Source organism: Silene latifolia, chromosome 6 (genome assembly GCF_048544455.1).
Source record: "Silene latifolia isolate original U9 population chromosome 6, ASM4854445v1, whole genome shotgun sequence".
Taxonomy (NCBI): Eukaryota; Viridiplantae; Streptophyta; class Magnoliopsida; order Caryophyllales; family Caryophyllaceae; genus Silene; species Silene latifolia.
The window spans coordinates 111,902,186-111,963,133 of record NC_133531.1 but is presented as its reverse complement, the minus strand read 5'-3'; the positions used below and the strand labels follow the sequence as shown (position 1 = coordinate 111,963,133).

The 60,948-nt window shown below is 39.0% G+C and overlaps 3 protein-coding genes and 1 non-coding gene across 7 annotated transcripts; 2 read left to right on the top strand and 2 right to left on the bottom strand.

Moving 5' to 3' along the window:
- The first annotated feature begins 16,171 nt into the window (after window positions 1-16,171).
- Window positions 16,172-16,278, top strand: LOC141589232 (small nucleolar RNA R71). The gene has a single exon (XR_012520181.1). It is a non-coding gene; the product is annotated as a small nucleolar RNA R71 (small nucleolar RNA).
- Window positions 16,279-23,930: 7,652 nt separating this feature from the next.
- LOC141587107 (putative methyltransferase PMT21) lies at window positions 23,931-29,516 on the top strand. 4 transcript variants are annotated; one of them, XM_074408536.1, is made up of 9 exons: window positions 24,018-24,289; window positions 24,478-24,536; window positions 25,743-26,052; window positions 26,326-26,474; window positions 26,578-26,773; window positions 26,895-27,105; window positions 27,495-28,173; window positions 28,417-28,494; window positions 28,881-29,516. In XM_074408536.1, exons 3-9 carry the CDS (start codon window positions 25,774-25,776, stop codon window positions 29,137-29,139), a joined length of 1,851 nt encoding a protein of 616 aa, XP_074264637.1. In that variant the 5' UTR covers window positions 24,018-24,289; window positions 24,478-24,536; window positions 25,743-25,773; the 3' UTR covers window positions 29,140-29,516. The 4 variants fall into 4 exon arrangements, with proteins under 4 accessions (XP_074264633.1, XP_074264637.1, XP_074264636.1 ...); XM_074408535.1 differs by having other exon boundaries at window positions 24,052-24,289; window positions 24,478-24,545; XM_074408532.1 differs by lacking the exon at window positions 24,478-24,536 and having other exon boundaries at window positions 23,931-24,289.
- A 2,516-nt stretch (window positions 29,517-32,032) lies between these two features.
- LOC141587106 (V-type proton ATPase subunit B 2) lies at window positions 32,033-42,817 on the bottom strand. Its single transcript, XM_074408531.1, has 14 exons — window positions 42,530-42,817; window positions 42,240-42,307; window positions 40,563-40,618; window positions 40,335-40,433; window positions 40,049-40,108; window positions 38,913-39,024; window positions 38,344-38,552; window positions 35,314-35,442; window positions 35,071-35,208; window positions 33,941-34,091; window positions 33,762-33,844; window positions 33,267-33,314; window positions 33,010-33,147; window positions 32,033-32,493 (listed from the first exon to the last, which is right to left on the bottom strand). The coding sequence occupies exons 2-14, from the start codon at window positions 42,292-42,294 to the stop codon at window positions 32,308-32,310; spliced, it is 1,464 nt and encodes a 487-aa protein (XP_074264632.1). The 5' UTR covers window positions 42,295-42,307; window positions 42,530-42,817; the 3' UTR covers window positions 32,033-32,307.
- A 15,363-nt stretch (window positions 42,818-58,180) lies between these two features.
- On the bottom strand, window positions 58,181-58,786 carry LOC141588487 (uncharacterized). The gene has a single exon (XM_074409927.1). It carries the CDS (start codon window positions 58,784-58,786, stop codon window positions 58,181-58,183), a length of 606 nt encoding a protein of 201 aa, XP_074266028.1.
- Window positions 58,787-60,948: the final 2,162 nt, after the last annotated feature.

The window sequence follows — 60,948 nt, the reverse complement described above, 5'->3', positions numbered from 1 at the left end:
TGACAATATTTGGTTAATTACATTTTTAAAGGGTATTTTAAAGCCCTCTTATTCATTTGTTTACATTTGCAAAAAACCATATTAGTCATACATGGATAATTGATGCGTGCATTTTACATAGACTTATTGTACCATATTTGCACGCATCTCTGTGCATATTTAGTAGTGTTTAGCTACAAATGTCCCCCGAATGGTTTCTCTTGTCTTATTTGCAGTAATGAACCAAAGAGAAGCGGAATCAAGCTTAATACATGTCCCTATGCATGCATTTATGAGATGAGTTGAGTCGGAGCTTGAAAACTACTATTTTGAGATGCGCATAGAAGTAAGTTAGCTAGGCGAGCAAAGGAAGAACTTCAAATTACTAGTGCCTACTTTGAAGAGCCATATATCGAGTTTTACAATGGATTTTCAAGTGATTATAATTGGAGATGAAAGCTTATTCTGTTAACTTTCCAACGCCATGGAAAACGCTCTATTTGCCCAAGTAACGAAGAAATGGCGGCCGTTTGAAGTTCATTGCGCGAAGCAGGAATTGTGCGCTGGAAAGTACTCGATTGAGTACTATATTGTTAGATCGAGTCCTTTTTCTACTCGATCGAATGGTGCCTTTTTTATAGTGTTCGATCGAGTACCTAAAGTCCTCGATCGATAGGTTTTAGCTTGGATTTGTTCGATCGAGTGATATGAAAGTGCTCGATCTAGTAACTTGCTATGGACACGGGCTTTTTAGCTTAATTTCATGTTTTAGGTTTAATAATTGTCTTTCCTATAAATAGGAAAGACGTCATTAGGTTTAGGCTCTCTCCTCTCCTTCTTCTCTCCTGATATCTCTCTTTCACATTTCAAAAACACTTTTCTATTCTTGTTGGACGTTACTCTGCTATTGTTTTGCCGGATTCAAAACCTCTGTAATTTCTCTTTACTTTCTCTATTTATTTCAATTCTCATTTGCTTATCTCTCTCTACCATGTTTACTCTTGCTTTGTCCTTCGTTAATACTTTATTTACTATTATGAGTATCTAGATCCCTTGTGCTAGGGTATAGGGGAGCCATGGTGATTAGGAAGTATTGAGATTAGATGATTAGGTTTGGCTGAATTTGGATTATGTTGTTAATCACTGCTATTAACTATAATTAGTTGCTTGAGTCGATGTATTTAGCTATTAACTTTGGTACACCTTGACCTGGATCGCAAGATTGGAAGGGGTAAGACCTGCAGTGAATATTAGAGCATTCTAATGAGGGCGGAAGCTAAGTTAGTAATGTTTTAGGGTGAATAGCATACCGGAAGGACCTTTTCACTACCCTGCAGACTGAATTTGTGCCGACCTTTGACGCTAGTTTTGCATTCTAAGGAAACCATGGTGAACTGACAATCCTAGCACTCTCTTCTCTCCTTTGACCACATCTTTGTCTCTCTCACTACTTTTAATTCTGTTTTTAGTTTAGTTTAAACAACACAAACCCTCCTACTTTGTGACTGTAGACAGACTGAATAACGAGTAGATAGTGACCGCCTGCCTGTGGAGATCGACCCTACTTCCACTAACTTCTGTTAGTTGTTTTAGGTATTTATTTTTGGTACTTAACGACGGTATCAAATTTTGGCGCTGTTGCCGGGGAGGCAACTATTTTATTTACTTGATTAATTTTGTCTGTCTTTAGCCTCAAGGGATTTATTCCTTGAGGCAGTTCTCATCTTTTTCTCTAGTGTTGTTTTGATAGGCCTTACAGGTCCTACCTAGACAGTTCTAGGTAAAAGATCATCAAAGGAAGGGCTTGAGTGCCTTTGACCTTCCACCTATGTTCCATCCTATGGCGCAACAGGTGGATTACTGTGAGAGATGTTATGCTGCTGGGCACAATGCCGTTATTTGCCTGACAGGGAACGGCAAAGTCTATGCGTTTAGGTAGCGTAGACAAGCTAGTCATTCCTTTGCATATGTGCCGCCACATCCGTTTCAACAACGAGGCTATCAAAAGCCTCCATTCGTTTGGCCACCGCAACAACAAGCTCCTCCTCCTGACAAACAGAACGAAGGGATTGCTGAATTGAAGTCTTTGGTGAAGGCTCTTGCGCTTCGAGCGCAAGAAATTGATAAATTTAGAGAGGCTCGTATCAAGGAACTTGAGTCTCAAATAGCTCAGTAGGAAGACTTCTGCACTGTACAACAACAATCACTCGATCGAACTAGTCATAGTGTTCGATCTAGTGTAATATCTGAGGAAGTGTTCGATCGATCAGCATCTACCACTCGATCGAACGGCTATTATGAGGAAGACCTCGATCGAGTAGATTTCTTTGTTCGATCGAGTACAATTCAAGAGGACAGCTCTCGATCGAGTTCCATCTTTAATCGATCGAACATAATGGCCACGGAGAGTATTGCTATATCATGTGGGTTCGTTTCGGATGAGGATTTTGAAGAAGACAATGGTTATGGTGAATCCCCCATTTGGAAAGCCGAGCTGCATGCTTTAGAGGCTGCGATTTATGGGATAGAACCCACGAAGGAGGGGAACGAGAAGGTAGCTGAGTCAGTGATTGTTCCTAGCACGGAAGAGGTAATATACTCTTTTGTCAATGATTCCGACGTTAGGAGCAACCGACCTGGGGTAGTTAACGATAATTTCATTATTGTTGGTATTAATAGTACACTATCTCATATGATTTCTGCTTTTTTTTTTATGCTCTACCCCCTCCCGGTTGGACAAATAATTTAATAATTTTTCACCATATTTGTCATCGAAAATTTGTTAGGCTGAGACGGTACTTCATATTGCTCTTATATGCTCCTCTTCTATTTTGGTGCTACTTATGCTCTTGTGTAGCACATGCGCAGATTTATGATCTTCTGCTAAGAGCTTTGAGTTGCTTTGATCACGACTAACTGGAGCAGCTGGCTGAAGAAAAGAAGGTCGAGCTGGGACCTGTCTGAAACTAGCGCTGTCCGGGAGGCAACCCGGAGTTTAAGCTTTTTAGTTGTTTTTCGAACATTTCAGTTTTTGTTGTGTGTTTAATAATTGGTCTTCTTTATCGAGTGCTTTACTTGCTTCGATTGAACACTTTGGAAGCCAATTGTACTCGATCGAGTACTAACTCCTCTCGATCGAGTACCATTGGGTAGATTTGGTTGATTTACTTCTAACGACGCTGTTCTGGGGCTATTTAGCGACCTCCCATGTTGCTGGCTGGTTTGGGGAGGTCCTTACTTCGCGTATTCTTGTGAGTTTTCCGCATCTCCACTCTCTCCTTTTTAGTTTGCATTTCCTTTCCCTATTTTTGAGTACAATGAGGGCATTGTACGGTTTGGTTTAGGGAGGTTATGCATCCATATATGTGTCTGCATGTTGTTTTTATTGCATTTTTGTTATCACGTTTAATTTCTGTATGCATTGCTTGTTTATTTTTATAAAAATCAAAATCTCAAAAAAATTAGAAAATTCAAAAAAATCAAAAAAATTCACGTTTATTTTAGTGATGGTATCAAGCTATACCTCGCAAGTGCACGATTTTATCGTTGTACACTATTAAGGGTCGATCCCACAAGGAGCAAGGAAGACTACTAATCGTTTTAACTCTATGGTTTAGCTAAGTCGACAATAACGGGAGAAGGTTATACTAGAACTACCAACAACAAGGTAAAACAACTAAATAAAGAAAATAGGAGAAAAAGCAAGATAAACTAAATGGATGTAAATCAAATGATTTAAAAGCCTAAGACTCGGTTCTTCCCAAACAATTCGTAATTCCACACAATCAAATCTCTTGGCTAATCACAAGGGTAGTTAGGTGAGGAGGTGACGACTCTAATTCGCCTAAGACCCCCCTCTCGGGTTCGAAATAGGACACTAGTACTACCCACCAACCCCCCTCTCGGGTTCGAAGGTCGGAATCCTTAACCCAATACCCAACTACCCCAAAAACATGCATTTTCCCAAGGTAGCCCGGTTATTTGCTAAGGTCATTAAGCCCCATCAATTCCCGGGTCATCCCACTCCCTCTCTCGATGGTCGATTTCAAACGCTAGATTAGGGGTGTCCTACCCCGGTTCTCCCTTTCGGTCTCAACCAAGGTCAACAAAAGGGTCAAATCTCGGGTATCCAAATCACAACCTAACCAACTCTCGTTGGTGGTCAAGGGTCGTAAGTCAACACTACCCAAAAGTCACCCCATAAACCAAGTCATTCCTCTAACCTACCCTCACCAATTTCCCCAAATAATTAGCCTTTATGAAATTCAATTAGTGAAATTACTCATGTTGGGTCAAACCGAGCCCTAGTGGAGGACTACTCACTAATCATGGTCCTAATTGCAAAATAAACAATAAAGATGGAAACCTTGGTCACAAACATGGTGGGAAGATGAAATTTACTACTAAACATGCAACAATCAAACAATAAGTGTAAGGAAAGATGATTTAATCTAATAACAAGGTTGATTAAACCTAAAGACACAATCTTTAACCAAATCAACTCAAAGATTAAGTCTTTGAGGACAACTACCCAAGGATGAACAAATGAAAGAGAAACAAAGGAAAGATGAACAATGAAAAGATGAACAATGATGGAAATAACAACAACAAACAAACAACAACAACAATTTTAACATAAACAATCAAACAAACATAAAAGAAGAACAAGATGTAAACAAATGAAAATAGGGAGAGAATTAATACCAACAAAATAGTGAAAGAGGAATTTGGATAGAAATAATAAAGAAGGAAATCCTTCAATCTTCTTACAAACCCAAATTCAATCACTAATTGATTGAAGAATTTCTCTAATTAAGGAAAGATTAACAAAGAGATTAACAAAGTTTTAAGCTTGAAAGGGTAAATATTCTGGATCTAGGGTTGTGTGTACAAAAGGGTTTAAGAGGGGGTATTTATAGGCTTGTACAAGATTAGGAAGAAAAGAGGAGGAAAAGCCCAAATCCCGTCTGCTGCGTTTTGCCGGTGCACCGGCAGCCGGTGCTCCTACCGGCAAAACCGTGCAAAGATTTAAAATGTCTGGCATCTGTGTTTTGCGGTGGGTGGGATTCTGCATCGCCTGCCGCAAAACACCTTCTTCGGGACTTCTTCTTCTTCTTTATGGTGCGTAATCGGTTGACCGTCAGGGTGCTCCTACCGGCGGCGAGGTCAAGCTTGTTTTTCACCAATTTCTTCAATTAATTCCACTTCTTTGTGCTTTACCGGTGGGCGGTTGCCGGCCTAGGCAAAGCACATTCCTCAACTTTTCTTCAAAACCCTAAGTGATTCTCTGGGGTGTGTTTTGCCGGTGGCTAGACCGGCTGCCGGTCTGCCGGCAAAACACACTCTTCAGCATTTCTTCACCTCTTCTTCATGTAAAGGCAATGGAGTGCCTTTCTTGCCCCAAATTCTCCATACTTGGGTCGTTTCCTACAAAAGGATGCACAAGGTAACGAGTACGGGCATTGGGCACAAAATGCAAGGAAAAACACCCGAAACCGACTCGTTATGAGTCGGTATGCATAAAAGAAAGAGGGAATTAGAAGTAAATTAATCGTATATCAAACCTCCCCACACTAAAGCCTTACTCGTCCCCGAGTAAGTCCCAAAACCAAATGTACTAAGCATTATTATTATAGATATGGAGAGTGGATGCACAATATAAGCATCACCCAACTAAACTACTACTTAAGCCGATCGAGTATTAGCGCACTCAACGCCCCTTCAACTCGCAATTTGACACCCATGAGGGGAGAGTGCCCTATTGCAAGGCAAGTTGGGTCTTGCTACAAAACTTTCGACACATTCATCATGAAAGCACGTAATCAACAAATAGAATGCATCTAACAAAATGATCCACTTTCCTCATCTAAGTGGTCGGATTTTTCAAACAACCAAACATGGTCTCGGTCGGAGTACTGTCTCGAAGTGCCAATTGAGGTGCCAACCCCTAAATGTGACAAAAGCAACCCTTGTGTGACCAATGCTCAAGAAACAAATTCAAGAGCGGGGAAAGGGAAGAAAGGGCAAGTCCGCCGAGAATTACAAGGCCGACACAAGATTCGACCAAAGGACCCATGACTAAGGGGACCAAGGCAACGACATCCTCACGGTTTTCACTCGTCACTCAATGAAAAAACAAGGTGATTTTTGTGACAAAAAGTAACCAAAATCACTCAACTAACTCAACTAGCGAAAACGTGCCCGCAATCTAATGTGTAAAATCGTCCTATGTCCAATGAAATGCAAACAATGGGAAAAATGCACAAAACATGAAGCAAGGGTTACAACGGGGCTAAGGAGAAGGTCGAAACGGTATTGGTGCAAGCACCGTTTGGATATGTGGAGCTGAAATCAAGAATCGCCGACACATCACTCCCCATCTCTTATTGCAACACATGAGACACGTCTATGCCCTAACATAGCAATGATGACCAAAACTATGCAAAAATTGCATAAACCCAACTCAAGTAGGAAAAATTTTGATAGAACTCCTTTTATTTCAACAAATGGTAACGTCTACACCTTAACAACAACTCGGTTTCCCAAGCCATGCAAAAAAATGTGTAGACCCGACTCATCTTTGGAAAAACATCAATTTGCCCCTTTTTATTTAGCAACGGCTTTTTCTACCCCTTTAAATGATGAGTAGGGGTGTTGCTTGCCTTTTTCTTTTTTTTTCTTTTTTTTTTTTTTTCACAAAACCTCTTATTTATATATAAAGCCAAACCATACCGAATTCCGACCCAAATGGATATGTGTACTATCCATCACTATTCCCCAAATCACCTCCTACAACACAACTACAAAAACCGACCAATTCTTGATTAAGGGAGGGTGGTTATGGGAATGTAGCTATTTTGGTGGGTTTGCCAAATGAAAAGGCTAAGCTCAAAGGGGGTGAATCAAAAAGGGAAACAATGTAGGGAATAAAATAAGGCTATTTGGCTATGTGAGGTTCATATAAACTGATTTTTTTGCTTCATATCATATGCACAAAAATGTAATGCAAATTCATGATCTAAGGACGATGCGACACACTTGTGCATAATGATGTGACACGCCTCGCGAGGAGGCCTACTCTCGAACCTAGATGAGGGCGGGGTATGAATGTACCCGCCCTAGGAGGCTCTACCCTTACCTTTGAGTAGCTAAGTCGAGCCAAAGGTCTAGTCTACGGCCCCTAGGTCTCACAAGATCGGTCTAAACTCATAGGTCGAGCCTTCCTTCCTCGGCTAACTAAGAGGCCACGGGTGCGAGTCACGAGGAGGGGAAAGGCACTATTGGGCACATTAGTTCATCATGGGGGTACTTGGTTCCCTTCCTTTGACCATGCTCTTCCTTAAAAACTTACTTACAAACTCAATGCAAAAAGAAAGAAGTGCAACAAGTATTTACATGTGAACAAATGCATGCGGAAATTTAAACAAACATGAAATGAAACGTGCAACAAATTGGCTAAACCTAGCAGCACATCAACACCAAAATTCCAAACGGTCTCCCAAGGAGACACCCAAAGCAACAAAATTCCCATTCTCCTTCAAAATATGCAAGATACCAAAAAGAAAGAATAGTAAAAGGAGCAAGAGATAGGAAGGATTATACCAAGCGGTCTTCTAGCTCCCTTTTGCCTCAAGTGGTCAATGCGCCAAGCCAAAAGGTTAGACAAAACATATATATACAATGCAATTTTTTTTTGAATTTTTCAGAAATTTTTTCAATTTTTAGGCATTTTCTCTAATTTATAAACATTTACAAATATTCACAAGAGTGATATTTCCCTCCCCACACTTGAGATGTACATTGTCCTCAATGGACAAAAGCATAGGGAGTGAATAAGAAAAAGAAAGGAACATATTTTTGATTGATTTTTTTTTTTTTTTTTTTCAAAGGGAAAATAACATATTTTTGTGATTTTTGGTTTTGAAAAATTAAAAAGACATATTTTTGGGTTTTTGATATGAGAACTCCCTCCCCACACTTATTTATTTACATTGCTTCCAAATGGAAATAAATGTGTGGAGGGAATTCAAATTAAAAGCATGTTTTTGTTTTTTTTTTTAGGCCCTCCCCACACTTATTCATAGACATGGGAGGGCATTTTAGTGAAATAAAGTAACATGTTTTTGGTTTTTGGTCATTTTTTTCGATTTTTAGTTGGTTTTTTTTTTTGAAAATGCAATGCATGCTCTATTCTATATGCTAAATTGAAATGACAATGCAAATTATGCTAAGTGAATGCAATTACTAAATGTGACAATATATTACAAAATTGAAATCTAATGCAATCCTATATGATGCAACTAAATGAATTATCAACTAAATGCATGCGAGAAATTAAACGTGAAGGAGAGAATTTGGATAAAAGGGAGAGATCGTACTTGTCATTTGGATTGAATATAAGGAGCATACCAAAGGCTTTGGATCGAGAAGGGAGTAATAATAGGCCATCAACTCGGCCTCTTGGGACTAAGACCCCATCACATCATCAAAATCTTCATCATTGATATCATCACCGGTATTCAAGTCGGAACCTTGAATTAAATCCTCGGGGTTGAAGGTGAAGTTACCTCCACTACCGCCGGCACCCATGAGACCTCCCGTGAAGTCTTCACTCATGTTCATCACACCGCCATCACCTCCCGTGAAACCACCGGATCCCGACGCACCCGCATCACTAGCAAAATAGGGCCGAACTCCCCCTAACCATTGGGCATCATGCCCCTCCGGTCTGGACTCGGGCATAGGCGGGAAAACGGGTCGCGCAAAGTAGTCCGGTTGGAGGTTAAAGCCTCCGCGGACCATACTCCCATCCTTTGGGTAGTTCCCATCGGGCCAAGTGAAGTAAGAGGGGTGAGGGTCCTCATAGCCCACGTAATCCCGTCGACAAAAATCATCATAGATGGGATAAGTACCGGTAGCTTGATCATAGTATATCCGGTCCAACTTTCTCCCCAACACGTCCCTCTCACTAGCGGCCTTCGCCGTGGCAATGTCCATCCTCTCCATCCATTCGGTGAGAGATGGAGGTAAGGGTGGATAAGTAGGTTGACCCGAGGAGGAGGCCTCCCCTTGTTGAAATTGCCATGGTGGTGGTTGGTGAGTTTGAGGTGCGGCGTATCGTAGGGAGGAGGGAGTGTCGCGTCTACGGTCCCTAGAATAAACCCGTGGAATATTGGGAGGAGGTTGGTCGGCGGGAGGGTCTTCTTCAATATTAAGGAGATAGAACTCCTTGTCCTTTTCAATTTTTACCGCGGTAACATTTGGAAGCCGGATTGAGTTCTTGTGATTAATTTGCCAATACTCAAGATCGTCAACGGGGTTCACCTTGAACCACTCAAGCTTGGTGGTCATGTAGTGCTTTGTCAAGTAGGTGTCCCCGGGTATCCAATTCATCGTGGAAAGGTCAACCGGACGGTCCATGTTACGGGCAATTCGGGTGATCATGCCACCCACATGTATCGGGACCTTGTGCCCCGGAGAACTTGCAATTTTGGATAGGTTAAGGGCGAGGTAGTGAGCCACATTAATTCGGAAGGGGGTGGGTTTCGTGAACAAGTAGGACCCTAATATTTCAAGCTCGTGGGTCCTAAACACTCAAGGTTCATCCACCGCAAGAACGGTGCACCCCATACATCTATGCCACACCCGAATGACGGGATTGTGGCAACTCATCGCGGGCCTTTTCACCCCAACTTGATCATCAAGGCCCGAAATCGCCCTCCAAACACGGGAGTAGTGAAAATCAGCGGGTGGGGTATGCGACGCCGCATTTTCTAGCCCAAAAATTTGAGCCAACCGACCCAAAGTGATGTTGTGTTCCCGGTTCATTAGTCTAAAGCTAAGAGTGGCCACCATGTTCGTTTGCCGGTGTTTGGTAATCTTAAGACTACTCAAAAATTCCCATGTAATCCGGGGGTAAGTGTACTCATGCATGGAAAATATGCCCCTCATACCACACCCCGTAAACAAAGCTTCCGTCTCCCTAGCAATCCCAAGGGTAGACAAAGACGGATGATGAAGGAACTTAGTAGGGGTGAGGGGACGATTTTTAAAGAGAATAAACTTACCCTTCTGCGTAGGTGTGGTAAACTCGACAGTGGGAAAGTCCGGATCGGGGTAAGTATCGGTTGCGGCTCGAGCAATCAAATCGGCTTGATCTCTAGCAATGTCCGCCCTTGTTCTTCTTCCGGCCATCTTGATGATTAGAGGAGGTTGGTGAAGGTAAGAGGAAGTTTGATTGAGTTTTAATGGAGTTAGGGTTGAAAAAGGGGGAAAATAATGGAGGAGTGAAGGAGGAGGAAGGAAGAAATGAAATGGGGGAAAAGGGGCTCTCGGGTTTTAATTTTGCGTCTGATGATGTGTTTTGCCGGTTGGCGAACCGGCAGCCGGTCTGCCGGTAAAACGCACTTCCCAATTTTCTATTTTTCGAATTTCTCCTTCTAAATTTTTGACCTCGCTACCGGTGGACCAACCGGCTGCCGGTCCACCGGCAAAACACTCTTCACAATTGATTTTCCCAAATACCAGGTGTGTTATGCCGGTGAGCCGGCTGCCGGCCTACCGGCAAAACACACTCCTCACTCAAAATTCAACTTCTCAGCTTCAAAGCATGAGTGTTATACCGGTGAGCCGGCTGCCGGCCTACCGGCAAAACACTCCTCTTCACCAATTTTCATAATCTACCAAGTCTTCAGGTGTGTCATGCCGGTGGGCCGGCTGCCGGCCTGCCGGCAAAACACACTCCTCATCATCAGTTCTTCGTGTATTCAGCCTTGCCAGGTGTGTTATGCCGGTGAGCCGGCTGCCGGCCTACCGGCAAAACACACCACTGCTTCAATTTTCAAAAATTCTGCTTGGCCTCGCTACCGGTGGACCAATTTGCCGGTCCACCGGCAAAACACAACACACAGCTATTTTTCGTTGTGTTCTTCATATTTGCTCAATTTTTCTTCAACTCAACTTTGAGCTTTTTCATTGACCACGGGATTCTTGTTTTCCTCAATTACTTCGACGCATGATGTCGGGATTTCGGGTCAATGAAAATAATGCTTGTGTTCTTCAAAAGTGACCTCCGTCACCAATCCAAATAGACAAAATACGACTCCAAATCTCTCACTACTAGTCTAGAATGCAAGTTATATACAAAGATGCATGGGTTGCCTCCCATGAAGCGCCCTTGTTTTATGTCGTAGGCTCGACGGAGTTATGAATAACAATCAATAATTTTGAAGGTAGGTAGCAATGGAGCTCACATTCTTGATGATAGGGGTTCCGGCAATGTAGTGCTTGAGCCTTTGCCCGTTCACCTTGAAGGATTGATCTCCATCGGATATTTCAACAGCGCCATGTGGAAAGACTCGGACCACGGTGAAGGGTCCCGACCACTTAGACTTTAGCTTTCCCGCAAACAACTTGAACCTTGAGTTAAAGAGGAGAACCAACTCTCCCTCCTTGAACTCTCTCCGAATGATGGCCTTGTCATGGAATCTTTTGGTCCTCTCCTTATACAATCTAGAGCTCTCATAAGCCTCTAGTCTAAATTCTTCAAGCTCATTGAGGTCAAGTAGCCGCTTCTCTCCGGCGCTCTTCAAGTCGAAGTTAAGGAGTCGGATGGCCCAATGCGCTTTGTGCTCCAACTCAACCGGTAAATGACAAGGCTTCCCGTACACCAACCGGAACGGTGAAGTTCCTATTGGTGTTTTGAAAGCGGTCCGGTAAGCCCACAATGCATCATTGAGCTTGGTAGACCAATCTTTCCTTGACCGGCTCACGGTCTTTTCAAGGATCATCTTGATTTCACGGTTAGAGATTTCGGCTTGGCCGTTAGCTTGTGGGTGATAGGCAAGACTCCGCCTATGTTGCACCCCATGCTTCTTGAGTAGAGCATCAAGAGTCCTTTCCCGGAAATGAGTTCCACGGTCACTAATCACAATTCGTGGAACTCCAAACCGTGGGAATATGATTGTCTCCATGAGTTTGGTCACCGATTTTGCGTCACAAGTCTTTGTTGGGATTGCTTCTACCCATTTGCTCACGTAGTCCACCGCAACAAGGATATACTCATTCCCATTCGATGAGGGAAAAGGGCCTTGATAGTCAATGCCCCATACATCGAATACCTCCACTTCAAGTATGTAGTTCATTGGCATTTCATGCCTCTTTGAAATGTTACCACTTCTTTGACACTTGTCATACTTCTTGACGTAGGTGGCCACATCATGGAATAGGGAAGGCCAAAAGAATCCACATTGGAGCACCCTTGCGGCGGTTTTTCGTGAACTACCATGCCCTCCACTTGGCATGTCATGGCAATGAGAGATTATGGGTTGGACTTCTTCATTCGGGATGCATCTTCTAATTATCCCGTCGGCACAAGCCTTGTAGAGGCACGGTTCTTCCCAAAAATATTGCTTAAGGTCATGGAAGAATTTCTTTCTCTTATGGGAGTCATAACCGTGCGGGATGACCCCGGATACCAAATAATTTACATAGTCCGCGTACCAAGGGACATCCATCAAAGCAAGTGCGAATAGTTGATCATCCAAGCAAGGAATCGTCAATTGGCAATCCATCCTTCCCCTTGACATGGAGTAGCCGAGAAAGATGATCGGCTACCACATTTTCCACACCCTTCTTGTCTCGAATTTCAATATCAAACTCTTGTAGCAAAAGTATCCACCGAATCAAGCGTGGTTTTGATTCCTTCTTGATTAGCAAGTGCCTCAATGCCGTGTGATCGGTGTGTACAATTACCTTAGAGCCCACCAAATAAGAACGAAACTTGTTCATGGCATATATGACCGCCAAAAGCTCCTTCTCGGTGGTGGTGTAGTGTGATTGAGCTTCATCCAAGGTCTTGCTTGCATAATATATGGCATGAAGTTTACCATTCTTCCTTTGTCCAAGCACCGCTCCCACCGCTACATCACTAGCATCGCACATCAACTCAAAAGGTTCTCCCCAAGTGGGAGGTTGCATGATTGGAGCGGTGATGAGAGCTTCCTTCAACCTATTGAAAGCATCCAAACACTCATTAGTAAATTCAAATGGCACATCTTTTCCAAGCAACAATGTTAAGGGTCGGGCAATCAAAGAAAAATCCTTGATAAATCTCCGGTAAAAACCGGCATGCCCAAGAAAACTTCTAACTCCTTTAACATTTGTGGGAGGGGGTAAAGTTTTGATCACTTCAATCTTGGCTTGATCAACTTCCAAGCCCTTACTTGACACTACATGACCCAAAACAACCCCGGATGTCACCATGAAGTGACATTTCTCCCAATTCAAGACTAGACCACTCTCTTGACATCTTTTCAAGACCTTACCCAAATTAGCTAGACATCCATCAAATGAGGTGCCTACGACCGAGAAGTCGTCCATAAACACCTCCATGATATTCTCAACATATTCGGAAAATATAGCTAGCATGCATCTTTGAAATGTGGCCGGCGCATTGCAAAGCCCAAAGGGCATGCGCCTATAAGCAAAGGTGCCAAACGGGCACGTGAATGTGGTCTTTTCTTGGTCATTAGGGTGAATCGGGATTTGGAAAAACCCCGAAAACCCATCAAGGTAGCAAAAATGAGAATGTTGGGCAAGTCTTTCCAATATTTGGTCAAGGAAAGGGAGGGGGAAATGGTCTTTCCTAGTTGCCTTGTTGAGGCGCCTATAGTCTATACACATTCTCCACCCGGTTGTGACTCTTGTTGGAATTAGTTCATTCTTATCATTGGTGACTACCGTGACCCCGCCCTTCTTCGGCACAACATGCACCGGGCTCACCCATGCACTATCGGAGATAGGGTAAATTATGCTTGCATCATAGAGCTTCAACACCTCCTTCCTAACCACTTCTTTCATAGCGGGGTTAAGGCGGCGTTGAGGCTCAATGGAAGATGCACTCTCATCCTCCAAGTGAATGCGATGGGTGCAAAAAGAAGGGCTAATCCCCTTAATATCATCAATTGAGTACCCAATGACATCCTTGTACTTTCTCACAACATCAAGTAATTTTTGAAGTTCGGTGTCATTTAGTGCACTATTGACAATAATAGGGTAAGTATCATTAGGGCCAAGGAAAGCATGTTTAAGAGTAGAGGGAAGAGGTTTCAACTCCACTTGAGGAGGCGTGGATCTCTCCTCTTTTTTACCATCTCCTCTCAAGCTTTCAAATTCTTTGTCCGGGTCTTCTTCAATTGTTGCTTCCATAGCTAAAGCATACTCCCGGTGTTCCTTGCAATACTTTACCTTGCCCTCAAGGAACCCTTGCAAACCCTTGTCTTCATCAAATTTCTTCATATCAACCCATTCTTCTACCACATCAATCATATAACAAGACTTTTCTTCCGAAGGCTCTTTCATAGCCTTGTTCAAAGAGAATTCGACCTTATCTTCACCCACTTGTAGAGAAAGCTTCCCATTCTTCACATCAATCATGGCACCCCCCGTAGCAAGGCATGGGCCCCCCAATATGATGGGAATATTTGAGTCTTCGGGGATGTCCATTACATAGAAATCACATAGAAATGCAAGTTTCCCCACCTTGAGCGGGACATCCTCCACAAGACCAATCGGGTATCTTACCGACCTATCCGCAAGTTGGAGAGAAACCCTTGTTGGTGAAAGCTCATAACCTTTCAACTTCTTGAAAATTTTGAGGGGCATAAGACTAATGCTGGCCCCCAAATCACACAAAGCCCTCTCAATGTGCACGGTCCCAATCTTACAAGGTATGGAAAAGCTCCCCGGGTCTTCAAGCTTTTGAGGAGCCTCATTCATGAGAATTGCACTACACTCCTTGGATAAGTTCACCGTAGTTGTCGGGCTCAAGGAGTTTTTGTTTGAGATGAGCTCCTTCAAGAACTTTCCATAGCTTGGAATCTCCTTTACGGCATCAATGAAAGGCATAGTAATGTTGATACCCTTCATCATATCCATGAACTTCCCATACTTTTGTTCAAGTTTGGCTCTTGCCAACCTTTGTGGAAAGGGAACCGGTGGTACATAAGTTCTTACCACTTGTTGTTGAGGCTCTTCAACTACCCTTGTTGGTTCATCAATCACTCTTGGAGTTTCCACAACAATTTCCACAAGCTCATCTTTTCCCTCCTTTTCTTCAATTACCTTAGGAGGTTCAACCACAATTTGAGGTTCAATGACATTACCCGGTCTACTACTCTTCCTTTTCTTGACAAATTCCCGGTCTTCCAAATCTCTACCACTCCTCAAGTGAATAGCATTCATGGTTTTCGGATTTTCCTCGGTTTTACCCGGGAATTTACCTTGGGAGGCTTGTAGTTGGCTCATTTGGGTAGCCAATTGGGAGATTTGGTTGTCCGTCATCCGTTGAGAAGCTTGCATTTGGGTCCTAAGTTGGTTGATGGATGAGGTTGTCTCTTCTTGTTTTTAGGTGGTATGGTTGATGAATTGTGTTTGAGATGTCATCATTTGTTCCATCATGAGTTCCATGTTTGACTTTGGTTGGGTGGGTTGTTGGAATGGTTGGAAATTTTGTTGGAAAGGTTGGGTGGTTTGTTGGAATGGTTGGGTGGTTGGTGGGTTAAGTGATTGAAATTGTTGTCTAGGTTGGAAGGTTCTTCCTTGGAAACCCGGTGGACCTTGATTGAATGTTGTGTTTTGTTTTTGAGTTTGGAAGTTTGGTTGTTGTGACTTTTGTTGGAAGGTTAGGTTTTGGACATTTTGAGAGCCATAAGAGAAGTTTGGGTGGGCTCTCAATCCGGGGTGATATTGGTTGTTGTTAAATGCTTGCTTGGCCGGACTAGACTCTCATATCCCGTTCACTTGCTCCATACAATTGCCATCTCCAACCACTAAAGGACACTCATTGGGTGGGTGTCCTTGGTCTCCACAAAGCTCACAACTATAGACTTGGTTCCTCATAGAAGAATTGCTAGATGTTTTGCTTGAGCTCATCAAGGCTACTTGTTGCTTAAGCTCTTCTATCATCTCTTTCACTTCCACATTGTTGGCCGATTCGACCGTTGACTTCCCTTTCCTCTTGTGCCTATCATTGTTCCAATGAAAGGTAAGAGAAGCCATTTCTTCAATAAGTTCTTTCGTCGTCTTGTGGTCTATCTTATCCAAAGCTCCCTTCCCCGAGCCGGAATCAAGGTTCATCTTCATCTCGTTGTTTAACCCTTCATAGAAATTGTTGATGAGCTCATCATCCCCAATACCGTGGTGAGGACATAGCCTTTGGAGACCCTTGTACCTCTCCCATGCTTCATAAAGGGTCTCATCCTCTTGTTGGGTGAACCCTTGGAGCTCACTCTTGATTCTTGCGGTTCGTTGGGGTGGGAAATACTTGTTGAGAAAAGCCTTAGAGACATCGTCCCAAGTCCGTAGAGAGTCGGGTTCACAACTTTTAAGCCATTCCTTGGCACTTCCCCTCAAAGAGTAAGGGAAAAGCCTAAGGCGTACGGCATCTTCCGTGACTCCATTGGCCTTGAACATGTCACAACTATCCAAGAACTCGTTGAGATGCTCGTTGGGGTTTTCGGTGGCTCCCCCTCCGAATTGGTTACCTTGGACAAGTTGTAGCAAGGTGGCTTTCACATCAAAATTGTTGGCTTGAATAGGTGGCTTCACAATACTCGGATTCACCACCTTTTTCGGAGCCAAGTTATCTCTCATAGGTACCGCGGCCATTGTTACTTCCGTTTCCGGTGTTGCAAAAGGATTTTCGAAAGTTTCAAAGACCCGTGGTTCTTCTTGAAGATTCTCAATTACTGGATTTTCTTGAGGAATCGGTGTTTCTATAAGCCCTCTTCTACGGAGCGAATTTAGTCTTCTCGCGGTTGCTTCGATCTCGTGGTCAATCGGACGTATTGGTTGACCTCTTCGAGCTCTCCTAACCATGCAAGAAATCCTACACACTCAAGAGAGGGATTAGAAACAAAAGACTTAGTCTAAACAAGAACGAAAACAATTAATATCTAGCCAAACTCCCCGGCAACGGCGCCAAAAACTTGATGGTATCAAGCTATACCTCGCAAGTGCACGATTTTATCGTTGTACACTATTAAGGGTCGATCCCACAAGGAGCAAGGAAGACTACTAATCATTTTAACTCTATGGTTTAGCTAAGTCGACAATAACGGGAGAAGGTTATACTAGAACTACCAACAACAAGGTAAAACAACTAAATAAAGAAAATAGGAGAAAAAGCAAGATAAACTAAATGGATGTAAATCAAATGATTTAAAAGCCTAAGACTCGGTTCTTCCCAAACAATTCGTAATTCCACACAATCAAATCTCTTGGCTAATCACAAGGGTAGTTAGGTGAGGAGGTGACGACTCTAATTCGCCTAAGAGCATATAGGCTGAGTCGGAATGGTAGATTTCAATGATGAAATTGCACTCTAATTTGTCCTTTTGCTTAAGTCCTGCATTGAACTGTTATCTTTTAGCTTTGTCTTCTGCATATCTACGAGTTAATGTTGAAATTTAGCTGAACGAATAGACTTGACCTGAAATTTTGGCAAACTACTTATAAATTCTAAGTTTTAGAGCTCAATAAACTGGTGTCATTTATGACCAGTTTCATGTAGGATTGTGAGTAGTTACTCCTTGCATAACATGTTCATTAATTTGCACGTATATGAAATTCAATTGTTTTTTGCTTACATACATTCGGGTTATTGGTTGGTGTCACATGCAGGGAGGCGCTTACATATTCCTTTTCTTTCATTTTTACCCATTAAACTCCACATTTAGCCAAATTTACCTGTTGACCCTTACTACATCCAAATTTAGCCTGCCTTGTCAAGCTAGTTTAGATTGTTTTGTGGTATATTGTTTATTGTGCCAAGTTTGGTTTGTATTGTATTATCAGGAGTTGGTAATTTATGGAAAAGGAGGATGAAAAAAAAATTGAAAAAAAAAAGAAAAAGGAAAGAAAACTTGAAAGGAAAGAAAAGAAAAAAAAAACAGACCGTGTAAAAAGAAAAATTCGTTTGTGACGGTCTTACTCCTATACTTTACCTATATCTTTTGAGGAGTTGTGTTGGTTGAGTGAGTTTTTGTGCCATATGAAGGGTACTTGAGTTTGATTTTATAATTGGTTAGGAATTGGATGTTGTTATATGGTATTGTTTAGGTGCTAGCTTGACGCTTTACCTCCACATTTTCCATACTTGTTTTGCCTTTTCTTACCCATTACCTCACTTTACCATATTTTTGTAAGCCCTAGGCTGTGATAGGACCTTGTTTGGTTGGAATTTATGTACGGTAGTTAGAATTGTCTATCATATTAGTTGCATGCATGTTTATGTGAGTCGTAGTTTAGGTGAGTGACTGTTTTCTCTTCTTCTCTTACACATTTATACTTACCCTTTGCTTTATGAGAGAAGAGTGACCCGTGAGAGTCCGATTTTAAAGGTCTTTCAAGGTCGACGGTTCAGCTTTATTATAAACATCTTACGACTCGTTTGCATTTGACAGTTTTTGCTATAAGTGTTAGTTTGCTGCATTAAATTGGTTTAAGTGGACAATTTATAGCTAGCTCTGAGTTTTATTTTATGAAGTTTTGCATAGAGTTTGCTTGGGGACAAGCAAAGGTTTGGTTTGGGGAAGTTTGATGCGTGCATTTTATATAGACTTATTGTACCATATTTGCACGCATCTCTGTGCATATTTAGTAGTGTTTAGCTACAAATGTCCCCCGAATTGTCTACTTTGGTTTCTCTTGTCTTATTTGCAGGAATGAACCAAAGAGAAGTGGAATCAAGCTTAAAACATGTCCCGGCCTATGCATGCATTTAGGAGATGAGTTGACTCGGAGGTTGAAGACTACTATTTTGAGATGCGCATAGAAGTAAGTTAACTAGGCGAGCAAAGGAAGAACTTCAAATTACTAGTGCCTAATTTGAAGAGCCATATCTCGAGTTCTACAATGGATTTTCAAGTGATTCCAATTGGAGATGAAAGCTTATTCTGTTATCTTTCCAACGCCACCGAAAACGCTCTGTTTTCCCAAGTAACGAAGAAATGGCGCCCGCTTGAAGTTCAGTGTGCGAAGCAAGAATTGTGCGCTGGAAAGTACTCGATCGAGTACTATCTTGTTCGATCGAGTCCTTTTTTACTCGATCGAATGGTGCCTTTTGATAGTGTTCGATCGAGTACCTAAAGTCCTCGATCGAGAAGTTTTAGCTTGGATTTGTTCGATCGAGTGATATGAAAGTGCTCAATCGAGTAACTTGCTATGGACACGGGCTTTTTAACTTAATTTCGTGTTTTAGGTTTAATAATTGTCTTTCCTATAAATAGGAAAGACGTCATTAGGTTTAGACTCTCTCCTCTCCTTCTTCTCTCCTGATATCTCTCATTCACATTTCAAAAACACTTTTCTATTCTTGTTGGACGTTACTCTGCTATTGTTTTGCCGGATTCAAAACCTCTATAATTTCTCTTTACTTTCTCTATTTATTTCAATTCTCCTTTGCTTATCTCTCTCTACCATGTTTACTCTTGCTTTGTCCTTCGTTAATGCTTTATTTACTATCATGAGTAGCTAGATCCCTTGTGCTAGGGTATAGGGGAGCCATGGTGACTAGGAAGTATTGAGATTAGATGATTAGGTTTGGCTGAATTTGGATTGTGTTGTTAATCACTGCTATTAACTGTAATTAGCTGCTTGAGTCGACGCATTTAGATATTAACTTTGGTACACCTTGATCTGGATCAGAAGATTGGAAGGGGTAAGACCTGCAGTGAATATTAGAGCATTCTAATGAGGGCGGAAGCTAAGGTAGTAATGTTTTAGGGTGAATAACGGACCGGAAGGACCTTTTTCACTACCCTGCAGAACAAATTTGTGCCGACCTTTAACGCTAGTTTTGCATTCTTAGGAAACCATGGTGAACCGACAATCCTAGCACTCTCTTCTCTCCTTTGACCACATCTTTGTCTCTCTCGCTATTTTTAATTCTGTTTTTAGTTTAGTTTAAACAACACAAACCCCCCTACTTTGTGACCGTAGACAGACTCAATAACGAGTAGATAGTGACCGCCTCCGTGTGGAGATCGACCCTACTTCCACTAACTTCTGCTAGTTGTTTTAGGTATTTATTTTTGGTACTAAACGACGGTATCAATAATCATCCTTGATTCTACATACCATGTGGTTAGAGTTACGGACACATAGTGAGTACAACCACAAAGGAGGTTTTACAGGATCAATATATATTTAACATGATTATTATGAAGTTGTAAGACAAGATTATGAATAAGGGAAAGCTTATATTATAAGAAATTGATATATTTTACAAGGAAGGTTTTATGAGAGATGTTTTAGAGAGATCTCATACTTAGACTTTGCTTGGTTATGGCAAGTACCAAGCATCCTTATTTATAGTACAAGCTAGGGAGAATATTACAAGCATATGCCAATCACATCACACAATATACACCATAAAATTAAAGCTTATATTATACACCATTCCTTTATTTAGACTACTATTTAACTATCACTTCATGTCTTCCATTATTGTCTTTTACCCGAGTACGATGATAAACTTTGACTAATTACAAAGCAATGAACTTAATATAATTAGTTCATATCAAGCATTTATACACTTTCCATTCGCAAAACTATTCATGTCAAGCATGCAAAACCGAACCCGACATCGAATATTATCAATACAATGATAATTACTCCGAGTCACGTTCTTTATATTAGCACAAAAACGGTCTTAACGACCTTTTCAATAAAAGCGGGTTTTAACACCCTTTTACAAACGATTTTACAAACATTTTCAACAACCAGGAGACACCCATTTGGGTTGTCACCTAGCTCGCACCTAAACAGGCTCTCTTAATTCCAGTTTTCAAACCTGGGCAGACCCACTTGCATCACCAACAGGCTCGCGCCTCAATGGCTGCCTGCAACTGCTCCTGTCCCATTTCCAGCACTCATCCAGGACGATCCCGACTTCGGTTAACCCGAATACAGAACGGATCAGATTGATGATTTGCATTTTACACTTTGCATTCTATAAACTTTTTTAAGACAAAGGATTATGTTAAGCACCACAAACCTAACTCGGTAAATGAATGTTTAATTTCCGCCTTGCATGCAAATCAACATTAAATCCAACTCGACATCAATTACTTGATACTTGGATAAACAACCGACATAGCAAATCTCACATGTTAGGTTTAAACTTGTTTATGCGCATTCATGCAATTAACCCATTTTATCAACTTTTGCACTTAACCAACCAAGATCGATCAGTAGAGGCTGCTACCGCGGGCGGGATTGGGTGTTCGATTAAAGAGCTTTCCAATACGTACCCTCACCTCTTACTCATAAACTTTGGATAATAGATGACCTTATCTAGGGCGAACGAGAGTCATTCTAGCGATAGGATGCTAAAGAGGGACAATTCCTTATCTTTAGTACCTATGTCAAGAACCGCTTTTTGCTTCGTTTAACCGAGGTACAAAGTGGATTCGAACGGTTTCCAGGCATCCCATAATTGCTTGGTGGCGACTCCGAACATCGCTAGCAATCGTTTTGAGACCTTCACCGAGATGAAACCGACCGGTCTAAAGCGATCCGGTCGAAAGCTTTTCTACGTCACCGAGCGTGGCTTTCCGGCTGCTGCATGTCCACGGATTGGCGTGCAGGTGACCCATATCCACACTTACTCTTGCCCTTATATGTTGCCTCTCCCTATAGTGAATGTCATCTTATTCTTCATCCCCTTGGTCTGAGCCATTTGCTATTCATCGTCCTCCTCAACCAAGCCAACAGCCTTTCCTTTCCCTTTTCCCGCCACTACCTTCTTCTTCCCTTAAGCCTTTGACTGCTCAATCATCTCATTTGTCACCACTTTCTCAGCATCTATCAACAACAAAATGAATAAACTAATTTAAAACCATAAACCAACAAACAAATAAACTGGAACCACCATGGTCATTTGTTGTGTTCATTATATACCGACATGGATCACTTCCATGTGTCCATTATTAAACCAAAAATGAAAACAAAAAACGAAGAAACAGAAAAAGTTCTATAAAAATGAGTATCTCCTCCGACATTATCAATTGCATTTGTCTCTCTAGTATTCTCTTTAGGTGGTTGCCTTTTGCTGTTATTTTCTTTACCATCTTACCAATATTTATGTTAACGGAAAATGCACGCGGTGCCCTTGAAGTTTGATATTTTGCCCGAAATACCCAATTTTTTTATCCGGAAAACTTTAAGAGGCTATAACTCATTTTTACGGACTCAGAAAGTGACGATTTGTTTTTTTAAATTAATTATCTTTCCGAGAACTACGACTTGAAAAATAATTGTCGAGTTTAAATTCATGACCAAGAGATATGGTCACACAAAGTTTGTTCGGTAAAAAAACTTTGACATACAAAAACTCGTAGCCACGGGATCCAAATACGACAATTTTTTTTTTTCAAATCGTAGTTCTCGGAAAGGTAATCGATTTGAAAAAAAATTATCACTTTCTAAACTCGTAGACACGAGTTATGGTCTCTTAAAGTTTTCCGGATAAAAAAATTGGGTATTTCGGGCAAAATGTGAAATCTCAAGGACACCGCGTGCATTTTCCGTTATGTTAATGTTTTCAATTTTGATTATTTTGTATGAAGAGTTTTACATGAGAGAGGAGGAGAGAATTTGGAATGAGAGAAAGCAGTAGAAGTTGAAAGAGAGAAGATGAATTTGTGATGGTGAATGGGATAGAATTAGGTTAAAAGTGACTTTTCAAATTTGTGGTAAAAACCGTGCATTGAGAAGGCAAGAGATTTTAATTGTTTTTTTAATACCCAAACAGTCACAAATTTTGTGACTTCTTTACCGTTTTGCATCTAAGTGCTACTATTTGACCCGTCGTAAACTTGTGATTTGACCCGTGGGAGAAGACGCGAATGGAATGAAATGGAAGTGAAGGAGCAAAGATCTCTCCATTTCTTGTCCATTTTCTCTCACATTCCTACTTTAAATTATTACTATTATTCATTCATCTCATCAAGACTTGCACTGTTAGATGTTTACAAAATATAATCCGGACCTTTGAAAGGAAATTGAGAGGTTCTCAATTGGAAGTGAAGTGTGGTAAAAACGCATTAGAATCCTCTCCATTTCTCTCTCCCCATTTCCTTCTATCAAGCCAATTTAATAATAATTTCCCTTCTAACTTCCACTTCCCCTTTATTTTTATGCATAAATTAATAACCGTTAAATGTTGGAGGATGCGATTTTGACGTTGTAAGAAAATGAACTCTCCATTTTTTTTTTCGCAATTGCTAAATCCCGCACACCTTTTTACTAAATCCTACACACTTTGCCCTAATATTCCAAAATTACCCTTCGTCATAAAAAAAACCCAAAAAAAGTTATCCCCCTTCTCTCTCTCAAACCTAACCAATTAATTAACAACTTCACAATTATGATTGTAATTCGCACATATAATTTCTCCGTTTTATCAGCAATGTTATTAATACCGTCTTTAAATTGATTTAATTAATGTTAAAAAAAGGGGGGTTTTCTTTTAACAATTAGGGTTTTAATGGATGGATTAATTTGATACTCTATAAGTTTATTCAATTGAAATGGCCGACATTTTTGACAAATGGACAATGCAAATTGTAAGGCTGCAAATATTGAACTCATTTGATTGATGATGGATCAAGCCGAAAAAGCATTTTTCAGATTTGGTTGCTAGCTGCAAATATTTATCGTCGTCGACCACCATCGTCGGAGTACGATGTCTCTATTGGCGCAGAGTTCGTCTATTCGGCCGGTATACGTGATTTAGCATGTTTTTTTGGTCGGTGTGAGAAATGTGAGGGGTACATTTGAAATAAGGGGAGAAATTGTGCGGGATTTAGTAAAATGGTGTACGGGATTTAGCATTTTTTTTTTTAGGAAATGAAGGAAATGGAGAGGATATCCGTACAAACCAAGGAAAACAGCGCAACAGAAAGCAATGGAACTTGGATTTTATTGATTACCCACCAGCCAGGGCAGCCACTTCACTTCACTTCATTTCACTTGAGTTTAAATACACCCTCTCTAATCCTATAATCCAACTTCTATGTAATGTAATCAAACTAGCATTAGCATTACAATTCAGCTGGACCACTTTGTTTAACTCCCAAGATTCCTTATTTTTCTCATTCACTCAACTTTCAGCACAAATTCTTATGTTACTCCAACTTTGAGGCAAAAAGATTCCAACTGCCCAAGTTTCACCACACATTCTTGGGTCTCTATATATAATTCTGGAAGCAATATAAAGGACACATCTTAATTTTGTAAATTCAAGGTAATTTCTTTTTCTCAACCACTTCAATCAATTTTTTATTTTACTTTTTCAACTTTTTTCTCTCTATTTGCTGCAGAATGCATTTGAAATTAGCTAGATCTTGATATCAGTATATCAGTATATGTAGTTAAAATCATTTTTTTTGGAACTAATTGGGTGATCAAAGACTTTTTTTATGGTGGTTGCAGCAAAATCAGATCTTTATGGTGTAAAATTCAAGAAAGAACAAAGATTCAGTAAAAATTGGGTATCAGCTGTATGATTTGTGCATTTCAATGCTCAATTAAAAGTTCATTTTTGGGTTTTCATGGACTTATTTCTTATTTATGCAGTATTCAATATAATTACATGTTCTATAAAGTTTTTCACAAATTACAAGACGGTCTAGAAAAAACACTCCTGTATTGATAGTTATGCTTACTTTTGATATTGCTCTTTGTCGGCTGCATTCTTTTATGTACTTTTACTTTTGATGATGCCCCCTTTAGAAATGCATTAATTTGTGAAGATCATAGTACATGAAATTTCTTTGCCATAACTTACCTTTGAAGCAATTATGGTTGGTCCAACTTATATTAATAGGTTTCATATGTAGATTTGACAACAAAATCATATGCTTTTTCTCACTTTTTAGTAACAATCAGTGGGGACTGGTTGCTAGACTAATTTGGGCTGTAAAGTTTGAAGATTGGTATATAGCATCATGTGACCCCACCATCATGTGCAAAGTAGGTTGATAGAGCATCACAAACTCTCATTCGTGACGGAGAAAATGTGACCGAATTTTGATACAAAATGTGACCATTTTGTGATAAAATATAACCATTATCCGATAAATAAGAATTTGTGAATGATTATTATTTTCATAAAACGGTCGCATTTCCCCGTCATAGGAGAGACCAACTGGACCATGAAATCTCATTGTTTAATTTGTTTATGCCATTATTAAAGTATATTAATAATCTACTTTGACTATTAGATCTGGTTTCATTATTAATAATGCAATATATTGACTGTTGTTTTTGGCCAATTGCCACTTGTTTCTTTCTTTCTTGCTTACTTCTAGTTAAAACTCTACTCTTTGGCTGCTTTTTCTGAATAAGATTTGAATGTAAAATATGAAGTGATTTATATTCATCTCTCTGGTAAAGTATCTCCAGTTTTATACAGGTCAGTAAACTGTACTTTTGCAGTGTCTGTGAATTCTGTGTTCTACTTTTTATTTTGATGATTTGTTTGAGCTTTTTGCCTTGTTAGAATGGTAGCTTTGATGTTTGGAAAATGTTGCATTTATCTGATTATTCTCCTTTTAGAACTCCATCTGTCTCATGTTCGGAATTTGGTTTGCTTGCGCATGTGATACCGTCTCACACAAGACTCAATGACTAACAATTGTATATAGGTGAAAGTTAAGAAGCTATTTTGATGTGTATTTTTGGGTCTATTGATGCAGGGAAATCAGTAAGTTCTAAAGTGCTAGAGAGATGAAATACAATAAGGACGACAAGCCGCAGCAGCCTGATAGAGGCTTGAGGATTGTCCCCTTGTCATTGATCGTTGTTTTGTTATGTGGGCTCTCCTTCTATCTTGGTGGTGTGTACTGTCCTGATAAAAATCTAGTCGGGGCTAAAGATATTACCGATGTGGTTACTAAATCGGTTACAAAGATTGGATCAGGGGCCGTATCTCTTCAGATCAAATCCTTTTCGTTCCCTGAATGTGGTGTTGATTATCAAGATTATACTCCTTGCACGGACCCAAAGGTACGGACAACGCCTATCTGATTTATATGTTATCTACTTAGTTTTAGAGATTGGCAAAGGCTTTTGTAAGACCGTCCTGTTGTAACAATGATGTGTGGATTCAAAGTTCCGGGCCGAGTTTTTTATTTTAAGTTGAAAACTCAATCCAAAAACACAAAACACCTTGTATTACAATAGGATAGTCTTCCCCAAAACTTTGAACTATGTTAAAACATTTTATCAACACAGGATCATACTTTATTGTATTACTCCGTATGTTGTGTCTTTTTGCAGAGATGGAAGAAGTATGGTTATCAAAGACTTACTTTCCTAGAACGACATTGCCCGCCAATTTCGGAAAGAAAGGAGTGCTTAGTTCCCCCGCCAAATGGGTACAAACCGCCAATCAGATGGCCGAAGAGCAAGAATGAGTGTTGGTACAGGTAATGTTACTTATAAGACTGCAAGCAGAAATATATACATTAGAGTGGTTGTCTTTTAAATGCAAAAAAATGAGGTTTCTAATTCAAAAGATTATTCTTGTAGGAATGTGCCATATGATTGGATCGACAAACAGAAATCTAATCAAAACTGGCTGAGGAAAGAGGGAGAGAAGTTTCTCTTCCCTGGTGGAGGTACAATGTTTCCTAAAGGAGTTAGTCATTATGTAGATCTTATGGTTGATCTGATTCCTCAGATGAAAGATGGGACTATTCGTACAGCTATCGACACTGGCTGTGGGGTAAGTATCATGCTATGCTCGTTCTCTCATAAAGTATTTGTAAGCCGATTTTTCATGATATATATAGTGGAAAGTTGCACAACAACCAATTAAATATTTTTTTTTTCCTTTTTCAATGAAGGTTGCTAGCTGGGGAGGAGATTTGTTGGATCGAGGAATTCTAACCATTTCTTTAGCCCCAAGGGATAATCATGAGGCGCAAGTCCAATTTGCTTTAGAGCGTGGTATTCCAGCAATTCTAGGTGTCATCTCAACACAACGATTACCTTTCCCTTCGAACTCATTCGATATGGCTCACTGCTCCAGGTGCCTCATTCCATGGACTGAGTTTGGTATGCGCTCTTCTAGTTTTATTGTTGAGCTTAAACTTCTACTATATAAATGTCACGTCGATGTTATTGAAAGTCCTTCTTGCAATTGCATCTTAAATAGCTTCTATATTACTCATATTCTTATGTAAGGCACGCCTATGTTATAAGTGAAAATAATTTCATTTTCTTCGTATAAAATAGTCTCCAACTGTCCTGTTGTGTGGGAAGAATTCTTCTGGCAACATGCTTTACGTAGCCAAATTAAAGTTCCAGAATGATATTAGATAGCTTTATGTTTTTTGCCTCCTAGTATTGAATTGGAAAAAGAGACCGGAATATAAAGCAAAAGCAAATTGCTGAAATAACGTCGGCTAACTTTGTATTTTGTTTTTTGTCTCTCCTGTTTGTAGGTGGATTATACCTTATGGAAATACACCGTATACTTCGGCCAGGGGGGTTTTGGGTTCTATCCGGACCTCCTGTGAACTATGAGCACCGTTGGCGAGGGTGGAATACTACCATTGAGGAACAAAGATCGGATTATGAGAAACTTCAGAAGTTGCTAACCTCTATGTGCTTCAAGTTATTTGACAAAAAGGACGATATTGCTGTATGGAGGAAAGCATCCGACAACGAGTGCTACAACAAGAAGCTTGCTAATCCTGACGCTTATCCCCCCAAGTGCGATGACAGCATCGAGCCTGATGCAGCTTGGTACACCCCTCTTCGGTCATGTGTCACTGTCCCGAGCCCAAAGCTCAAGAAATTGAGCCTGAAATCCGTGGCGAAGTGGCCTGACCGTTTGACGGTTGTGCCTGATCGAATTTCTGATGCTCCTGGTGGAAGTGCTGGTGCCTTTAAGCACGACGCTAGCAAGTGGAAGGTGAGGACCAAGCACTACAAGAAGTTGCTCTCAGCCATTGGAAGTGACAAGATCCGGAATGTAATGGATATGAATACATTGTATGGAGGTTTTGCTGCTGCTTTGATCGAGGATCCGGTTTGGGTAATGAATGTTGTGTCGTCGTACGGTCCTAACACATTGCCCGTGATTTACGATCGTGGACTTGTCGGAGCCTATCATGACTGGTAACTCATTATAGTTGCTTATAATTTTCTTGTCCATGGGAAAAAATTGGGGGAGACAGACTCACAGTAAGGTGGAGTTAAGATATAATGTTTGGATTTGAGTTTCGAAATTTACGTTTAAAAGTCACCTTAGAACTTTATAAGCTTAACCTATCCGATCATCGGACTGTCTTGCCTCAATCTTATTGTAAATCCATGGATGAATAGGCAAATTGCCATACTAACGAACTGTGTATGACGTAGGTGCGAGGCATTTTCAACCTACCCAAGAACATATGATCTTCTTCACATGGATGAATTCTTCACTGCTGAAAGCCAAAGGTAATCTCGCTTGTGGTCCTCTTATTGTCTAGCTCATATTATTACACTCGTGTTTCAGCAAACCAAATTGTTCCATTTCTGCAAAGGATGTCTCGATTATTTTAGGGGCCTTATCATCCTTAAAATTAAGGTCCTTCAAATATATAGCTTTAAAAGTGTCGTCCAAAATAAATTCGCAGAGGATTCGAGCGCAATGCAAGACAATCTTCACCACTATGGCACAAAAGTCCCATAATTAATCGAAATGCTTGATCTTCAGACATTCGAAAATTAAGCATCCTGGAAACCACAGAAAATCTCGAATCCTTTTTGAGAACTTAATATAACCTTTTAGTACCCGGCTCTGCTACAAAAGCTCGTTTAATGTAATGTTATTTAATGAATAGGTGTGGAATGAAGTCTGTGCTCCTGGAAATGGATCGTATACTACGACCCAATGGATATGTAATCATTAGGGAAGCTACCTATTTCTTGGATGCTATTAATACCATTGGAAAGGCAATGAAATGGAGTTGTCGTAAGGAAGACACCGAGTATAGTACCGAAAATGAGAAGATACTAATATGCCAGAAGAAATTGTGGTACTCCCAAGAGTTCAAGCTAGATGACGATCAAGAGAATTTGTCCAAGACCCGAAGCCCTTGAAGAGTTGAAGGGTATATGATTGAGAAGTTAATATACAAGTATACAATGGTATGATATAGAGATAGATAAACTCATAAAAGAACACAGGGAATGAAAGGCCAACATACATATAAACTTGTCGGCACTTGAAGTTAATTCCCTTGAGCTTCTCGTGCAGCGAAGAGGATACTGTCTCATTGATCACAAGAAACGTCAAAGATGGTCATACTGAAATTCATCTATTATTTAATTTGTAGGATATGAATTTTATTTTTGATTAAGCAAAATATATTTTCGAGTCTGCACTCGGGCAAGGTGCCCCTCCGATTGTTAGATCATAAAGCTGTGTAATTTCATTTCCTGGATTACTTTAGCTAATTTTACTCGCTATTAATTACTATACAAATTCTTGTTTGTGACGGCACATATCCGTCACTCAAGAGTGACGGATACCATTTTACCTCACAAAGTACCCACTTTTTCTCTCTCTGCAACACTATTCATGTGGTCCACTTTCTCCACTAACCCATTTTGTTACCATTTTAACTCACAAAATATCCGCCACAAATGGTAATCCGTCACAAGGGAGACCAATTGTAATTACTAAACATACTCAAGATTTTAAAGGTGACTGATAATCGTATATTAAATAAACTGTTATCAAAGGTGGCTGATACAGTGGTAGTAGCGTTGAAGACGTCACAAATTGCAGTGCATTATCATGAGTCGTGACTCGTGATCCTACATTAAGCCCATGTTCTTTTGGACTTAAAGTCACTTAATTTAAGTTCACTTCAAATTCTATAAGTTCAGTTCAGATCAGATCCTATAAGTTCAGTTCAGATTCTATAAGTTCAGTTCAGTTCAGATCCTATAAATTCAGTTTAGTAAAGTTATATACAAAGTATTATTTTTAAAACCGAGGCAAAAACATTTGACATTATTAATTATTCCATACATATATACATTATTATTTTTAAACCAAAATTATCACTCTTCTCGTTATTTTTTATCGTTATGTAACCGTAGTATAATGTATGAACAAACCAATGTATATAAAGCGGAAAAATGTTATTATTTTACCTTGTGTTTTAGACTATATTTTCTTATCAGCGTTCTCTCTTGGCTGCCCACTAATTTCTTGTAAAAAATTTGTTTAATCTCAATAAAAATTTGCGTTTATTTTTATAATAATAATAATAAAAGTTGCGGTTTTATAAACAAATAATAGTAATAAATCAATACTATATATTAATTCCAGAAACCATGGGACTTCAATGTAATTAAAGAAAGTTATACAAATTAATTATACTATATAGTTTTAAATCAATAGCACCGTGTGATGGACCCGAATAAGGGATCTCAATGCAAATATTATATAATTTGGGTTAAAATTAAATTATATAGAAGTTTGGTAATTTTCCTAAACATGGTCAATTTCCATAAAATAAAATAATTAATTAAGATAAGTCAATTTCCTTAAAATAATATAATTAATTAAGATGGTCAATTTCAAGGAGACTAAAAGAAAGAAGATGTCTGGTAATTTTCCTAAATATTTATAGAAGACTAGAAGATGGTCAATTTCCTTAAAATAAAATAATTAATTAGTATAAACATGCACACTTATAGTATTAATTATTATCATCAATTTTATTTAGTTTATTAGATGTATAGAGATGTTAATTATTTAACATACAAAAATATAATAAGTAGGTTATAAATAATTCAAGTTAAATTCCATAATATATAATATTGCATAATTCTTTCGATTTGATTTAATGCATATATGTAATATATTTATATAAATATATAATCGTCTTAAAATTGCATGCCTAAGTAGTAAAAGTAATTTCGTCAATAAAGAAAAGAATTGTAGTAACATTGGATATAATTATATGATATTAATCACTCATTTGAATAGTAAAAGTAACAATATTATCAACGAGATTAGTGAGAGGGGTAGAAACAACAACGGGAGTAGTGAAATAATCAATATTAATGTAGCAATAGTGAAAGTAACAATAATTACGAATGCGGCAGTAGTGGCAGTAACAATAATTACGACAGGAGTAGTAAAAATAACAATGATTACGGACAAGTAGTGAAATGTTATTACTATTGTTTCATTAATAAGAGTAAAATATTAATAGCGGGAGTAGTGAATTTGTCTCAAAATTTATTCCATCGTAATTTTATGATATGTTATAAAAAATATATAAATAATAAACTTATGGGTTATGCAACTTTAAGTAATTTTATTTAAAAAAAAAATTAATGGCAAGTAGATGTAGCCCGGGCGAAGCCGGGCACCAATACTAGTAATAATAAAAATAGCAACAAGAACAATAATAATAATAATAATAATAATAATAATAATAATAATAATAATAATAATATTTAAGTTAAATTAATTTAAGTTAATTTAAATTCGGATCGTGTAAGTTCAGTTCAGATCCTATAAGTTACGTCCAGATCCTATAAGTTCGATTCGATTCGAGATCCTATAAGTTGATTGATTCGATTCGAGATCGGATCGATTTGATCCAAAAAACAGGCGTAAAGATCATGATGCTTGATGTTTCTTGAAAAGGCAATTGTTGCCATGAGCCCATGAACCCAAATTTGCTATTTTGGACTTGTTTTCGTTCAACTCAGGTCTATTAAGATTAGTTTAGTTTAGTTTAGTTTAATTCATTTAGTTCAACTAAATTACGTTGAATTAAATTTAGTTGGTTAAGTTTAATTAATTTGGTCAAGTTAAGTACAAGTGAAGTTGAAGGTGGTTAAATAATTTGAAGTAGAGAGTAAAATTTGAGTTCAAATCAGTTCAGACAATTTCAGTCCAAAATAAGAGTCAAGTCATATATATATGGTATATATATCAAGAAAATGCTGCAAAGAGAGGAGGTGCTTTCTTGCTATTTAAACTGCTTGCCTTCAAGCCTCACATACGTGAATTGAAAATAATAAATAAGAATAATAATAATACAAGTTTGTGTCTTCCCAACAAATCTACATGGTCCTGCTAAAAGAATATCAGTAATGTACACATCAACTAGCCAAACAACCTCACTTTTAGAGGACCTCAAAAAACAATGGGAACCTTTATTGATACTAGAAGAAAGAACAAAACAATAGCAGTAACAAACAAATTTAATAGGCTCGACACAGCTGGGAAGCCCGTCATCAATTTGTAGCATCTCGACTGTAATATTGATCGAGGGTCTTTGCCGGAATACGGTGGAGCAGCTCACGAGGGAAAATCCTGAGGAGTGTCCATGCCAAATCAAGTGATTGAAAGATGGTGCGCGTATCGTATGCTCCTTGGGTCACAAATTTCCTTTCAAATTTCTCCAAAAATTCCAAGTATAGCTGAGTGTTCAAAGAGAAACAAACCGATTAATTATAGTATAAATTATTTTTCCTGTCTGAATGGTAACAAGGACAGGGTGTTGAGTCCACTCGACAAGTCCTCAAAATCACTTCAATAAAAGTTCACCTCGACATCGGTCAAACCGATCTCAAGCTCGCAACACGCAGAGCCCACTAAAACTCAAAGAAAAAGCTTGTGTGGGCTCATTTTGAAAAAATTATATGTTCTTTAATAATTTATAATAATAATAATAATAATAATAATAATATTTAATTTTACTTATATGCCTTTTTATAGATTAATTTTGAAATAAAAGAAAAAGAGTGAACTGAACAGGATCGAGTCAAATCCTGGATTCATATGTCCAAGGCTAATCCCATGCTCCAATTTCAGCTTCAACAAGCTTCGAGCCAAACCTGAGCTGCCGACATTTTTGAGCCTATCTAAGCACGAGCTCAAAGGGCTCATTTACACCCTTAGGTCTGAACATAAATAAACTAATGCGAGAAATTTACCAGATCTTCGGAAGAAAGTGCCTCCTCTCCAACAACAGCTTTCATGGCCTGTACATCCTTTCCGATGGCATAATTTGCATACAGCTGGTTGGACACATCCGAATGATCCCTTCTGGTCATACCTTCACCGATGGCACTCTGCATTAAAAGTCACAAGAAAAGTTCGGCAAAAATTTGAGAGCATTCAGTGCAGCAAGAACATTCAACAATCACTTGAATGCTGGAAGTTCAGATTGACAAAGCTTCTTGTATTTTACCTTCATCAGACGGGAAAGTGAAGGAAGAACATTGATTGGTGGGTATATCTGCACATGAACAATAGAGAACAAAAGTCAGCTTCATAAAATTATCTTAACGTCAATCTGTTATATGTTTCATGTTATTAAATCTTAACACGGCATCATGGCCGTTTGGTAAAGTTAAGAAGGTTAACGTAACCGGAACTTGAGGCGGTAATGGTGTAACGAACTATACTGGGTTGTAGCGACTTATTTCATGGTCAAAACTGAAACCGATATATAATACAATATTACATTGACAGATAACGAGAAAGTAAGTTGCTAAATAGAAATGAGATTATAATTCTTTAATAAAATCAATTTTAAGCTTTTCCAGTCCAAACATACGTTAAAAAACTGACGTTAAGGGTTCATAATTCTAAACCAGTATATTTGATAAAATCATATTCGTCATCAGATAATTTTAAGTTTTTTTTCCAAGCCAAGTACACAGGATCCTTAAAAGATACTTGCCTGACGATTGTGCAGCTGTCTGTCAATGTAGATTTGCCCTTCCGTGATGTAACCAGTAAGATCAGGTGTTGGGTGAGTAATATCTAAAATGCAGAATCCCATCAAGGATTAGCAACAATAGTACTCACTGCTAATCATTGTAAATGGAGATTAAGAAAAGAAAAAAAACGCCTAATTACCATCATTAGGCATAGTTAAGATAGGAATCTGAGTGATAGAGCCTTTTCGGCCTTCAATTCGTCCAGCACGTTCATATATTGTGGCCAAGTCAGTATACATGTAACCTGGATAACCACGTCTCCCAGGCACTTCTTCCCGAGCAGCTGATACCTGAAGTAAGAAGCAAATTGTCACACTAATGATCAAAATCACAAATTGGAAATATTTAATTTTGCCATTTGTGACAGTCAAGAAATAATTAGAAAGTCTCTCTCCTACTAAGAAAACGGCCACCTCCCCTAGTCCGTTGCACCAACCCAATCAATCCCTACACCACCAGCCTCTCATCACATGCACCACCCCACCTTTCTCCCTCCTCATCATAATTCGCCTCTCCTCCCACAATTCTAGCCCTCTTCCTACCATTTATGGGAGTCCTCAAGGCATTGAGATGATGTTGTTGCACAAGTTACATGATACAGGACCTACCTTGTCCAGTTAATTAATACACAAGAGATTAAGCAGGCGTTGTAGATTCCCTAAGAAAAAGGTGTTGGAACTATTTAGGACTTCATTTAGTAAAAACTTACCATATAATTATTTACCTATGTAAACTAATCCAGTCTACAAGCAAGATGTTTTTGCTAATGCTAAAGTTAGCCCTAAAGTTCAAAAAACTCCATTTGCCACAATTCAGGCGATACTCCTAGTTTGATGATTTGATTTACTTTTCTCATCCTTTCCCGCTAGAATGAGAACATAATGCTATTAAAACTATTCTCCATATTTCTGATGTAGTGCCAACTCTATTGTACTGGTGAATTACCCATTTATCCCTGAGGGTACAGTATAAAAATTGCGTCAAATGGTTCACTTTAAATGGAAATTAATTGGGATTTTCCTCAATTTCACATTCTGTGGTAATTTCTGGTGGTAAAAGACAGGTAGTACTGTTATAGCGGTCCATGCTTGTCATTTTATGGAACCATCATTCGTGCTTCCTAATGCCTACCCCCTCACTTCCCCCACTGTTTGTATATTTTGTACGGAGTATACCACCAATCACAGGCATCTAAGGATCAGCTTTGTAAAGCAAAAGTAACATCTAGCGCCATAAATTGAAGTGTATCAGATTGAGATGATGTGTTACCTCACGAAGTGCATCAGCGTACGAGCTCATGTCTGTCAGAATGACAAGAACATGCTTCCCACATTCGTATGCCAAGTATTCTGCTGTAGTCAAGGCAATACGAGGTGTAATGATACGCTCAATTGTAGGATCATTAGCCTACAATTAGACAGTTAATAAACATATTAGGTAATAAAATCCAGGATCAAAAATAGGGCACAGGAAAATTAATGATAGACAGCATCAATATGAAAGGTTATATACCAGATTGAGAAAGAGTGTAACTCTCTCCATAGAACCATTTTCTTCAAAATCACGTTTGAAAAACTGAGCAGTTTCCATGTTAACACCCATAGCTGCAAATACAATGGCAAAGTTGTCCTCTTCACCACCCTATAACAGATCCAGGAAATTCTCAATCACAATTACCACAACAACAGAGAGGAAATAAAATGCATGGCGTTAAAGAGGATGCTTGAACACTAAGACCATTATTCAAAAACTCTTGCACACCTAGAGAGATCATACATACAACTATTGAAAATCATTATACAATTCTACAATATATTAATTCCCAATATGTTCCGCCTACATGGCAATCTAAATTTTTAGCATTGCTTACATGGCATGCTTTCAAAGCTAAGCAGTAAACACTAATAGCAAACACAAATTCTCATTATAGACGGACACTATCCGTCTATACGTATAGACGGATACCATTTCTCCTCACAAAATACCCATTTGCCATAAAGTGGGAAGCACATGGGGAGTGCCCCACCTTGTCCCCCTACCCATTTTATTAGAGGTCTTTACCCGTCTATACGCCCCACCCGTCTATACCAAGACCTATTGAATAGCAAATATGGAAATACATACTTATATAAAAGGAAACAAATGCTTAATCATATAAAACAACATATTTTTATGCTCAAAACTAGGTAAATAAAACAAAATTGTGCATGTTAACCCGTAGCGGGACCATATTGTTAGAGGGCAATTTTTAACCGGTGAATTACTAATGGAAATTAAGTCAACTAGAAAAAATCGAAAATATAACAAAAAAAAATTCTCAAATTTCAGTGGCCTGGTGATTTTCACATGTGGAAATTTCAACCTGGAATTGCATATCATTCTAAAATACACAGTTGTCAACCTTTAATATTGTCTCTAATATTGTTGTTTGCCAAGGTTTTATGGCTCTATAAAATGGCACATAAATTGTATTGATGACTTATAAATTATAGTAATTAATTTTCCCTTCTTTTACAAAGTTTATCAATTGTTATAACAATTAAATTTATATAAATGCATATACTCTCAAAATGAATATCCATGATCCATGAAAAAGTTGAAATTTTTTTTGTGGCTACTAAAAATGAGAAACCTTTTTTAAATAATACTCCCTCCAATTCACCATTTTCTTCTCTATTTCCTTAAACGGATTATTCAGCTTTTCTTCCGTATTTCCTTTTTTGGGTTGATTTGTGTGGTCCAAATTCAATAGCATGTGAGGTAGTGTGTTTTGTGTGGTCCAAATTCAATTTCTTGTTTCTTGTGCAAAAAGGAAAGGGGAAGAAAATGGTGAATTGGAGGGAGTACGTTTTTATAAACTTTGTTCCGTATCTAAACCTTAGAAAACAACACCTGTGAAAAATTTGATTTCTCATGGGTTTGAACAACCAAAACTAACACTACTACAAGGTTTTCTAAGTGACTTTTCTATTTTAACAACCTATGATTTTATATGTTACTAACATATTTAAATATGTCCATTGATAATAGTATTCCAACATGAGACATACATAATGCCACTTATGAGTCAAAGCATCAATAACCAACAAAGCATATCATATGAGTCAAAGCATTAAGGCTCCGTTTGGCACGACATTTCAGGTAGCTTATTTGACCAAAGTAGCTTATTTGACCAAAATTTCAGCTAACTGATTTTTTTGCAAGTGTTTGGCAAGTAGCTTATTTGGTCAAATAAGGTACCTGAAATGAAATGATACCTCAGGTAGCATTTGAGAAATCAGGTACCTGAAATGACTTATTTTCCATTTTTTACCCCTTTATTCTATAATATTAAATAATTTTCATATCCTTTTACGTCATTTACCAAAATCAGCTACCTTTTCAGCTAGTTTGCCAAACACTTTTTTATATAATCAGTTACCTTATCAGCTCCTAATTTTCAGCTACCTTATCAATTACCTTTTCAGGTTTCAGTTAGCTTTTCAGTTTTCAGCTACCTTTTCAGGTTTCAGCTACCTTTTCAGGTAGTTTTGCCAAACAGAGCCTAATAACAAACAAACATCATTCCAAAGCTATTGATAAGAGTAAGCGGGATATTATATTGATACCCAAATAAACCATTTGAGTAAGACGTATTGATTGCGGAAATATGTTTTAATATTGTATTATATGGAGCATGAAATAGTTATACTATTGGGGGGATTTGGTTCGCATACAGATATGAGTTTGGAATCAAGAATCATATCAAGGTAGTATCAGGTTGAAACTTGGTTCCTCACACCAAGTGTTTGGTTCAATTTTAGTACCTGGAATTAAATCAAACTTACTTATTTTTTAACTACTTGTCATATTTAACTATTTTTCATAATTAGATAATTTTTCCTTGAAAATATGTAAATATTACTGAACAACCAAATCATTAACACCATTATTTCTCACACATAAATTATTGAATTTATTCATGTCAATGAGAAATACGGAGTATAAAATTTATATAATCATTTTTTTAGCCAAAGATACTTGACTGGTGTTTTTTTGGTTGCATAACTTTCATCAATTTTATAATTTTTATTTATACCTAAGGGGTGATATGAGTCATACTTACCTTCCTGTTTCGATATGAAAAACCCATATCTCAGGGGTTTGAAGTATGGGCATGAAAACTAGATCTTAACAAACATAATATATCAGTTTAACTCATTTCAAACTCATACCTCACCTGAAATTGGTGAACCATGCACACCTTTAGAGGAGTTACAAATTTAAAATACATGATATTTTTTTAGAAGCGTAACTGATCATTTATTTAAAAGGAAACTATGATGTTATACATACCAGTTCCCCGTTTGTTGTAAGTTATTTATTTATTTGATAATTTTTTTAGAATTATAATCTTCGTTTTTAGATAATATGAACATGTTCATCTATCAACAATTTGAATTGATGGCCTGTGAATTTCACGGGCTTTAGACTAGTGATAGCTCAATAACTTAAGCTGTCAATTTCTTAAAGGCAAATGAACCTTTGGTAGGTCAATCATACCTCCAAGTGATCTTCAGACTTCTCCAGCCGCTTTACCAAACCTGCTTGACGACATATTTGAGCAGCAATCTCATTGTGAGGCAGACCAGCAGCAGAAAAGAGAGGGATCTTTTGTCCTCTAGCAATGGAATTCATGACATCAATTGTGGAAATTCCTGTCTGAATCATCTCTTCTGGGTAGGTTCTCTCACTGGGGTTTATTGAACTTCCTGAAATGGGTATAGGAATAAGATTTCAGGCAAAGCAGAAACCTCATAGTATTGAAGCGATATTTGCCTAGTTTATGATGATATCTACTTTATTTGTAACTTTTTCGAGCATGTTGAATTTTCTTTTATTCGTCGTGATTGTAATAGGGTTGCCCATGCTCTTGCTCATGTCAATCCTTGGTCCTACGGACGACGGGAGTGGGGCAGCGAGCTTCCCTTGAACATTGGTGATTTTGTTACTCGTGATCTAATAGAAATCGTCTAAACCCTTGCGGGTTTTTCTTTAAAAGAAAAAAAGAAACCTCATAGCATTAATCGAGGGGTTCAGGTCAAACTTCTATAGGGCCTGAAGCCACATACCAGAAATATCCAAGTATGCCTCGGGAAGAATAGGAGGACCATTGTCAATAGGCTTTCCGGATCCATTAAATATGCGCCCCAGCATATCCAATGAGACAGGAGTTTTCAAGACCTGAGGAAAAAAAATGATCAACATAGTTTTGCATGTCTAGTAGCTGTAGCTAGATCAACTATGATACTATGACGGGATGGTCACTCACAAAGGTGCAGGATCAAAGCTTAGGCATCCATAAAACTAAATTTTTTATTTATCCTACAACAAAATTAAACTTTTAAGTCTAAAAAATCAATGAAAGGGACCAAATTTTCAACATTAGAATCACTTAAAGACAGTAAAACAAATTCCTTTAAGAAAACCCATTAGATTGTCTAGAGGTTCTGACATCAATATTCATATTAAGTCAACAACCCCCAGGTTCCTAGAGCACTTTCTTCAATCTCGCCCTGACTGCCTTCCATCCTTTCATCCCTCCCTCCTTTCCCATTTAATTGGTTTTCTCTCCTCCTAGAAACGCTCTAATGTAGCACATCATCCACATTAGCTGATTCTTATATTCTAGGGATTAAGATAAAAGTTAATACACTCATTACTGCTTTAGATTTGAGAGTTGAGACCATCCTTAAAAGAATCAAGAATGACTTCATAAGATCAACGTAATAAGAGGCTAACAAAAAAAACAGAAGATAAGGGAGACGTATTGATTAAGCATTTGCGAATCAAAACTCACGCAGCTGTAGCTACAAGCCATCCTCGATTACAGAAAGCAACAAAAATCATCATATCATCTAGTACTTCATTCATGTCAAGTTGTCAACAAATTTAGTTTGCTTTGGACAAGGACTTTAGGTGATTATACATGGGAGGGAGCTAAGGTCCACGCTCACGTAGATTCATTTTGACAACTCTAAGGTCCACACTCATATTAATTCATTGAACAACACAAACTCATAAATGTAGTGAATTGATGTAGGAAAATATGTTTAGCACAAAACCCAACATTGCAAAACTCAGTGCCTAATCAAACACATAACACACAAGAAGAAAAAAATATAGCATTGTTCATCATTCACTAAACAACCATAAGTTTGAATCTGCTTGTTTTAAAACCTAAAATGAAAGAAAGTTATCCTCATACCTCACCAGTGAACTGCACGGTGGTATATTTGTTATCGATCCCAGATGTTCCTTCAAACACCTGTTGGCAATTTAGATACCAACATGTTCAGAGTTTTCAATAAGAATATTGATGTAGGTAGAACATCTATGAAAACGTTATAGCCTGGCACAAATTAAAAGACAATGACAGGCAAGGCTATAATGCTTGAGAGTTTGACACGGACTCAAACGAAATATCCATTTGCCAGCTTTAACTACTAGTTAAATATCAGTACGTATAAAAAAGCTACACAGTGATCTCTTACCTGAACCACAGCCTTCTCCCCGTCAACTTCTAAGACTTGACCTCTACGAGTTGTTCCATCTCCCAAACGAATATTGACAATTTCTTGGTATTTAGGTCCCTAAAAACACACACACAGGCACAAAAAAAAAGTTTACTGCTTCGCAAGGTAACAACCATGTAACTAAAAAAACCAAAAATGTCTAGTGCAAAAAATAAAATAGAAAGGGAGTGAATAATCAACTCCTACCTTAACCTTGTCTAGAATAACTAGTGGCCCAGCCACACCTGAGACTGTTCTGTATTCTGCATAAATCAAATATCCAACAGGCAATTAAGAACTGTAAGTGTAGCAAATAAAACAATAAGGTTCAGTGCAAACTGTTAATAAAACAAAACAGAACAACAAATATTGTTTTCAAGCCATTCCTATAATCTCACGAAAACCAAGTACTCTATTTTTTTGGGATATGCTATTTCCAACACAAACTTAACTAAATCCTACACTTTTTTTGGGAGAGAGTAGACAGCCGCCTTCCAGCATACCTACCAACCAATCGGCGACGAAGAAGGGAGGAGGGGGTCGTGTCGGCGACTTAGCGATGGTGAAGAGAGAAGGGGCTGGGCAGGGTGCGTAAGCAGTAGGGCTGGGTAGGGTGTGTTACGTGCGTAGACGGCGAGGCTATGGTCGACGGAGAAGGAACATTGAGTCGACCTGGAGGCTGGGTCGGATGGTCGACGGGTGGTCGACGGGGAGGCTGGGTAGGGTGCTTCGACGATGGTATGGGTAAGGTGTGTCGACGGCGAGGCTTTGTACGGTGTGGTCGACGGAGAAGGAACATTGGGGTTGGCGAGGCTGGATAGGGTGATTGGCGGCGTGGGGTTGAGGTGGTCAGGGCTGGCGAAGGGGTAGTTGGAGATGGTGATGGGGAAGGGGTGGGGGTGGCAGGGGGTGTCGGGCTGTGGGTTTGGGTGATTTTTTTTCCTTTTTTAATTTATTTTGTATTATATTATTATTATTATTATTATTATTATTATTATTATTATTATATTTTTTTCAAAAATGAGGGGTAGTGATGAAAAGGAAAGGCAAAATGAGTTGGATATAAACAAATCGTGTTCGGGATTTAGCAATTACGATTTTTTATACCAACAGATACTGGAGTGCTGGGCAGGGTGACTAAGTTGGCAGCAAAAAAGACTCTGCCCCTGACTTAGAACACCTTCAATTATATCTTATTTACGCCCGCAAAGATTATTTTTTACGAGTGGCACAATCTTATGCATCAAATAATAAAAAACTTAAAAGACTTAGATTACTCCCAGAAAGAAGAAAAAAAAAACCTTAAGTGTGATTCAATGGAGGGATTTGGAGGGACAGGTAGGTATATAATTTCCATTGCACGGATAGTGGGTTTGCTTAGAGAGAAATGCAAGCACAAAAATTCTGCTTGCAACTGACCACATTCACCTTGCACCATTCCTACTATAAACAACTTAGAAAATTCGAAACAGTTATTCCGAAATTATACGATCACATCCCCAAAAGTCAACTCAACTATATATCTACTACCCCAAAGGCTACTCTGTGAATATATCATACCATATAGTTTCAAAAGTCAGTAGCTATACTTCCTCACGGCTGTCAATATTTCTTTAAGAAATTCGCAACAAGAACGGCCATGGTTGAATATTGCAATTGATAATCAAAGTATGTGCACCAGTTACAACACTAACTCATCAAATGCTAAGTCGACATGGAATGGATCAGTTATCCAAATCAACTGATCTTCCCACGTAAAGATCAAAACTTTGATCAGCAAAATGATCAACAATCAACACAGCACGATAACGATGAAGAACACGGAAAGAAATCACAATCCTAATTACAATTAGCTATATGATTCTAGTTTGAACAACATCTTACCCATTCCAATCTCAAGGTTGCCATCCTCAACATCAACAAGGTTTTGCGTAACCATTCTGATCAATCAACTGAAAAACAATGTCGAATCATTTAAACATTAATATCATAATCATACAAGAGAAAAAGTTGGGGATACAATCAATCAATCAACGAATTAGTAAGACAACAAACTGAAATTTGGATTAAAAACTAAGAACTAAACAAGTTTGAAACTTGATGATTGAATGGGGTAGAGATGAATTGACGAAGAAGAGGGGATTAGGGTTTAGATCTAAAGCGGGAAGAAATACCTGGAATTTGATGATGAAGCTGTCGTTAAGCTGAGAAAAGGCCGATTGGAGGAGAAAAGGAGGGACACCAAGATTTTAAGATCTTGTAGACTATCACTAAATATAAAATTGTACATTACATATTAAAAAATAAAATAAAAAATAATAATAATTGGGTTCAAAATTTTTTTTTTTTTATATAAAATAGGTTTTACTCTTATTTTCTGAAGTTAATTATTTATTTTTACACGAGGGTGAGCAAAACTCAAAAACATCGTTAACTAGAAATGAGAAATTGAAACTCCAAGCATTTTAGGTGTTTAGTTAGAGATACTACTTGATTCTAATTTTTTTAGAGCATGTTTGGCCCTGTTTTTAAAATATAGTTTCTGTTTTTCGAAAGTAATTTTCAAAAAACTATTTTTTCTAAAAATTAGGGTTTGTTTGGTTAAGCTCATGCAAGTGCTTTTTATAATTTATAGTGTTTGGCCTAATTTACTTGTTTTAGTTTATTTTGAATCCATTTATTGTTGTATAAATATATTTTCCATCAACATATGTAGAAATATAGAATCATAGATAAATGAAATAGGTACGGATTATAATATATTGTAAATTAATATAAGACCTTTGTATAGTACGACTGCTTAAAAAGTCGTCATTTTATGTTAAAAAATGACAATGTTTTATTTTTTATAAAGTGACTAATTTTTATTAGTGGTCACTTTTTGACATTAAGAAATGATCACTATTTATCGTAAAATGCTCACTTTGTGTCTCTCGCAGTCTCGCTCCATACGATGGTTTTTGGTCTAAACCATCCGGTAATCCGAACCACATCGGGCCGACTAATCCGGATTTCGGGGCGTGTCCAAGGATTACGGTATTTAAACCTCTCCCAATCGCAGTTGTGGGGGATCGATCCGCAGACCTCCCTACCAAGCGCAGCCACATGCTACCACTGCGCCAACCAACGATTGGTTCGCTCCATACGATGGTGGCGCACAATAATTACTGTATTTAGTAGAGTATAATTTATTGTGAATCCAATTTATGCATAACAGAATGTGACCTTTTTTATGTTTTTTCTTAATCTTTTCATGATACTTATGATATTTTTTAATTAGTACCTATTTTTATAATACTAGACTATATATATGTATTTTATTGTATGGTTTTATAATGTTACAAGTAACATAAACGATCACAAATTTTGCTTATTAACATAATTTGACAAAAATAAAAAAAATAATTTATGGTAACGTTACGTCATGCCTTGAAATAATAATTTACCTAAACAAAGTTGGAAGTTTATAGTTGTTGGTTTTGGAAGAAATAGAAACAGAAGCATCAATTTGATGCTTCTGTTTTTGGGGGTGAAAAAGTGGATTTGAGCTTTAGAAAAACTGCTTCTATTTTTGAAAAACTGAGTGTTTGGCACAACTTCTAGTTTTGAGAAACAAAAACACTTTTTTAATCTTGGCCAAACACATACTTAATTTCATACCCACCTCTCACATGTCATACCAAACTCTCACCCAAAGTAAGTTTCTAATTCCATTCTATCTAATATCATTATTTGTGACATATATATCGTTATTTGTGACATATATGCTTGTACCTTTAATAATTTTGATCATTGTCCGATTTCTATTAATCTTATTAATTCTTCTGCTAAAAATGCCCCGTGTTAAATTTAACAACGGGCCTGGGCCACACCCAAACAGATGAGACAGAGTCCGCAATACAAGCCCCAAGACGATTCCACCCTAAAACAAATTGGCAATAGAGGGAGTAGTCATTTTCTTTATATAATGGAATACTCTTCTTTAATTCTCCAATTTGGGATCCTTACATGTGTAACTCATATGGGCTGGAGCTTTATTCTCAACACTCCTCCTCACATGTAAGGTCCCTTTTCAGAAGCAAACTAGAGCTCTTTTTTCTCCTCCAATTGCAATCACACAGACTGGACAAATTCAACTGAGCAAATTTGCTCGTCAGCAGCAAACTTGGTCAGAATCAACTCAGACCAGACAAATTCAACTAAGCAACTTTGCTCGTCCGACTGCAACTTTGGCCCATGAAACCCAAGTCACATAACCATGGACTCTGATACCATCTATACAATCTTATTAAAAGGCTATCTAAAATGCCACCTAGACACCGTATCAGTGCCACATACACATTGTTTAAATGCCGCCTAGCATTATCATAAAACCCACGTCAGTACATCACCTCCATCACATATGTTTCTGACTGCCACGTTCTATCATGCCTCACACATCGGCTCCCACCTACATTCCCATTCACTATGTGTTCCCCAAGGCTACTTCACCTCATCTTTACTCTCTTGCTGCCACTTCTAATCTTTTAATCCACCTACATGAACCAACCACATTGCACCCCAAAATATCATCTGCCCCCCAATTTTATTCTTACGGTTGTCAAAGGTAGACACTTCTCAAAGTTCTTTTGACGTCGTTGGTGTAGCAATCTATTCGGGCCATGAGGCACGCGTCTGATTGATAAGTGCTACTCGGGTGCGGGCGTCGATGCTAGCTTCGGAATATGTATCGTTTATCATCGAAGGTGTGCTATTACAGCCTTTAATGTATTGCGCCTTTCTAATTTCACCTCCTTACAGTTACTAACTTTTATATTGACTACACTTAATTGTCATATATTTGCCTCCCCAAACTAATTAATCCAAACAATCTGATTAATATAGGGTTTTAAAGCACTCCTCTTGGGAATCATTACACAACCCCAAATAAGGTAATCTATTGTGCACTCTATTTTTGTGATTGATTTTTTGGCTATTCTGGAGCTTCAACAATGCTGTTTGTTTTGGTTGCTATTTTTTGTTATTCAATTTGTAATGCTTTGGATTTGCATTTTATTTACTTGTATGTATGATCTTTTGTGGGTTTCTTTTAAAATATTATTGTTTCTTGATTCCCATTTGCAAACCCAGGCTACAATCCTCATTTCAAAGAGAACCTAATTGGTTTAATTCATTCCCAACTTCCCCATATTTAACTGTGTATGGAACCAACCCAGGAAAGACCAATATATACTCCTCCGTTCCAACTATTTAATTTGTTTACCATTTAGATTCTTTGCGAGGGTGTTCTAGTTAAAGATAAACAAATAATTGGCCCGTCCTCTGGTGACGCGCGCCCGAACAACAAGTGGAACATACTTTACTTTACACAACCTCTCAAACGCTTACAAGGTTTAATTTCTTGAGCCATGTACTGTTATTTGTTGAGTTAAGGTATATTTGACATGTCTACTGAACAATTTTTTTCAAAAATATACAGATACCGGTGATGTGGAGTGTAGTTATCGTAAAAGAGGGCGTCCACATACTGTAACAAGTCCCGGCGACTCCAATTTGGCCACCAACATCTCAGTGCCGATGATATCGAAGAGTGGAGACAAAATAAGTGGTCCTCTCTCGCCCTTTATTTTGTTGTTCAAGCTAACAATTGTAAACTTTTTGTTCTATTATATTTTCCATATTCCAAATCGTAGGGTGTTGGAAGGGATGGACATCAAACCAACCGTCTCTTCGATAATGGCCCATTTTGTAGATACCTTAAATCTTTCAGCCCCCACGGAATCCGCAGATGAGAGGTCTCGCAACACTTTGGTTGACCCAAATACAAACCAACATAAGAGGAACACAGGCACGGGTGAAATGGGTTGCAGCTATCCTAGAAGAGGACGCCCGCGTAGGTCAACAAGTGTTGACCATCCTATTCTGACTACTGAAGCCGCACAACAAGTGGTTTTCAGATGCGAAAACAATATAAGTGGTAAACTTCTCCACTTTATTTATGTTGTGGAGTCTGTGAATTACACAAAAGGTTATAAAATTATTTGGATCATAAAAAGCAGGTGCAGGGTACATCTCAAGGCCTATGCTTGATCAACCACCAGCTGCGTCGATGATGAATTCGAACTCAAGTACGCTATTGTAATACCCGCCCCATTAGGGACCCGTTGACTGTTTGTTGACTAACCTTGGACACATGCTAGACCCTTAGACCCTTTCACACAAACGACCTTGCGTCATAGTAGCCTTTGGGATATGGGAACTCGATCTAGCGTAGGCTACTCGATTGAGTAGTCTAGTAACTCGATCGAGTAGAGGCCACTAGATCGAGTAAGTCCCATAATTGATCGAGTACGGCGAGTTCAGCATAAGTATATAAGTCGTGAGTCGAAACCCAAATCAGTTTCTTTTTCATTTCTTCCTAAACCTAATCGACGATATACTTTCTCTTCCACCAACCTTGAACCTTTTGAAATCCCTTATACTTGGAGACAATATGGGGATGTAGACTTGAGTCGGGTAGCGGTCTCATCGCCGGAATGCCGAGCATAGGTACGTCATCATCATCATACTTAGGTTTCCTTGTGGTTATGGTTGTTAGTAATATGGTTTTCCCTAACGTTTGTGATAGGTGTTGATGGAGGTTGTCTTATCTTCGTATGGATGTATGCGGTGTGGCTGCTAATTGCTAAAGGTAGATTTTCCTACTCAGTACTGTAGATTGGTTGTTTTGTGTGGTGTGTAACATCGTTGATTATGTGATAGTAGTATTGTGTTTGTGTACGGGGTGCGTCCCTGGCTGAGTGGAATCATCATCGGGAATGGCTTTACGCCCTTGATTCGCCCCTTGTGGCTCCCGTCATAAGAGGGATGTGCACATTAATGGACATGGGTTATTCGCTCGATGGAGAGGAGCGGGGCTTAGGTGGGAAAAGCTGCGGTCCCCCACTGGCGGTGTGGAATATCTGTTGCGATGGATATTCTGGCATGACTTTACCTTCGGATTAGTCAGATGATTTATGGATGATTGGAGTTGGAGATGGGTGTGTGTATGTTAGGCCTTATGTTGTGTGTTTCTTCAGTTACTAACCTTGTGTCGTTTTGTCTGTCTTTCTTTCTTGTTATGTGTCTGGCGTGATCCATTATGGTGAGCAGTCAGTCTTAGCAGGTATTGATATGTGGAGCTTAGCTGTGTGCGTTGGAGGGACGAGTCTTTCACCGAGTCTTGACATGGAGTAGTCCTACCATAGTTGATAGTTGGTTGTTGATCAGTTGTATCTTTTCTTTTGTTAAGTTAAACTTGTAATAAATTAAATAGTTCTTTTATTGACGTTATGATATATACTATTCATCGGGCAACCGAAATGGTAATGCCCGTATCTGCTAGGGAAGGTCTTGTTAAGGCTCCTTGGTAGATGGGGGTGTTACAACTATACTTTATTGGTTGCTTCATAGTAGATGGGGGTTTTATCACCTTCATAGTAATTATTTTTGGCTGAACCATGCCTTACTTCAGTACTTTAGTTCATTTTACATGAATGTTTTTTGCTGAAAAAATTATATTGAAAGTGGTGACGTGGAGTAGAGTTATCGTCGATTAGGCCGACCACATAAGGCTACAAATCCTAGGAACTCAAACTTGAACATTAGCACTCCGCGACCAACAATATTAAGATGTCAAGACAACACAAGAGGTATAATCTCCTAGAATGTACTTTATTGATTGACTGTAAACGAAACATTAGTGCAGGGTACACCTCTAAATCTATGCTAGATTAACCACTCGTTGCGTCGATGATGAACCCGACTTCAAGTACACTGTACTTAATTGTTTGTTTACTCTATTTTATCACCATTATAGTACTTCATTAATCAACTATAAAAAAAAAACCATTGGTTTTAATTCTTCACATTAGAAAAATACAGGCTCCGCCACTGATGGTATGGACAATACTGAGAGAGCGAGCAACCCATCCTCAAGTACGCTTCACTTTGCTTAACATTGCTTTTCAATTTTCAGACCTACTTGAAGCATTAAACTTTTATAATACCGCCTGTTTTCTACTATTAGGATACGATTGTGTTGTCCTCCCTACAATATTATATCCGCTAAAGAGTTTTCCTGGCGATTAATTTTATTAAAGAGCCAAACAATATAGTTACCTACTAATCCAACCAATTTAGCGTATAGTTGGATTTCTATATTTATTCTAGCATTAAGATTTTTATAAGGTACTATGTCGTCATTCCCTCACAAAAGCCATATTTTTTGTATATTAATATGGCCATCCAAAAAGGAAAATATTTGAAAGGTTGGAGTAAGGAAAATATTTAAAAGGTTGGAGTTTCGGCAGACCTATCGAATGGTGCGAGTTTTGTGATTATGTTCATCAAAATCAAAAAGCAATTCATAAATATTCTCTTCGTAGTTTAATTGATGCAGTCGTCTTTAGTGAAGTAAACCCTGCTTCCCGAAAACAAAAAACCCCAAAAATAAAAACAACATAATTAAGCTTCAGTATGCCACAAGTTCAGAATAACATAACCGACAAAGCAACCAATGGAGAACAACCGAAAAACAAACAAGGGGCAACGAAATTAGACAGGAGACCACTATGACCACCACAAAAGAGAAAATGAGGGCACGATTGACAACAAGAAAGACCCAGGCAATGACTCAACAGCCAAAACATATGACGGAAATAAGGGAGAAAAGTGATACAAAGAAGCACAATAAGACAGCCGAGAAGTATCAACTCATTGTAATGGGAGTTGGTCAATTGTTGGTGCTTCGTCAAGTCAAGGTGCAATCCTCGTTCCTTGAAGCATGCTCTCGATTTCGGATTTGAAACATCATGTTTTCATTTTCCTGAAAGGTGAAATTTGCCCTCTTGCCAAAGAAGTAGGCGCCATTAGAGGGTGGCCGGTTTGTACTCCGGTGCTTCTTCCGACTCAGTTGTGCTACAATGAGAAGTTTCGTTTAATGTTGGGCTTGTCAACGAGCCAAGTGAACTTTCTCCTTGCTCCCCACGGTGTAGATATGTTGGCTCTCATCAACATCTTCTCAAACCGGTTGGATGTTAATGTCTCGGAGGTGGTTAGGAGAAGGGCTCTTGACTTTTGCCTAGTGCATGCGTACTTCATTGTCGATGCCTTGAAGAAGGAGGGGTCAAAGTGGTATGGAAGTATGACCCTCGTACATCTGGTGGAGCAAATGGAGCATGGTTGGGATCCATCATGGTTGGTGCTTGGCGAGATCATCCAAGCCTTGGACAAGAAGGGCTCTTGTGGAGAAGCTCCTTCGTTTGGATCTCCAAGAATCCTCCAAGTGTGGCTCTTGGAGAGGCTAAGGTATGTAGAGCCTCCGATCGATATTTCTTCTTACTCCTTACGTCACCTTACTATGAGGAAGAAGTTATATTCGGATAGCTTTGGATCCATCGAGGCCTATTAGACCTCGAGATTGGTGGAGGAGGGTGGTCCTCATATCCGTTAGGTGGTGCCGTGGTGGCACTTGAGGTCCTTCACGGGGTTGCCCGCTTCGGCTGCTAGTTCTTGTTCTTTGATGGTGGTGGGCTTGAAGGTTGCATCCTTCATTTATCTCGAAAGTCTTATAAGGCAAATGGGGCGTCAACAAAAGGTGCTCGCTCAAGATACCCTCATCCAAGAGAGTGTTTTCCGAAACTCCGAGCTTGTGGAGATTTTCGAGAGGTGGTGGGCCACTCGGCCGATTTAGGAGGTACCAAACCCCATTGCCATGACATGGGTGACTCCCGCTTATGTCAAGTGGTCAAGAGCTCAAACCTTGGAAGAGAGGTCCAAGTTCGTAAGGATGAAGTCGTTGACTTGAAGTATAGGGAAGTTGGCAAGGCCAACTGTGCCTTCTTTGACGAATTTGCCGATGACGTTAGCCCGGATGTAGTGAGGCCACCGAAGAGGAGGAGCTCGGGTCCCAAAGAAGTAGTGGGCCATGTATGGGCTCGGCTAGGACCGAGTATAGGGCCGTGCAAGAGACCGGAGGCCGTCGCCGTTGTAGATCCGTTATGAAGCGGAAGTCCATGCTAGGCGGGCCAACAAGAAGAGCAAGGGGAAGATGTACCCCGAGGGAAAAGGCAAGGGTAGAATGGAAGAATGAAGACCTCCATTACCCGTTTTACTATTATATTGTAATAGTGTTTGTGTGTTTTTATTATGTTGTACTAACTAGGTATTGTGCATTTTTGTGCTTGTTTTACTATGTGAGATGTCTTAGTCGACATCCTAGCTTTGACAAGTTATAGACTTGCTTAGCTTTATTTGTTTGTCAAGTTTGTAATCCTTCTCATTATTAATTTAAATAAGAGGATTGCTTGTGTCAAAAGAAATTGTGAACGCTTATTTCTTCCATCCATCTCGTAAAGGTAATTCGGTTTGAATTATCCTAAACATTGCACCTGTGAAAGGGGATTTTTGTGGGAAGGGAGAAAGGCTCTTTTTTGTTTTTTGTAGAAAAGAGAATGTTTTCCCCTTTTTTTGGAATTTGTATGGGTGATTTTTTGTGTGTGTGGGGATGGTTGTATCCTTCTTGCATAAGAAAGGACTGCCTACGTATCCGCCTGAAAAGGCGAAATAAAATCATGCTCGTAGTTCGAATGTTTTGTTAATTTTAATTGGGTGTTGTGGTTGTATCCTTCTTGTGTGAGAAAGGATTGCCTACGTATCAACCTGAAGAGGTGAAATCAAACCATGCTCGTAGTTCAGATGTTTTGTTAATTTTGTTAGAGTACAAATGGATGTTGCCTTTGACAGATTAAAAGTCGTTTGAAACATGGCACGATGCCATAACTTAGTCTCAATAAAACATGCAATTTCAAATCAGAACGCGTTGAGGAATTGACTTGAAAGAGAGTTTGTAGTCACTAGTTGTGAAACTAGGGAAAGGTTTGTTGGTTGCTAGGGTTCAAGGGTAGTATTTCTTGAGTTGGTATAGGTTGGTCGGGTTTGTGAAATCCTCCCCGTATAAGTCACTCAGTCTCACTGCGCCCCCCGAAAGTATTTTCTTGACCAAGTATGGCCCGATCCAATTGGGTTTGAATTTTCCCCTCGGATCGACGGGTAATGGTGCTCGAACCGACTTGAGGACCAAGTCGCCTTCTTTGATGTTCCTGGGTTTGACCTTTTTTTTGAATGCCTGTTGTATATGTCGTTGGTATAGCTGGACGTTGTGCAAGGCGTTAAGTCGCTGTTCGTCTAGAAGCGTGAGTTGTTCGAACCTTCGACGAGTCCATTCCGCCTCAGGAACCTGACTTTCCAGTAGGATGCGTAGAGATGGGACCTCCAACTCTACCGGTTGAACCGCCTCCATACCGCATGCTAGGTAGAAGAAGGTTGCTCCTGTTGGTGTTTGAATGAAGGTTCGGTATCCCAGAGTGCGAATGGGAGTTTGTTCGGCCAATCACGGTAATTATCTTTCCTCTTCTTGATGATGGTGACAAGAGTTTTGTTCGCTGCCTCTACCGCTCCATTGGTTTGGGGACGATAGGGGGATGATCGATGCCGTTTGATTTTGTATTTGTCCAGCAAGGCCTGTGTTTCCGCCCGGAAGTGGGAGCCTTAGTCGCCGATGATTTCATGGGGTACCTCATATCTGCAGATGGTGTTGTCCTGGATGAACTTGGCTACTTGTTTGGCGGTCAAGACTGCATAGGACTGTGCTTCCACTCTTTTGGTGAAGTAGTCGATTGTGACGAGGACAAAGCAATGCCCTTTGGTGCCTATCGGTTAACTTTTCCGATGATGTCGATGCCCCAGGTCGAGAAAGGTCAGGGTGATGTCATGGTGTATAAAAGGGATGGTGGTATATGTTGTATATTGGCGAACATTTGGCAATTGTGGCAATATTTGACGTAGTTTTTGCAATCGGCTTCCATGGTGGTCCAGTAGTAACTTAACCGCATGATTTTTCGGGCTAGCATCATTGTGCTTATGTGAGGGCCGCATTCTCTGTCGTGAACTTCTCCCATGACTTTTTTGAATTTGTGGTGATCAATGCAAAGGAGAAGGATCCCTTAGGGTGTTCTTTTGTATAGTTGTTCTTGGTTTATCACGAATTGTGATGCAATTAAACGGATGGCTATTTGTCCTTTTGTATCAGAGTTAGGAGGGAATTCATTTTTGGTTTTATAGTTGAGGATGGCTTGGTATCAAGGTTCGACATGGTTCTCCTCGTCGTTGTTGATGGCGTAGACGTGAGCTGGCTTGCTCTTTCTCTCGACGCATAGGGGCATTGATGTCATGTCGTCAGGTATGTTGACGAGTGCGGCAAGTTTTGCTAGGGCATCAACAAATTGGTTTTCCTCCCGTGGTAAGTGGAAGTAGTTGACTTGGTCAAAGAATTCGGCCTCTTGATTGATTTTTGCTTGGTAAGGTGTTAAGCTGTTGCTTTAGATTTTCCATGATCCGGACACCTGATTGATGATGACTAAGGAATCGTCGTGGACCCTCAACTTCTTGATGCCAGTGTTATGGCTGTTTGTAAGCCGATGAGGCATGCTTCATATTCGGCGGCATTGTTGGTTACGGCGAAGTCTAGTTTGACTGACATCGGAACATGTTCCCCTTCTGGTGATATTAGAAGGATTACTACTCCGAAGCCTCTCAAATTTGATGCACCGTCGAAGTATAGGTCCCATGCGTCGGTGTCGGCATAAAGGATATCTTCGTCAAGAAGTGACCATGTGTTGGTCGTTGTATCCTCGTTGACGGGGTTTTCTGCTAGGAAATCGGCGACTGCCCTTCCTTTGATAACCTTGAGGGGTATGAATTTGAGGTCAAATTCGGACAGCATGAGTGTCCATTTAGACAGCCTTCCGTTTAGTACAGATTTTTCGAAGATGTATTTGACGGGGTCCATCTTGGAGTAGATGTGAACCGTGTAGCTGAGCATGTAATATCGCAGCTTCTTTGTTGATCAGACCAGGGCAAGGCATGTCTTTTCCAGTTGGGTGTACCTTGTTTCGTACTCGATGATTTTTTTGCTGATGTAGTAGATGGCTCATTCTTCGCCGTCGATTGTTTGTGCTAGCATCACTCCCATGGCTGTGTCGGTGACAGTCATGTATAGGGATAAGAAAATTCCCTCCTGCGGTGGCATGAGGATAGAAGGCTTGGATAGGATTTCCTTTATCCTGTCGAAGGCCTTTTGACAATCGTCGTCCCAATCGGTGTGATCGGAGGCGCAAAGCTTCTTGAAGATTGGTTCACTAATCATAGTGAGCTTAGCTATTAAGCGGCTGATGTATTGGACTAGACCAAGAAATCCCCGAATCTCCTTTTCGTCCTTAGGCCGAGGCATTTGCTGGAGAGCCTTGATTTTGGTAGGATCAATTTCAATGCCTCTTTTACTGACGATGTGTCCCAAGAGTTTTCCGGAGGTGACCCCGAATGCACACTTCTGAGGATTTAGTCTCATGTTGTATTTCCGAAGACGAGCGAAGAATTTCCGAAGGGCGTTGATGTGGCCGTACCGCTCTTTTGATTTGACGATCATGTCATCGACATATACCTCCACTTCCTTGTGCATCATGTTATGTAGGAGAGTGGTGGCGGTTCTTTGGTAGGTTGCTCCGGCGTTGATTAGACCGAAGGGCATGGCAGTGTAGCAATATGTACCCCGCTATGTAGTGAATGCAGTCTTATGCATGTCTTCCTTAGCCATTTTGATCTGGTTGTACCCGGCATACCCGTCCATGAATGATAATAGGGCGTGCTCGGCGGTGTTATCCACTAGGATGTCAACATGTGGGAGAGGGAAGTCATCTTTTGGACTTGCTTTGTTTAGGTTCCTGAAGTCGACGCAAACCCGAATTCTCCCGTACTTTTTGGGCACAGGAACTATGTTGGCCTCCCAGTCCGAGTATTAATACACTTTGATGAAACCGGCTTTGAACTGTTTGTCTACCTCTTCCTTGATTTTCAGGGCCCATTCAGGGCGCATACAACGCAACTTTTGTTTCACGGGCTTAGTTGCGGGTTTAATGGGTATAATGTACTCTACAATCTCTCTGTCGATCCCAGGCATGTCTTTGTAGGACCATGCGAATACATCCTTGTATTCGTGCAGAAGATCGATGAACTGTTGTCTTTCCGAGGAGTCAAGGGTGGTCCATATCCTAAGTTCTTGAGGTGTATTGTCGGTCCCTACGTTGATGGGTTCGTGATAGGCTTATCGTGTACCTATGCAAAGATAAATTCCCTAAACACAAATAAATGTAGTAATAGGGGTCGAACCACAAGGAAACGGGAATTACGTTGTGAAATGCTATGGAGAGATTTTTATCAAGGTCGATTTTGTTTTTAGTTTGGTTTGGTTGTTTAATGATTAACAAAGGTTGTAATGTAAATTATATATATAATAAAAGGGAGTCTAAGGGGTTCGGGTTACACATCAAAGGTAAACATATGATTATGATAAATTCGGTACTAATAACATTGTCAATTGCTTAGGCTTAAAGATACCCACCTTATGACATTAGTATCAACCATAGACCGGGTCCTAGAGAAACTCTCGTCCATGACTAGGTCGTCCTACTACACATGCTTTGTCTAATTCGATTCCATGCCTCTCGACTTTTAGAATGAATGAACACACTTAATCTATGAATAAGGCCTTAAACAAAGATTAAACATTATGGTGCAAACATGTGATAGAAGCAATATGAACATGATAGGCTATCACACACCTATGCAAAGATAATATTTATACTCTAGCAAAACAAATGAATGTAGTACGTAGGGGTCGAACCACAAAGAGACGAGAGTTGTTAATTAGTTGTCATGGATTGAATTTTACCTTGAGGTCGGTTATCGTTTGTTGATTGGTTGGTTGGATTATGGAAGAAAACAATAATGATAAAGAAATAATCTAGGGAGGTCGGGTCACACATGCAAATTATGTAAATGCTCAAATTAAACATAGAGGTTGATAAATCGTTAATTGTTTAGGCTTAGAGACACCCACCTTACGATATTTGTGTCAACCATAGACCGGGTCCTAGAGAAACTCTCGTCCATGTCTAGGTCGTCCTACTACACATGCTTAGTCTAATTCAATTCTGTGCCTCTCGACTTTTAGAATGAATGAACAAACTTAATCAATGAATAAGGCCTTTAAACAAAGATTAAACGTGACGATGCAAACATGTGATAGAAACAATTAGACAAAATTATATCATCTTAGTTTATCATGTTACAAATACTTTTTATGCATGGCTCCCTTCATTCCCTAGACAAATGCAACTACTCTAACACGGTGGAAATGTAAATTAAACTAGTGATAAATGACAACATAATGAAAATATGAATAAGAAATTACCTTACAATTGAAAATGGAAATGAAAATGGAAGAACAATACTTGTAATATAAATAACTTGTAAATGTAAATTGGAATATAACTTGAATGGAAATTGTATTGAAATGTTTATAACATAAAGTAAATCTAAACTAAACTAAGCTAATAACTAAACTAATCTAACTACTAAACTTTAGAGAGAATTATGAGAAATTGTGTATGTGAATGGTGTGTGGAAGTCTACACCCTTTATATAGGAAATAAGGGGTGAAACTTAGAGTAAATACAAGGAGTCAACCCCAAATATTTTCTCTTAATTGCTTGATTAATTGCCAAAGAAATCTTAAGTGAGCCATTAATCCCATATTTAAGCCTTTGGTTAATCACACAATTTAGCATCCAAAGTTGAGCATCCCATGTTGAGTTTGTGTGGACTTATTAATTGGGCTTTACATTTCTTGACTTGTGTTGTGCATTTCTCAAATTAATCCACCACATTTGCTCATACAAGTCCATGCTTTACTTCATTGTTGGTCCATTCTTCTCTTCAACTTAGCTTTGTATCTTAGTGCTTGTAAATATGTGGAATTAAGCTCCTTAAAGCTTAAGTACCTACAAAATATGATAGAACATGCAAATGCAACTAGAAATACAATATTAGCTCAAAATCACTAAGGTTAGTGCATAATGTCAGATATATTAGAGCTAAAAGAAGGAGATAAAGTCTATATAAAATGGACTTATCAAACTCCCCCAAGCTAAACTCTTACTTGTCTCCAAGCAAGAAACCATACCCCATCAATTGCAATATCCTAAAACAAGATAAGCATAACGATTCAAAACCCGAGACAACATGGGCATAAGGAATAATGCAAAAACATGGATGAGATTTACACGACGGCGTAGCATGGAAAACTTTGAATGAAATTTTAAGCTCTTGCATGATCTTTTGACTTATGGACTCTCACGGGGAACTCAAACTCTTTTTTATGTGAAAGGACAATTTTGTGAATGAACATTCAACTATCCTTAACTTATAACAATGCGCCCGCAATCTAATATGGTAAACATGTCAAAACTAGCAAGCCAAAACAATCAAATGTAAGCATGATAAAGAAGCCAAATGGGTAGGAAGAAAGTAATATGTGATGGGTAAGAAGGGGGAATAAATGAATTATGGGTTGTGGAGCTAATTTCAAGCTAGCAACAACCAAATGCAAGGATGCTCAATCCCAATTCTAACCCAATTTTGCAAATTAATCATAAGACAACTCTCCAAAATATATGAATAATGCTTGAGAGTTTATCACATCTTTTTCTTCTTCTCTTTCTTTCATTTCAATGCATACTTCTTTTTTCTTGCTTTTTCTCATTCATTCATTTTTCTTCTCATCTTTGCTTTTTTCATCATCTTTTTTTTCTTTCATCTTTCTCTTTCATTTTTTTTCTTGAGCATTAAGACCAAGCTCACATGATTTTCCAACCTTTGAAACAAATCCCAATTGAGCACCCAAACAAATCAAAACAAAGCTACTAGCTCAACAAGGGTAGGCAAGTTATAATGTAGCTAGGGAAAATGTTTATGAAAGGGGTCAAAAAGGCAATTATATCATGTGAATGACTCCAAAATGCTATAATAAATGAATGCATGCTTACCAAGAGATGACATGAAAACCATACTTGTACGTTTTGATGAAACACACATTATAAGGAGACACCTACACTCACCTAAAAGAGACCGAATATGGATGCGTTGGTCAAAATAGGTTCTACCTTACCAAATTTGTAGCTTGCCAATAGTCAAGATCAAGCCTACTCGGTTCATTTTCCATCTCCCACCTACTATGTCAAGACATCCCCATGTATAAATATCCATCATAAAAGAATAAATCATTAGCTTAAGCAATCATTAGGATATGCAAGAGGGCATAAGTAGGACAAGCAAAGAATTAGAAACAAAAATTCACAAAAAGTTTTCAAAAATTCTCACTAAATCTATACTAACTAAATGCAAACTAACTAATATGCGAATGCAATCTCCCCCCAAGCTAAACACAACATTGTCCTCAATGTGCCAACAATCAAATTACCCAACTAAACCATAAAAATGGCGCAAAGCACATAAACAAGAAGGACAAGAGGTCATATTTAATGGGTTACGAGAAATTAAACTAAAATGCAAAATAAAGAAAACGTATTAGACTTACTAGCCTCCCCCAAGCTAGCGTAAACATTTAAGGATTCCTCCACTTAGCATCTCATCACAAAATGGGTCAAAATTCCGGTGGGTACTTTGTCCTTGATGCTAATAGAGGTTTTCGGAGGTGATTTGATTGGGAAATGAAGAAAAATGGAGAGGAGGAGTACCGTCCTTTGCTTTTGAAGCATATGGAAAAGATTAGCATATCCCGTCTTTTTTTTTGCTAAAAGGTAAGCTTTCATTAATAGAACAAGCATTACAAGATGATTTTAGGACGGTAGCAAGGTGAAAATCTAGTGCTAATTAGACTCTAAATGCACTCTAATCAACCAAGCTCTATCCTTACTCGACATTTTATAAGATTTATATAGACAATAACGACTTCTAATAGCCTGTTGAACTTGAGCAATTACCACAGCAGGCACCACAATGCACCGATTGAGTCTGGCCTGATTCCTCTGCAACCAGACTGCATACCAGCAGTTAAACACAGCAGCAGAACAGATACTTTTCCTGTGTCTGCCCCATCTACTTCTTGCAATTTTTAACAACATATATGACTGAGTTAGATCAGAACAAAGCCACTGTCCAACCCCTTGCAAAATCTGAGAGCTATACACACATTTATGAAATAAATGTGTATGGTTTTCTTCCTGTAGCTGACAAATACAACATATATTATCAGCTGCAATGTGTAGCTGAAACAGTCTACTCTTGAGCATTAAGGCATTGTTGGTGATAAGCCAAGCAATAAAAGAATGTTTGGGAGCACCCATATTACTCCATATAGCCTTGCACCACCAGACGTCCTCATGCTTATTTCTTAACCAATTGTAACAATTCTTCACAGTGTATCCCTCAGGCCTTATCTTCCAAATAGTATCCTCAAAACAGTCTTGCAGCATATCTTTAACCTTGCAGATTTTCTTCCAATACTAACTGGTATCAGAAGGAGGAGTATAAGATAGCCAAGTCTGCCCTTTTAAATAAACATGATGCACCCATTGAACCCAAAGTGAATCTTGCTTAACAACAATCCACCACACTAACTTCCCTACCAAGGAAGTATTCCAATTCACACTTTGCTTAAGGCCTAACCCTCCTTCCTTTTTTGGCATACAAACATTTTTCCAAGCAACTCTAGGAGCTTTGGTGTACTCAGTACTCCCTTCCCATAGGAAATTCCTGCAGATTGCATCAACTCTATCCAACACCTCCTTTGGCAATATGAACATGGCTGCCCAATAATTATATAAGGTGGAAAGAACAGAATTGACTAAAACCAACCTGCCTGCATAAGAGAGCTTCTTAGCTCCTAAACTTCTTATCCTATCAACAATTTTGTCAATAAGAACTGTACAATCCCTCTTCTCTAATCTTCATGCTGTGATAGTCACTCCTAAATATTTGAAGGGAAGAGTGCCTTCCTTAAAACCTGAAACACTCAGAATTTCTTTCTTAAGCTGATGGCCTACCCCATTGAAGTAGGCATTAGATTTCTGAGCATTCATCTTTAAGCCAGAAGCAGCAGAAAAAGAAGAATAAGCTCTTAGCAGCACCATGATAGAAGCAACATCCCTTTTACAAAAGAGCAACAGGTCATCTGCAAACATGAGATGAGTGAGCTTCAGTTGTTTGCATAAAGGATGGTAGCTGAACTTCATCTTCTCAGTAGCAACTCTCAAAATCCTGCTTAAATATTCCATACAGAGAGTAAATAAGAGAGGAGAGATTGGATCTCCTTGCCTTAATCCTCTCTTACCAGGAAAAAACCCAAAAATTTCACCATTCACTGCAATAGAGAAGGTGGCACTGCTAATACATTCCATAACCAAATTACTGAACTGTGGGGGAAAAAGAAAGGCATCCAGGATCTCCTTAACAAACTGCCAACTGACTGAGTCATATGCTTTCATCAGATCCATTTTAAACATGCATCTGGGAGTGCAAGCTTGTCTATTGTAAAGTCTAACAAGATCTTGACACACCAGAATATTCTCAATGATGCTTCTGCCTTTAATAAACCCTCCCTGATTCATACTCACAAGCTCAGGCAAAACTCCAGCAAGCCTATTACACAAAATCTTGAATATGCACTTATAAAGGACATTGCAACATGCAATTGGCCTAAATTGGGTGACATGAGTAGGTATAGTGCATTTAGGTATAAGGGTTAGAATAGTAGTATTCAATTGCTTGAGAATTTTGCCAGATCTAAAAACATCCAAGACAGCTTCACACACTTCATCTCCTATTATGCTCCAGGAATCTTTGTAAAATGCACTGGAAAACCCATCAGGGCCAGGTGCCTTATGTTCTAGGATAGAGAAAATAGCTTCTTTGATTTCCAGCTTAGTAACAGGCTTCAATAAGATATCCCTATGATTCTCTGTGCATACTGTACCCCTTCTTATGATGAGTGGGTTGACAGGAGCAGTTTCCACTTCAGTCCCCAACAGGTGCTTATAATAATTCAGGAAAGCATCATGTATGCTCTGAGGGTCATCACACTCATCACCCTTCATGTTTTTGATGTACAGGACTTGATTTCTCAAAAATTTACTTTTAATCACCCCATGGAAATACTTAGAATTACAGTCCCTATATTTAATCCAAGTTGTCTTAGCCTTTTGACTCAAAAACTGATTAGAAGCATCCAAAAGCTCTTTATATTCCAAGCTAGCAGCTTGCTCCTTCTCCATCCAGAAGACATCCCCAGGATTGCTTGCAATTTTCATTTGGATATATTCAAGATTCTTCAAGGCAATTCCAGCACTATTCTCAATATCAAAAAAATACTCTCTATTATATCTCCTGAAGTGATGCTTGAGATTTTTAAGTTTACTAACCAGTTTATACATTTTGGTACCCTGAGTTTGATACTCCCACCATTCAGCAAGATGAGTGAGATATTGTGGTGCTTTACCCCACATATTAAAATACTTGAATGGCTTCCTAGACCTCATACCCCGACTCTTACTTTTTATGAGACAAGGGGTATGGTCAAATATACCTTCAGAGAGGAAGTGAGTATAAACTTCAGGCACACTCTGACTCCATTCAGCAT

Excerpts from the sequence above, each read along its gene's own strand:
- LOC141587106 (XM_074408531.1), bottom strand. The coding sequence starts at position 42,294 with ATGGTTACGCAAAACCTTGTTGATGTTGAGGATGGCAACCTTGAGATT. Across the intron at positions 39,025-40,048 it reads CCGTGCAGTTCACTGGTGAG|GTCTTGAAAACTCCTGTCTC; the intron begins GTATGAGGATAA and ends TTTTTTCCTCAG. Across the intron at positions 35,209-35,313 it reads TTACACTCTTTCTCAATCTG|GCTAATGATCCTACAATTGA; the intron begins GTATATAACCTT and ends GTCTAATTGTAG.
- LOC141587107 (XM_074408532.1), top strand. The coding sequence starts at position 25,774 with ATGAAATACAATAAGGACGACAAGCCGCAGCAGCCTGATAGAGGCTTG. Across the intron at positions 26,053-26,325 it reads CTCCTTGCACGGACCCAAAG|AGATGGAAGAAGTATGGTTA; the intron begins GTACGGACAACG and ends GTCTTTTTGCAG. Across the intron at positions 27,106-27,494 it reads CATTCCATGGACTGAGTTTG|GTGGATTATACCTTATGGAA; the intron begins GTATGCGCTCTT and ends TCCTGTTTGTAG.
- LOC141588487 (XM_074409927.1), bottom strand. The coding sequence starts at position 58,786 with ATGCTGCAAGACTGTTTTGAGGATACTATTTGGAAGATAAGGCCTGAG.